Source organism: Microcebus murinus, chromosome 14 (assembly GCF_040939455.1).
Source record: "Microcebus murinus isolate Inina chromosome 14, M.murinus_Inina_mat1.0, whole genome shotgun sequence".
NCBI lineage: Eukaryota > Metazoa > Chordata > Mammalia > Primates > Cheirogaleidae > Microcebus > Microcebus murinus.
Genome location: NC_134117.1, coordinates 82432810 through 82503584, shown reverse-complemented (window position 1 = coordinate 82503584; position 70775 = coordinate 82432810).

Below are 70775 nucleotides of genomic sequence, written 5' to 3'. Positions count from 1 at the left end.
GACGGGCAGGCAGGGCGCAGTGCGGATCTGGCTGTGTCCACTCACCCACGGGAGACGGGCAGGCAGGGCGCAGTGCGGATCTGGCGGTGTCCACTCACCCACGAAGGACGGTCAGGCAGGGCGCAGTGCGGATCTGGCTGTGTCCACTCACCAATGGGAGACGGGCAGGTAGGGCGCAGTGCGGATCTGGCGGTGTCCACTCACCCACGTGAGATGGGCAGTCAAGCCGCAGTGCGGATCTGGCTGTGTCCACTCACCCTCGGGAGACGGTCAGGAAGGGCGCAGTGCGGATCTGGCTGTGTCCACTCGTCAACGGGAGACGGGCAGGCAGCGCGCAGTGCGGATCTGGCTGTGTACACTCGCACACGGGAGACGAGTAGGCAGCGCGCAGTGCGGATCTGGCTGTGTCCACTCGCCCACGGGAGACGGGCAGGCAGGGCGCAGTGCGGATCTGGCTGTGTCCACTCACCCACGGGAGACGGGCAGGCAGGATGCAGTGCGGATCTGGCTGTGTCCACTCACCCACGGGAGAGGGTCAGGCAGGGCGCAGTGCGGATCTGGCTGTGTCCACTCACCCACGGGAGAGGGTCAGGCAGGGCGCAGTGCGGATCTGGCTGTGTCCACTCACCCACGGCAGACGGGCAGGCAGGGCGCAGTGCGGATATGGCTGTGTCCATTCGCCCACGAAAGACGGGCAGGCAGCGCGCAGTGCGGATCTGGCTGTTTCCACTCGCCCACGGGAGACAGGCAGGCAGCGCGCAGTGCGGATCTCCTGTGTCCACTCACCCACGGCAGGCGGTCAGGCAGGGCGCAGTGCGGATCTGGCTGTGTCCACTCACTGACGGGAGACGGGCAGGCAAGGTGCAGTGCGGATCTGGCTGTGTCCACTCACCCACGGGAGACGGGCAGGCAGGGCGCAGTGCGGATCTGGCTGTGTCCACTCACCCACGGGAGATGGTCAGGCAGGGCGCAGTGCGGATCTGGCTGTGTCCACTCACCAACGGCAGACGGGCAGGCAGGGCGCAGTGTGGATCTAGCTGTGTCCACACACCCACGGCAGACGGTCAGGCAGGGCGCAGTTCGGATCTGGCTGTGTCCACTCACCCACGGCAGAATGGCAGGCAGGGCGCAGTGCGGATCTGGCTGTGTCCACTCGCCCCCGGAAGACGGGCAGGCAGGGCGCAGTGCGGATCTGGCTGTGTCCACTCACCCATGGCAGGCGGTAAGGCAGGGCGCAGTGTGGATCTGGCTGTGTCCACTCACCCACGGCAGACGGTCAGGCAGGGTGCAGTGCGGATCAGGCTGTGTCCACTCACCCACTGCAGAAGGGCAGGCAGGGCGCAGTGCGGATCTGGCTGTGTCCACTCGCCCACGGGAGACGGGCAGGCAGGGCGCAGTGCGGATCTGGCTGTGTCCACTCACCCACGGCAGGCGGTCAGGCAGGGCGCAAAGCGGATCTGGCTGTGTCCACTCGCCCACGGCAGACGGGCAGGCAGGGCGCAGTGCCGATCTGGATGTGTCCACTCACCCACGGCAGGCGGTCAGGCAGGGCGCAGTGCGGATCTGGCTGTGTCCACTCACCCACGGCAGACGGTCAGGCAGGGCGCAGTGCGGATCTGGCTGTGTCCACTCGCCCACGGCAGACGGACAGGCAGGGCGCAGTGCGGATCTGGCTGTGTCCACTCGCCCACTGGAAACGGGCAGGCAGGGCGCAGTGCGGATCTGGCTGTGTCCACTCGCCCACGGGAGACGGGCAGGCAGGGCGCAGTGCGGATCTGGCTGTGTCCACTCACCCACGGCAGACGGTCAGGCAGGGCGCAGTGCGGATCTGGCTGTGTCCACTCGCCCCCGGAAGACGGGCAGGCAGGGCGCAGTGCGGATCTGGCTGTGTCCACTCACCCACGGCAGGCGGTCAAGCAGGGCGCAGTGCGGATCTGGCTGTGTCCACTCACCCACGGCAGACGGTCAGGCAGGGCGCAGTGCGGATCTGGCTGTGTCCACTCACCCACGGGAGACGGGCAGGCAGGGCGCAGTGCGGATCTGGCTGTGTCCACTCACCCACGGCAGACGGTCAGGCAGTGCGCAGTGCGGATCTGGCTGTGTCCACTCACTGACGGGAGACGGGCAGGCAGGGCGCAGTGCGGATCTGGCTGTGTTCACTCACCCACAGCAGAAGGGCAGGCAGGGCGCAGTGCGGATCTGGCTGTGTCCACTCGCCCACGGGAGACGGGCAGGCAGGGCGCAGTGCGGATCTGGCTGTGTCCACTCGCCCACGGCAGACGGGCAGGCAGGGCGCAGTGCGGATCTGGCTGTGTCCACTCACCTACGGTAGACGGTCAGGCAGGGCGCAGTGCGGATCTGGCTGTGTCCGCTCGCCTACGGCAGACGGGCAGGCAGGGCGCAGTGTGGATCTTGCTGTGTCCACTCACCCACGGCAGACGGTCAGGCAGGGCGTAATGCGGATATGGCTGTGTCCACTCGCCCACGAAAGACGGGCAGGCAGCGCGCAGTGCGGATCTGGCAGTTTCCACTCGCCCACGGGAGACGGGCAGGCAGCGCGCAGTGCGGATCTGGCTGTGTCCACTCACCCACGGGAGACGGGCAGGCAGGGCGCAGTGCGGATCTGGCTGTGTCCACTCACCGACGGGAGACGGGCAGGCAAGGTGCAGTGCGGATCTGGCTGTGTCCACTCACCCACGGGAGACGGGCAGGCAGGGCGCAGTGCGGATCTGGCTGTGTCCACTCACCCACGGGAGACGGTCAGGCAGGGCGCAGTGCGGATCTGGCTGTGTCCACTCACCCACGGCAGACGGGCAGGCAGGGCGCAGTGTGGATCTGGCTGTGTCCACACACCCCGGCAGACGGTCAGGCAGGGCGCAGTGCCGATCTGGCTGTGTCCACTCACACACGGCAGAAGGGCAGGCAGGGCGCAGTGCGGATCTGGCTGTGTCCACTCGCCCCCGGAAGACGGACAGGCAGGGCGCAGTGCGGATCTGGCTGTGTCCACTCACCCACGGCAGGCGGTCAGGCAGGGCGCAGTGCGGATCTGACTGTGTCCTCTCACCCACGGCAGACGGTCAGGCAGGGCGCAGTGCGGATCTGGCTGTGTCCACTCACCCACGGGAGACGGGCAGACAGGGCGCAGTGCGGATCTGGCTGTGTCCACTCACCCATGGGAGACGGTCAGGCAGGGCGCAGTGCGGATCTGGCTGTGTCCACTCACCCACGGCAGAAGGGCAGGCAGGGCGCAGTGCGGATCTGGCTGTGTCCACTCGCCCCCGGAAGACGGGCAGGCAGGGCGCAGTGTGGATCTGGCTGTGTCCACTCACACATGGCAGGCGGTAAGGCAGGGCGCAGTGCGGATCTGGCTGTGTCCACTCACCCACGGCAGACGGTCAGGTAGGGCGCAGTGCGGATCTGGCTGTGTCCACTCACCCACGGCAGAAGGGCAGGCAGGGCGCAGTGCGGATCTGGCTGTGTCCACTCGCCCACGGGAGACGGGCAGGCAGGGCGCAGTGCGGATCTGGCTGTGTCCACTCACCCACGGCAGGCGGTCAGGCAGGGCGCAAAGCGGATCTGGCTGTGTCCACTCGCCCACGGCAGACGGGCAGGCAGGGCGCAGTGCGGATCCGGATGTGTCCACTCACCCACGGCAGGCGGTCAGGCAGGGCGCAGTGCGGATCTGGCTGTGTCCACTCACCCACGGCAGACGGTCAGGCAGGGCGCAGTGCGGATCTGGCTGTGTCCACTCGCCCACGGCAGACGGACAGGCAGGGCGCAGTGCGGATCTGGCTGTGTCCACTCGCCCACTGGAAACGGGCAGGCAGGGCGCAGTGCGGATCTGGCTGTGTCCACTCGCCCACGGGAGACGGGCAGGCAGGGCGCAGTGCGGATCTGGCTGTGTCCACTCACCCACGGCAGACGGTCAGGCAGGGCGCAGTGCGGATCTGGCTGTGTCCACTCACCCACGGCAGAAGGGCAGGCAGGGCGCAGTGCGGATCTGGCTGTGTCCACTCACTGACGGGAGACGGGCAGGCAGGGCGCAGTGCGGATCTGGCTGTGTTCACTCACCCACGGCAGAAGGGCAGGCAGGGCGCAGTGCGGATCTGGCTGTGTCCACTCGCCCACGGGAGTCGGGCAGGCAGGGCGCAGTGCAGATCTGGCTGTGTCCACTCACCCACGGCAGGCGGTCAGGCAGGGCGCTGTGCAGATCTGGCTGTGTCCACTCACCCACGGCAGAAGGGCAGGCAGGGCGCAGTGCGGATCTGGCTGTGTCCACTCACTGACGGGAGACGGGCAGGCAGGGCGCAGTGCGGATCGGGCTGTGTGCACTCGCCCACGGCAGACGGGCAGGCAGGGCACAGTGCGGATCTGGCTGTGTCTACTCACCGACGGCAGACGGTCAGGCAGGGCGCAGTGCGGATCTGGCTGTGTCCACTCACCCACGGCAGAAGGGCAGGCAGGGCGCAGTGCGGATCTGGCTGTGTCCACTTGCCCCCGGGAGACGGGCAGGCAGGGCGCAGTGCGGATCTGGCTGTGTCCACTCACCCACGGCAGGCGGTCAGGCAGGGCGCAGTGCGGATCTGGCTGTATCCACTCACCCACAGCAGACGGTCAGGCAGGGCGCAGTGCGGATTTGGCTGTGTCCACTCGCCCACGGCAGACGGGCAGGCAGGGCGCAGTGCGGATATGGCTGTGTCCACTCACTGACGGGAGACGGGCAGGCAGGGCGCAGTGCGGATCTGGCTGTGTCCACTCACCCACGGGAGACGGGCAGGCAGGGCGCAGTGCGGATCTGGTGGTGTCCACTCATCCACGAAGGACGGTCAGGCAGGGCGCAGTGCGGATCTGGCTGTGTCCACTCACCCACGGGAGACGGGCAGGCAGGGCGCAGTGCGAATCTGGCGGTGTCCACTCACCCACGGCAGACGGTCAGGCAGGGCGCAGTGTGGATCTGGCTGTGTCCACTCACCGACGGCAGACGGTCAGGCACGGCGCAGTGCGGATCTGGCTGTGTCCACTCACCGACGGCAGACGGTCAGGCACGGCGCAGTGCGGATCTGGCTGTGTCCACTCGCCCACGGCACAGGGGCAGGCAGGGTGCAGTGTGGATCTGGCTGTGTCCACTCACCCACGGCAGACGGTCAGGGAGGGCGCAGTGCGCATCTGGCTGTGTCCACTCACCCACGGCAGACGGTCAGGCAGGGCGCAGTGCGGATCGGGCTGTGTCCACTCACCTACGGCAGACGGGCAGGCAGGGCGCAGTGTGGATCTGGATGTGTCCACTCACACACGGCAGACGGTCAGGCAGGGCGCAGTGCGGATCTGGCTGTGTCCACTCACCTACGGCAGAAGGGCAGGCAAGGCGCAGTGTGGATCTGGCTGTGTCCCCTCGCCCACGGGAGACGGGCAGGCAGGGCGCAGTGCGGATCTGGCTGTGTCCACTCACCCACGGCAGACGGGCAGGCAGGGCGCAGTGTGGATCTGGCTGTGTCCACTCACCCACGGCAGACGGTCAGGCAGAGCGCAGTGCAGATCTGGCTGTGTCCACTCACCAACGGCAGGCGGTCAGGCGGAGCGCAGTGCGGATCTGGCTGTGTCAACTCACTGACGGGAGACGGGCAGGCAGGGCGCAGTGCGGATCTGGCTGTGTCCACTCACCCACGGGAGACGGGCAGGCAGGGCGCAGTGCGGATCTGGCGGTGTCCACTCACCCACGAAGGACGGTCAGGCAGGGCGCAGTGCGGATCTGGCTGTGTCCACTCACCAATGGGAGACGGGCAGGTAGGGCGCAGTGCGGATCTGGCGGTGTCCACTCACCCACGTGAGATGGGCAGTCAAGCCGCAGTGCGGATCTGGCTGTGTCCACTCACCCACGGGAGATGGTCAGGCAGGGCGCAGTGCGGATCTGGCTGTGTCCACTCACCAACGGCAGACGGGCAGGCAGGGCGCAGTGTGGATCTAGCTGTGTCCACACACCCACGGCAGACGGTCAGGCAGGGCGCAGTTCGGATCTGGCTGTGTCCACTCACCCACGGCAAAATGGCAGGCAGGGCGCAGTGCGGATCTGGCTGTGTCCACTCGCCCCCGGAAGACGGGCAGGCAGGGCGCAGTGCGGATCTGGCTGTGTCCACTCACCCATGGCAGGCGGTAAGGCAGGGCGCAGTGCGGATCTGGCTGTGTCCACTCACCCACGGCAGACGGTCAGGCAGGGTGCAGTGCGGATCTGGCTGTGTCCACTCACCCACTGCAGAAGGGCAGGCAGGGCGCAGTGCGGATCTGGCTGTGTCCACTCGCCCACGGGAGACGGGCAGGCAGGGCGCAGTGCGGATCTGGCTGTGTCCACTCACCCACGGCAGGCGGTCAGGCAGGGCGCAAAGCGGATCTGGCTGTGTCCACTCGCCCACGGCAGACGGGCAGGCAGGGCGCAGTGCCGATCTGGATGTGTCCACTCACAAACGGCAGGCGGTCAGGCAGGGCGCAGTGCGGATCTGGCTGTGTCCACTCACCCACGGCAGACGGTCAGGCAGGGCGCAGTGCGGATCTGGCTGTGTCCACTCGCCCACGGCAGACGGACAGGCAGGGCGCAGTGCGGATCTGGCTGTGTCCACTCGCCCACTGAAAACGGGCAGGCAGGGCGCAGTGCGGATCTGGCTGTGTCCACTCGCCCACGGGAGACGGGCAGGCAGGGCGCAGTGCGGATCTGGCTGTGTCCACTCACCCACGGCAGACGGTCAGGCAGGGCGCAGTGCGGATCTGGCTGTGTCCACTCGCCCCCGGAAGACGGGCAGGCAGGGCGCAGTGCGGATCTGGCTGTGTCCACTCACCCACGGCAGGCGGTCAGGCAGGGCGCAGTGCGGATCTGGCTGTGTCCACTCACCCACGGCAGACGGGCAGGCAGGGCGCAGTGCGGATCTGGCTGTGTCCACTCACCCACGGGAGACGGGCAGGCAGGGCGCAGTGCGGATCTGGCTGTGTCCACTCACCCACGGCAGACGGTCAGGCAGTGCGCAGTGCGGATCTGGCTGTGTCCACTCACTGACGGGAGACGGGCAGGCAGGGAGCAGTGCGGATCTGGCTGTGTTCACTCACCCACAGCAGAAGGGCAGGCAGGGCGCAGTGCGGATCTGGCTGTGTCCACTCGCCCACGGGAGACGGGCAGGCAGGGCGCAGTGCGGATCTGGCTGTGTCCACTCGCCCACGGCAGACGGGCAGGCAGGGCGCAGTGCGGATCTGGCTGTGTCCACTCACCTACGGTAGACGGTCAGGCAGGGCGCAGTGCGGATCTGGCTGTGTCGCTCGCCCACGGCAGACGGGCAGGCAGGGCGCAGTGTGGATCTTGCTGTGTCCACTCACCCACGGCAGACGGTCAGGCAGGGCGTAATGCGGATATGGCTGTGTCCACTCGCCCACGAAAGACGGGCAGGCAGCGCGCAGTGCGGATCTGGCAGTTTCCACTCGCCCACGGGAGACGGGCAGGCAGCGCGCAGTGCGGATCTGGCTGTGTCCACTCACTCACGGGAGACGGGCAGGCAGGGCGCAGTGCGGATCTGGCTGTGTCCACTCACCGACGGGAGACGGGCAGGCAAGGTGCAGTGCGGATCTGGCTGTGTCCACTCACCCACGGGAGACGGGCAGGCAGGGCGCAGTGCGGATCTGGCTGTGTCCACTCACCCACGGGAGACGGTCAGGCAGGGCGCAGTGCGGATCTGGCTGTGTCCACTCACCCACAGCAGACGGTCAGGCAGGGCGCAGTGCGGATCTGGCTGTGTCCACTCGCCCACGGCAGACGGGCAGGCAGGGCGCAGTGCGGATCTGGCTGTGTCCAATCACCTACGGTAGACGGTCAGGCAGGGCGCAGTGCGGATCTGGCTGTGTCCGCTCGCCCACGGCATACGGGCAGGCAGGGCGCAGTGTGGATCTGGCTGTGTCCGCTCACCCACGGCAGACGGTCAGGCAGGGCGCAGTGCGGATCTGGCTGTGTCCACTCGCCCACGGCAGACGGGCAAGCAGGGCGCAGTGCGGATCTGGCTGTGTTCACTCACCCACAGCAGAAGGGCAGGCAGGGCGCAGTGCGGATCTGGCTGTGTCCACTCGCCCACGGGAGACGGGCAGGCAGGGCGCAGTGCGGATCTGGCTGTGTCCACTCGCCCACGGCAGACGGGCAGGCAGGGCGCAGTGCGGATCTGGCTGTGTCCACTCACCTACGGTAGACGGTCAGGCAGGGCGCAGTGCGGATCTGGCTGTGTCCGCTCGCCCACGGCAGACGGGCAGGCAGGGCGCAGTGCGGATCTGGCTGTGTCCACTCACCCACGGCAGACGGTCAGGCAGGGCGTAGTGCGGATATGGCTGTGTCCACTCGCCCACGAAAGACGGGCAGGCAGCGCGCAGTGCGGATCTGGCAGTTTCCACTCGCCCACGGGAGACGGGCAGGCAGCGCGCAGTGCGGATCTGGCTGTGTCCACTCACCCACGGGAGACGGGCAGGCAGGGCGCAGTGCGGATCTGGCTGTGTCCACTCACCGACGGCAGACGGGCAGGCAAGATGCAGTGCGGATCTGGCTGTGTCCACTCACCCACGGGAGACGGGCAGGCAGGGCGCAGTGCGGATCTGGCTGTGTCCACTCACCCACGGGAGACGGTCAGGCAGGGCGCAGTGCGGATCTGGCTGTGTCCACTCACCCACGGCAGACGGGCAGGCAGGGCGCAGTGTGGATCTGGCTGTGTCCACACACCCACGGCAGACGGTCAGGCAGGGCGCAGTGCGGATCTGGCTGTGTCCACTCACACACGGCAGAAGGGCAGGCAGGGAGCAGTGCGGATCTGGCTGTGTCCACTCGCCCCCGGAACACGGACAGGCAGGCCGCAGTGCGGATCTGGCTGTGTCCACTCACCCACGGCAGGCGGTCAGGCAGGGCGCAGTGCGGATCTGGCTGTGTCCTCTCACCCACGGCAGACGGTCAGGCAGGGCGCAGTGCGGATCTGGCTGTGTCCACTCACCCACGGGAGACGGGCAGGCAGGGCGCAGTGCGGATCTGGCTGTGTCCACTCACCCATGGGAGACGGTCAGGCAGGGCGCAGTGCGGATCTGGCTGTGTCCACTCACCCACGGCAGACGGGCAGGCAGGGCGCAGTGTGGATCTGGCTGTGTCCACACACACACGGCAGACGGTCAGGCAGGGCACATTGCGGATCTGGCAGTGTCCACTCACCCACGGCAGAAGGGCAGGCAGGGCGCAGTGCGGATCTGGCTGTGTCCACTCACTGACGGGAGACGGGCAGGCAGGGCGCAGTGCGGATCTGGCTGTGTTCACTAACCCACGGCAGAAGGGCAGGCAGGGCGCAGTGCGGATCTGGCTGTGTCCACTCGCCCACGGGAGACGGGCAGGCAGGGCGCAGTGCGGATCTGGCTGTGTCCACTCACCCACGGCAGGCGGTCAGGCAGGGCGCAGTGCAGATCTGGCTGTGTCCACTCACCCACGGCAGACGGTCAGGCAGGGCGCAGTGCGGATCTGGCTGGTTCCACTCGCCCACAGCATAGAGGCAGGCAGGGCGCGGTGTGGATCTGGCTGTGTCCACTCACCCACAGCAGACGGTCAGGCAGGGCGCAGTGCGGATCTGGCTGTGTCCACTCGCCCACGGCAGACGGGCAGGCAGGGCGCAGTGCGGATCTGGCTGTGTCCACTCACCTACGGTAGACGGTCAGGGAGGGCGCAGTGCGGATCTGGCTGTGTCCGCTCGCCCTCGGCAGACGGGCAGGCAGGGCGCAGTGTGGATCTGGCTGTGTCCACTCACCCACGGCAGACGGTCAGGCAGGGCGTAGTGCGGATATGGCTGTGTCCACTCGCCCACGACAGACGGGCAGGCAGCGCGCAGTGCGGATCTGGCTGTGTCCACTCGCCCACGGGAGACGGGCAGGCAGCGCGCAGTGCGGATCTGGCTGTGTCCACTCACCCACGGGAGATGGGCAGGCAGGGTGCAGTGCGGATCTGGCTGTGTCCACTCACCCACGGGAGACAGGCAGGCAGGGCGCAGTGCGGATCTGGCTGTGTCCACTCACCCACGGGAGAGGGTCAGGCAGGGCGCAGTGCGGATCTGGCTGTGTCCACTCACCCACGGCAGACGGGCAGGCAGGGCGCAGTGCGGATATGGCTGTGTCCACTCGCCCACGAAAGACGGGCAGGCAGCGCGCAGTGCGGATCTGGCAGTTTCCACTCGCCCACGGGAGACGGGCAGGCAGCGCGCAGTGCGGATCTGGCTGTGTCCACTCACCCACGGCAGAAGGGCAGGCAGGGCGCAGTGCGGATCTGGCTGTGTCCACTCACCCACGGCAGACGGACAGGCAGGGCGCAGTGAGGATCTGGCTGTGTCCACTCACCCACGGCAGACGGTCAGGCAGGGTGCAGTGCGGATCTGGCTGTGTCCACTCACCCATGGGAGACGGGCAGGCAGGGCGCAGTGCGGATCTGGCTGTGTCCACTCGCCCACGGCAGACGGGCGGGCAGGGCTAAGTGCGGATCTGGCTGTGTCCACTCACTGACGGGAGACGGGCAGGCAGGGCGCAGTGCGGATCTGGCTGTGTCCACTCACCCACGGGAGACGGGCAGGCAGGGCGCAGTGCGGATCTGGCGGTGTCCACTCACCCACGAAGGACGGTCAGGCAGGGTGCAGTGCGGATCTGGTTGTGTCCACTCTCCCACGGGAGTCGGGCAGGTAGGGCGCAGTGCGGATCTGGCTGAGTCCACTGCCCCCGTGAGACGGGCAGGCAAGGCGCAGTGCGGATCTGGCTGTGTCCACTCACCCACGGGAGACGGTCAGGCAGGGCGCAGTCCGGATCTGGCTGTGTCCACTCACCCACGGCAGACGGGCAGGCAGGGCGCAGTGTGGATCTAGATGTGTCCACTCACCCACGGCAGACGGGCAGGTAGGGCGCAGTGCAGATCTGGCTGTGTCCACTCACCCACGACAGGCGGTGAGGCAGGGCGCAGTGCGGATCTCGCTGTGTCCACTCACCCACGGCAGATGGTCAGGCAGTGCGCAGTGCGGATCTGGCTGTGTCCGCTCGCCCACGGCAGACGGGCAGGCAGGGTGCAGTGTGGATCTGGCTGTGTCCACTCACCCACGGCAGGCGGTCAGGCAGGGCGCAGTGCGGATCTGGCTGTGTCCACTCACCCACGGCAGAAGGGCAGGCAGGGCGGAGTGCGGATCTGGCTGTGTCCACTCGCCCACGGGAGACCGGTAGGCAGGGCGCAGTGCGGATCTGGCTGTGTCCACTCACCCACGGGAAACGGGCAGGCAGGGCGCAGTGCGGATCTGGCTGTGTCCACTCACACACGGTAGAGTGTCAGGCAGGGCGCAGTGCAGATCTGGCTGTGTCCACTCACCCACGGCAGACGGGCAGGCAGGGCGCAGTGTGGATCTGGCTGTGTCCACTCACCCACGGCAGACGGGCAGGCAGGGCGCAGTGCGGATATGGCGGTGTCCACTCGCCCACGACAGACAAGCAGGCAGCGCGCAGTGCGGATCTGGCTGTTTCCACTCGCCCACGGGAGACGGGCAGGCAGCGCGCAGTGCGGATCTGGCTGTGTCCACTCGCCCACGGCAGACGGGCAGGCAGGGCGCAGTGCGGATCTTGCTGTATCCACTCACCCACGGCAGGCTGTCAGGCAGGGCGCAATGCGGATCTGGCTGTGTCCACTCACCCACGGCAGACGGTCAGGAAGGGCGCAGTGCGGATCTGGCGGTGTCCACTCACCCACGAAGGACGGTCAGGCAGGGTGCAGTGCGGATCTGGCTGTGTCCACTCACCCACGGGAGACGGGAAGGTAGGGCACAGTGGGGATATGGCTGTGTCCACTCACCCACGTGAGACGGGCAGGCAAGGTGCAGTGCGGATCTGGCTGTGTCCACTCACCCACGGGAGAGGGTCAGGCAGGACGCAGTGCGGATCTGGCTGTGTCCACTCACCCACGGCAGACGGGCAGGCAGGGCGCAGTGTGGATCTGGCTGTGTCCACTCACCCACGGCAGGCGGTAAGGCAGGGCGCAGTGCGGATCTGGCTGTGTCCACTCACCCACGGCAGACGGTCAGGCAGGGCGCAGTGCGGATCTGGTTGTGTCCACTTGCCCACGGCAGACGGGCAGGCAGGGCGCAGTGTGGATCTGGCTGTGTCCACTCACCCACGGCAGACGGTCAGGCAGAGCGCAGTGCGGATCTGGCTGTGTCCACTCACCCACGGCAGGCGGTCAGGCAGGGCGCAGTGTGGATCTGGCTGTGTACACTCACCCACGGCAGACGGTCAGGCAGTGCGCAGTGCGGATCTGGCTGTGTCCACTCGCCCATGACAGACGGGCAGGCAGGGCGCAGTGCGGATCTGGCTGTGTCCACTCGCCCACGGGAGACGGGCAGGCAGCGCGCAGTGCGGATCTGGCTGTGTCCACTCACCCACGGGAGACGGGCAGGCAGGGCGCAGTGCGGATCTGGCTGTGTCCACTCACTGACGGGAGACGGGCAGGCAGGGCGCAGTGCGGATCTGGCTGTGTCCACTCACCCACGGGAGACGGGCAGGCAGGGCGCAGTGCGGATCTGTTGGTGTCCACTAACCCACGAAGGACGGTCAGGCAGGGTGCAGTGCGGATCTGGCTGTGTCCACTCACCCACGGGAGACGGGCAGGTAGGGCGCAGTGCGGATCTGGCTGTGTCCACTCACCCACGTGAGACGGGCAGGCAATGCGCAGTGCGGATCTGGCTGTGTCCACTCACCCACGGGAGACGGTGAGGCAGGGCGCAGTGCGGATCTGGCTGTGTCCACTCACCCACGGCAGACGGGCAGGCAGGGCGCAGTGTGGATCTGGCTGTGTCCACTCACCCAAGGAGACGGGCAGGCAAGGCGCAGTGCGGATCTGGCTGTGTCCACTCACCAACAACAGGCGGTCAGGCAGGGCGCAGTGCGGATCTGGCTGTGTCCACTCACCCACGGCAGATGGTCAGGCAGTGCGGATCTGGCTGTGTCCGCTCGCCCACGGCAGACGGGCAGGCAGGGCGCAGTGTGGATCTGGCAGTGTCCACTCACCCACGGCAGACGGTCAGGCAGGGCGTAGTGCGGATATGGCTGTGTCCACTCGCCCACGACAGACGGGCATGCAGCGCGCAGTGCGGATCTGGCTGTGTCCACTCGCCGACGGGAGACGGGTAGGCAGCGCGCAGTGCGGATCTGGCTGTGTCCACTCGCCGACGGGAGACGGGCAGGCAGGGCGCAGTGCGGATCTGGCTGTGTCCACTCACCCACGGGAGAAGGTCAGGCAGGGCGCAGTGAGGATCTGGCTGTTTCCACTCACCCACGGCAGACGGGCAGGAAGGGCTCAGTGTGGATCTGGCTGTGTCCACTCACCCACGGCAGACGGGCAGGCAGGGCGCAGTGCGGATCTGGCTGTGTCCACTCACCCACGGCAGACGGACAGGCAGGGCGCAGTGAGGATCTGGCTGTGTCCACTCACCCACGGCAGACGGTCAGGCAGGGCGCAGTGCGGATCTGGCTGTGTCCACTCACCCATGGGAGACGGGCAGGCAGGGCGCAGTGCGGATCTGGCTGTGTCCACTCGCCCACGGCAGACGGGCGGGCAGGGCTAAGTGCGGATCTGGCTGTGTCCACTCACTGACGGGAGACGGGCACGCAGGGCGCAGTGTGGATCTGGCTGTGTCCACTCACCCACGGGAGACGGGCAGGCAGGGCGCAGTGCGGTTCTGGCGGTGTCCACTCACCCACGAAGGACGGTCAGGCAGGGTGCAGTGCGGATCTGGTTGTGTCCACTCTCCCACGGGAGTCGGGCAGGTAGGGCGCAATGCGGATCTGGCTGAGTCCACTGCCCCCGTGAGACGGGCAGGCAAGGCGCAGTGCGGATCTGACTGTGTCCACTCACCCACGGGAGACGGTCAGGCAGGGCGCAGTCCGGATCTGGCTGTGTCCACTCACCCACGGCAGACGGGCAGGCAGGGCGCAGTGTGGATCTAGTTGTGTCCACTCACCCACGGCAGACGGGCAGGTAGGGCGCAGTGCAGATCTGGCTGTGTCCACTCACCCACGACAGGCGGTCAGGCAGGGCGCAGTGCGGATCTCGCTGTGTCCACTCACCCACGGCAGATGGTCAGGCAGTGCGCAGTGCAGATCTGGCTGTGTCCGCTCGCCCACGGCAGACGGGCAGGCAGGGCGCAGTGTGGATCTGGCTGTGTCCACTCACCCACGGCAGGCGGTCAGGCAGGGCGCAGTGCGGATCTGGCTGTGTCCACTCACCCACGGCAGAAGGGCAGGCAGGGCGGAGTGCGGATCTGGCTGTGTCCACTCGCCCACGGGAGACCGGCAGGCAGGGCGCAGTGCGGATCTGGCTGTGTCCACTCACCCACGGGAAACGGGCAGGCAGGGCGCAGTGCGGATCTGGCTGTGTCCACTCACACACGGTAGAGTGTCAGGCAGGGCGCAGTGCAGATCTGGCTGAGTCCACTCACCAACGGCAGACGGGCAGGCAGGGCGCAGTGTGGATCTGGCTGTGTCCACTCACCCACGGCAGACGGGCAGGCAGGGCGCAGTGCGGATATGGCTGTGTCCACTCGCCCACGACAGACAAGCAGGCAGCGCGCAGTGCGGATCTGGCTGTTTCCACTCGCCCACGGGAGACGGGCAGGCAGCGCGCAGTGCGGATCTGGCTGTGTCCACTCACCCACGGGAGACGGGCAGGCAGGGCGCAGTGCGGATCTGGCTGTGTCCACTCGCCCACGGCAGACGGGCAGGCAGGGCGCAGTGCGGATCTGGCTGTGTCCACTCGCCCACGGCAGACGGTCAGGCAGGGCGCAGTGCGGATCTGGCTGTGTCCACTCGCCCACGGGAGACGGGCAGGCAGGGTGCAGTGCGGATCTGGCTGTGTCCACTCACCCACGGCAGGCGGTCAGGCAGGGCGCAGTGCGGATGTGGCTGTGTCCACTCACCCACGGGTGACGGGCAGGCAGGGCGCAGTGCGGATCTGGCTGTGTCCACTCACCCACGGCAGGCGGTCAGGCAGGGCGCAGTGCGGATCTGGCTGTGTACACTCACCCACGGCAGACGGTCAGGCAGGGCGCAGTGCAGATCTGGCTGTGTCCACTCGCCCACGGCAGACGGTCAGGCAGGGCACAGTGCGGATCTGGCTGTGTCCACTCGCCCACTGGAGACGGGCAGGCAGGGCGCAGTGCGGATCTGGCTGTGTCCACTCACTGACGGGAGACGGGCAGGCAGGGCGCAGTGCGGATGTGGCTGTGTCCACTCATTCACGGGAGACGGGCAGGCAGGGCGCAGTGCGGATCTGGCGGTGTCCACTCACCCACGAAGGACGGTCAGGCAGGGTGCAGTGCGGATCTGGCTGTGTCCACTCACCCACGAGAGACGGGCAGGTAGGGCGCAGTGCGGATCTGGCTGTGTCCACTCACCCACGGGAGACGGTCAGGCAAGGCGCAGTGCGGATCTGGCTGAGTCCACTCACCCACGACAGGCGGTCAGGCAGGGCGCAGTGCGGATCTGGCTGTGTCCACTCACCCACGACAGGCGGTCAGGCAGGGCGCAGTGCGGATCTGGCTGTGTCCACTCACCCACGGCAGATGGTCAGGCAGTGCGCAGTGCGGATCTGGCTGTGTCCGCTCGCCCACGGGAGACGGGCAGGCAGGGCGCAGTGTGGATCTGGCTGTGTCCACTCACCCACGGCAGACGGTCAGGCAGGGCGTAGTGCGGATATGGCTGTGTCCACTCGCCCACGACAGACGGGCAGCCAGCGCGCAGTGCGGATCTGGCTGTGTCCACTCGCCCACGGGAGACGGGTAGGCAGCGCGCAGTGCGGATCTGGCTGTGTCCACTCGCCCACGGGAGACGGGCAGGCAGGGCGCAGTGCGGATCTGGCTGTGTCCACTCACCCACGGGAGACGGGCAGGCAGGGCGCAGTGCGGATCTGGCTGTATCCACTCACCCACGGGAGAGGGTCAGGCAGGGCGCAGTGCGGATCTGGCTGTGTCCACTCACCCACGGCAGACGGGCAGGCAGGGCGCAGTGCGGATATGGCTGTGTCCACTCGCCCACGACAGACAAGCAGGCAGCGCGCAGTGCGGATCTGGCTGTTTACACTCGCCCACGGGAGACGGGCAGGCAGCGCGCAGTGCGGATCTGGCTGTGTCCACTCACTGACGAGAGACGGGCAGGCAAGGTGCAGTGCGGATCTGGCTGTGTCCACTCACCCACGGGAGACGGTCAGGCAGGGCGCAGTGCGGATCTGGCTGTGTCCACTCACCCACGGCAGACGGACAGGCAGGGCGCAGTGAGGATCTGGCTGTGTCCACTCACCCACGGCAGACGGTCAGGCAGGGCGCAGTGCGGATCTGGCTGTGTCCACTCACCCATGGGAGACGGGCAGGCAGGGCGCAGTGCGGATCTGGCTGTTTCCACTCGCCCACGGCAGACGGGCGGGCAGGGCTAAGTGCGGATCTGGCTGTGTCCACTCACTGACGGGAGACGGGCAGGCAGGGCGCAGTGCGGATCTGGCTGTGTCAACTCACCCACGGGAGACGGGCAGGCAGGGCGCAGTGCGGATCTGGCGGTGTCCACTCACCCACGAAGGACGGTCAGGCATGGTGCAGTGTGGATCTGGTTGTGTCCACTCTCCCACGGGAGTCGGGCAGGTAGGGCGCAGTGCGGATCTGGCTGAGTCCACTGCCCCCGTGAGACGGGCAGGCAAGGCGCAGTGCGGATCTGGCTGTGTCCACTCACCCACGGGAGACGGTCAGGCAGGGCGCAGTCCGGATCTGGCTGTGTCCACTCACCCACGGCAGACGGGCAGGCAGGGCGCAGTGTGGATCTAGTTGTGTCCACTCACCCACGGCAGACGGGCAGGTAGGGCGCAGTGCAGATCTGGCTGTGTCCACTCACCCACGACAGGCGGTCAGGCAGGGCGCAGTGCGGATCTCGCTGTGTCCACTCACCCACGGCAGATGGTCAGGCAGTGCGCAGTGCGGATCTGGCTGTGTCCGCTCGCCCACGGCAGACGGGCAGGCAGGGCGCAGTGTGGATCTGGCTGTGTCCACTCACCAACGGCAGGCGGTCAGGCAGGGAGCAGTGCGGATCTGGCTGTGTCCACTCACCCACGGCAGAAGGGCAGGCAGGGCGGAGTGCGGATCTGGCTGTGTCCACTCGCCCACGGGAGACCGGCAGGCAGGGCGCAGTGCGGATCTGGCTGTGTCCACTCACCCACGGGAAACAGGCAGGCAGGGCGCAGTGCGGATCTGGCTGTGTCCACTCACACACGGCAGACGGGCAGGCAGGGCGCAGTGCGGATATGGCTGTGTCCACTCGCCCAGGACAGACAAGCAGGCAGCGCGCAGTGCGGATCTGGCTGTTTCCACTCGCCCACGGGAGACGGGCAGGCAGCGCGCAGTGCGGATCTGGCTGTGTCCACTCACCCACGGGAGACGGGCAGGCAGGGCGCAGTGCGGATCTGGCTGTGTCCACTCACCCACGAAGGACGGTCAGGCAGGGTGCAGTGCGGATCTGGCTGTGTCCACTCACCCACGAGAGACGGGCAGGTAGGGCGCAGTGCGGATCTGGCTGTGTCCACTCACCCACGTGAGACGGTCAGGCAAGGCGCAGTGCGGATCTGGCTGTGTCCACTCACCCACGACAGGCGGTCAGGCAGGGCGCAGTGCGGATCTGGCTGTGTCCACTCACCCACGGCAGATGGTCAGGCAGTGCGCAGTGCGGATCTGGCTGTGTCCGCTCGCCCACGGGAGACGGGCAGGCAGGGCGCAGTGTGGATCTGGCTGTGTCCACTCACCCACGGCAGACGGTCAGGCAGGGCGTAGTGCGGATATGGCTGTGTCCACTCGCCCACGACAGACGGGCAGCCAGCGCGCAGTGCGGATCTGGCTGTGTCCACTCGCCCATGACAGACGGGCAGGCAGGGCGCAGTGCGGATCTGGCTGTGTCCACTCGCCCACGGGAGACGGGCAGGCAGCGCGCAGTGCGGATCTGGCTGTGTCCACTCGCCCACGGGAGACGGGCAGGCAGGGCGCAGTGCGGATCTGGCTGTGTCCACTCACTGACGGGAGACGGGCAGGCAGGGCGCAGTGCGGATCTGTTGGTGTCCACTAACCCACGAAGGACGGTCAGGCAGGGGGCAGTGCGGATCTGGCTGTGTCCACTCACCCACGGGAGACGGGCAGGTAGGGCGCAGTGCGGATCTGGCTGTGTCCACTCACCCACGTGAGACGGGCAGGCAATGCGCAGTGCGGATCTGGCTGTGTCCACTCACCCACGGGAGACGGTGAGGCAGGGCGCAGTGCGGATCTGGCTGTGTCCACTCACCCACGGCAGACGGGCAGGCAGGGCGCAGTGTGGATCTGGCTGTGTCCACTCACCCAAGGAGACGGGCAGGCAAGGCGCAGTGCGGATCTGGCTGTGTCCACTCACCCACGACAGGCGGTCAGGCAGGGCGCAGTGCGGATCTGGCTGTGTCCACTCACCCACGGCAGATGGTCAGGCAGTGCGCAGTGCGGATCTGGCGGTGTCCGCTCGCCCACGGCAGACGGGCAGGCAGGGCGCAGTGTGGATATGGCAGTGTCCACTCACCCACGGCAGACGGTCAGGCAGGGCGTAGTGCGGATATGGCTGTGTCCACTCGCCCACGACAGACGGGCAGTCAGCGCGCAGTGCGGATCTGGCTGTGTCCACTCGCCCACGGGAGATGGGTAGGCAGCGCGCAGTGCGGATCTGGCTGTGTCCACTCGCCGACGGGAGACGGGCAGGCAGGGCGCAGTGCGGATCTGGCTGTGTCCACTCACCCACGGGAGAAGGGCAGGCAGGGCGCAGTGCGGATCTGGCTGTGTCCACTCACCCACGGGAGAGTGTCAGGCAGGGCGCAGTGCGGATCTGGCTGTTTCCACTCACCCACGGCAGACGGGCAGGAAGGGCTCAGTGTGGATCTGGCTGTGTCCACTCACCCACGGCAGACGGGCAGGCAGGGCGCAGTGGGGATATGGCTGTGTCCACTCACTGACGGGAGACGGGCAGGCAAGGTGCAGTGCGGATCTGGCTGTGTCCACTCACCCACGGGAGACGGTCAGGCAGGGCGCAGTGCGGATCTGGCTGTGTCCACTCACCCACGGCAGACGGACAGGCAGGGCGCAGTGAGGATCTGGCTGTGTCCACTCACCCACGGCAGACGGTCAGGCAGGGCGCAGTGCGGATCTGGCTGTGTCCACTCACAAATGGGAGACGGGCAGGCAGGGCGCAGTGCGGATCTGGCTGTGTCCACTCGCCCACGGCAGACGGGCGGGCAGGGCTAAGTGCGGATCTGGCTGTGTCCACTCACTGACGGGAGACGGGCAGGCAGGGCGCAGTGCGGATCTGGCTGTGTCCACTCACCCACGGGAGACGGGCAGGCAGGGCGCAGTGCGGATCTGGCGGTGTCCACTCACCCACGAAGGACGGTCAGGCAGGGTGCAGTGCGGATCTGGTTGTGTCCACTCTCCCACGGGAGTCGGGCAGGTAGGGCGCAGTGCGGATCTGGCTGAGTCCACTGCCCCCGTGAGACGGGCAGGCAAGGCGCAGTGCGGATCTGGCTGTGTCCACTCACCCACGGGAGACGGTCAGGCAGGGCACAGTCCGGATCTGGCTGTGTCCACTCACCCACGGCAGACGGGCAGGCAGGGCGCAGTGTGGATCTAGTTGTGTCCACTCACCCACGGCAGACGGGCAGGTAGGGCGCAGTGCGGATCTGGCTGTGTCCACTCACCCACGGCAGAAGGGCAGGCAGGGCGGAGTGCGGATCTGGCTGTGTCCACTCGCACACGGGAGACCGGCAGGCAGGGCGCAGTGCGGATCTGGCTGTGTCCACTCACCCACGGGAAACGGGCAGGCAGGGCGCAGTGCGGATCTGGCTGTGTCCACTCACACACGGTAGAGTGTCAGGCAGGGCGCAGTGCAGATCTGGCTGTGTCCACTCACCCACGGCAGACGGGCAGGCAGGGCGCAGTGTGGATCTGGCTGTGTCCACTCACCCACGGCAGACGGGCAGGCAGGCCGCAGTGCGGATATGGCTGTGTCCACTCGCCCACGACAGACAAGCAGGCAGCGCGCAGTGCGGATCTGGCTGTTTCCACTCGCCCACGGGAGACGGGCAGGCAGCGCGCAGTGCGGATCTGGCTGTGTCCACTCGCCCACGGCAGACGGGCAGGCAGGGCGCAGTGCGGATCTTGCTGTATCCACTCACCCACGGCAGGCGGTCAGGCAGGGCGCAGTGCGGATCTGGCTGTGTCCACTCACACACGGCAGACGGTCAGGAAGGGCGCAGTGCGGATCTGGCGGTGTCCACTCACCCACGAAGGACGGTCAGGCAGGGTGCAGTGCGGATGTGGCTGTGTCCACTCTCCCACGGGAGACGGGCAGGTAGGGCACAGTGGGGATATGGCTGTGTCCACTCACCCACGTGAGACGGGCAGGCAAGGCGCAGTGCGGATCTGGCTGTGTCCACTCACCCACGGGAGACGGTCAGGCAGGACGCAGTGCGGATCTGGCTGTGTCCACTCACCCACGGCAGACGGGCAGGCAGGGCGCAGTGTGGATCTGGCTGTGTCCACTCACCCACGGCAGGCGGTAAGGCAGGGCGCAGTGCGGATCTGGCTGTGTCCACTCACCCACGGCAGACGGTCAGGCAGGGCGCAGTGCGGATCTGGTTGTGTCCACTCGCCCACGGCAGACGGGCAGGCAGGGCGCAGTGTGGATCTGGCTGTGTCCACTCACCCACGGCAGACGGTCAGGCAGAGCGCAGTGCGGATCTGGCTGTGTCCACTCACCCACGGCAGGCGGTCAGGCAGGGCGCAGTGTGGATCTGGCTGTGTCCACTCACCCACGGCAGACGGTCAGGCAGTGCGCAGTGCGGATCTCGCTGTGTCCACTCGCCCATGACAGACGGGCAGGCAGGGCGCAGTGCGGATCTGGCTGTGTCCACTCGCCCACGGGAGACGGGCAGGCAGCGCGCAGTGCAGATCTGGCTGTGTCCACTCACCCACGGGAGACGGGCAGGCAGGGCGCAGTGCGGATCTGGCTGTGTCCACTCACTGACGGGAGACGGGCAAGCAGGGCGCAGTGCGGATCTGGCTGTGTCCACTCACCCACGGGAGACGGGCAGGCAGGGCGCAGTGCGGATCTGTTGGTGTCCACTAACCCACGAAGGACGGTCAGGCAGGGTGCAGTGCGGATCTGGCTGTGTCCACTCACCCACGGGAGACGGGCAGGTAGGGCGCAGTGCGGATCTGGCTGTGTCCACTCACCCACGTGAGACGGGCAGGCAATGCGCAGTGCGGATCTGGCTGTGTCCACTCACCCACGGGAGACGGTGAGGCAGGGCGCAGTGCGGATCTGGCTGTGTCCACTCACCCACGGCAGACGGGCAGGCAGGGCGCAGTGTGGATCTGGCTGTGTCCACTCACCCAAGGAGACGGGCAGGCAAGGCGCAGTGCGGATCTGGCTGTGTCCACTCACCCACGACAGGCGGTCAGGCAGGGCGCAGTGCGGATCTGGCTGTGTCCACTCACCCACGGCAGATGGTCAGGCAGTGCGCAGTGCGGATCTGGCTGTGTCCGCTCGCCCACGGCAGACGGGCAGGCAGGGCGCAGTGTGGATCTGGCAGTGTCCACTCACCCACGGCAGACGGTCAGGCAGGGCGTAGTGCGGATATGGCTGTGTCCACTCGCCCACGACAGACGGGCATGTAGCGCGCAGTGCGGATCTGGCTGTGTCCACTCGCCCACGGGAGACGGGTAGGCAGCGCGCAGTGCGGATCTGGCTGTGTCCACTCGCCGACGGGAGACGGGCAGGCAGGGCGCAGTGCGGATCTGGCTGTGTCCACTCACACACGGTAGAGTGTCAGGCAGGGCGCAGTGCAGATCTGGCTGAGTCCACTCACCCACGGCAGACGGGCAGGCAGGGCGCAGTGTGGATCTGGCTGTGTCCACTCACCCACGGCAGACGGGCAGGCAGGGCGCAGTGCGGATATGGCTGTGTCCACTCGCCCACGACAGACAAGCAGGCAGCGCGCAGTGCGGATCTGGCTGTTTCCACTCGCCCACGGGAGACGGGCAGGAGGCGCGCAGTGCGGATCTGGCTGTGTCCACTCGCCCACGGGAGACGGGCAGGCAGGGCGCAGTGCGGATCTGGCTGTGTCCACTCACCCACGGCAGACGGGCAGGCAGGGCGCAGTGCGGATCTGGCTGTGTCCACTCGCCCAAGGGAGACGGGCAGGCAGGGCGCAGTGCGGATCTGGCTGTGTCCACTCGCCCACGGCAGACGGGCAGGCAGGGCGCATTGCGGATCTGGCTGTGTCCACTCGCCCACGGCAGACGGTCAGGCAGGGCGCAGTGCGGATCTGGCTGTGTCCACTCGCCCACGGGAGACGGGCAGGCAGGGTGCAGTGCGGATCTGGCTGTGTCCACTCACCCACGGCAGGCGGTCAGGCAGGGCGCAGTGCGGATGTGGCTGTGTCCACTCACCCACGGGTGACGGGCAGGCAGGGCGCAGTGCGGATCTGGCTGTGTCCACTCACCCACGGCAGGCGGTCAGGCAGGGCGCAGTGCAGATCTGGCTGTGTACACTCACCCACGGCAGACCGTCAGGCAGGGCGCAGTGCGGATATGTCTGTGTCCACTCGCCCACTGGAGACGGGCAGGCAGGGCGCAGTGCGGATCTGGCTGTGTCCACTCACTGACGGGAGACGGGCAGGCAGGGCGCAGTGCGGATGTGGCTGTGTCCACTCACCCACGGGAGACGGGCAGGCAGGGCGCAGTGCGGATCTGGCGGTGTCCACTCACCCACGAAGGACGGTCAGGCAGGGTGCAGTGCGGATCTGGCTGTGTCCACTCACCCACGAGAGACGGGCAGGTAGGGCGCAGTGCGGATCTGGCTGTGTCCACTCACCCACGGGAGACGGTCAGGCAAGGCGCAGTGCGGATCTGGCTGAGTCCACTCACCCACGACAGGCGGTCAGGCAGGGCGCAGTGCGGATCTGGCTGTGTCCACTCACCCACGACAGGCGGTCAGGCAGGGCGCAGTGCGGATCTGGCTGTGTCCACTCACCCACGGCAGATGGTCAAGCAGTGCGCAGTGCGGATCTGGCTGTGTCCGCTCGCCCACGGGAGACGGGCAGGCAGGGCGCAGTGTGGATCTGGCTGTGTCCACTCACCCACGGCAGACGGTCAGGCAGGGCGTAGTGCGGATATGGCTGTGTCCACTCGCCCACGACAGACGGGCAGCCAGCGCGCAGTGCGGATCTGGCTGTGTCCACTCGCCCACGGGAGACGGGTAGGCAGCGCGCAGTGCGGATCTGGCTGTGTCCACTCGCCCACGGGAGACGGGCAGGCAGGGCGCAGTGCGGATCTGGCTGTGTCCACTCACCCACGGGAGACGGGCAGGCAGGGCGCAGTGCGGATCTGGCTGTATCCACTCACCCACGGGAGAGGGTCAGGCAGGGCGCAGTGCGGATCTGGCTGTGTCCACTCACCCACGGCAGACGGGCAGGCAGGGCGCAGTGCGGATATGGCTGTGTCCACTCGCCCACGACAGACAAGCAGGCAGCGCGCAGTGCGGATCTGGCTGTTTACACTCGCCCACGGGAGACGGGCAGGCAGCGCGCAGTGCGGATCTGGCTGTGTCCACTCACCCACGGGAGACGGGCAGGCAGGGCGCAGTGCGGATCTGGCTGTGTCCACTCGCCCACGACAGACGGGCAGGCAGGGCGCAGTGCGGATCTGGCTCTGTCCACTCGCCCACGGGGGACGGGCAGGCAGCGCGCAGTGCGGATCTGGCTGTGTCCACTCACCCACGGGAGACGGTCAGGCAGAGCGCAGTGCGGATCTGGCTGTGTCCACTCACCCACGGCAGGCGGTCAGGCAGGGCGCAGTGCGGATCTGGCTGTGTCCATTCACCCACGGCAGACGGTCAGGCAGTGCGCAGTGCGGATTTGGCTGTGTCCACTCGCCCACGACAGACGGGCAGGCAGGGCGCAGTGCGGATCTGGCTGTGTCCTCTCACTGACGGGAGACGGGCAGGCAAGGTGCAGTGCGGATCTGGCTGTGTCCACTCACCCACGGGAGACGGGCAAGCAGGGCGCAGTGCGGATCTGGCTGTGTCCACTCACCCACGGGAGACGGTCAGGCAGGGCGCAGTGTTGATCTGGCTGTGTCCAATCACCCACGGCAGACGGACAGGCAGGGCGCAGTGTGGATCTGGCTGTGTCCACTCACCCACGGCAGACGGGCAGGCAGGGCGCAGTGCGGATCTGGCTGTGTCCACTCGCCCACGGGAGATGGGTAGGCAGCGCGCAGTGCGGATCTGGCTGTGTCCACTCGCCGACGGGAGACGGGCAGTCAGCGCGCAGTGCGGATCTGGCTGTGTCCACTCGCCCACGGGAGATGGGTAGGCAGCGCGCAGTGCGGATCTGGCTGTGTCCACTCGCCGACGGGAGACGGGCAGGCAGGGCGCAGTGCGGATCTGGCTGTGTCCACTCACCCACGGGAGAAGGGCAGGCAGGGCGCAGTGCGGATCTGGCTGTGTCCACTCACCCACGGGAGAGTGTCAGGCAGGGCGCAGTGCGGATCTGGCTGTTTCCACTCACCCACGGCAGACGGGTAGGAAGGGCTCAGTGTGGATCTGGCTGTGTCCACTCACCCACGGCAGACGGGCAGGCAGGGCGCAGTGGGGATATGGCTGTGTCCACTCACTGACGGGAGACGGGCAGGCAAGGTGCAGTGCGGATCTGGCTGTGTCCACTCACCCACGGGAGACGGTCAGGCAGGGCGCAGTGCGGATCTGGCTGTGTCCACTCACCCACGGCAGACGGACAGGCAGGGCGCAGTGAGGATCTGGCTGTGTCCACTCACCCACGGCAGACGGTCAGGCAGGGCGCAGTGCGGATCTGGCTGTGTCCACTCACAAATGGGAGACGGGCAAGCAGGGCGCAGTGCGGATCTGGCTGTGTCCACTCGCCCACGGCAGACGGGCGGGCAGGGCTAAGTGCGGATCTGGCTGTGTCCACTCACTGACGGGAGACGGGCAGGCAGGGCGCAGTGCGGATCTGGCTGTGTCCACTCACCCACGGGAGACGGGCAGGCAGGGCGCAGTGCGGATCTGGCGGTGTCCACTCACCCACGAAGGACGGTCAGGCAGGGTGCAGTGCGGATCTGGTTGTGTCCACTCTCCCACGGGAGTCGGGCAGGTAGGGCGCAGTGCGGATCTGGCTGAGTCCACTGCCCCCGTGAGACGGGCAGGCAAGGCGCAGTGCGGATCTGGCTGTGTCCACTCACCCACGGGAGACGGTCAGGCAGGGCACAGTCCGGATCTGGCTGTGTCCACTCACCCACGGCAGACGGGCAGGCAGGGCGCAGTGTGGATCTAGTTGTGTCCACTCACCCACGGCAGACGGGCAGGTAGGGCGCAGTGCGGATCTGGCTGTGTCCACTCACCCACGGCAGAAGGGCAGGCAGGGCGGAGTGCGGATCTGGCTGTGTCCACTCGCCCACGGGAGACCGGCAGGCAGGGCGCAGTGCGGATCTGGCTGTGTCCACTCACCCACGGGAAACGGGCAGGCAGGGCGCAGTGCGGATCTGGCTGTGTCCACTCACACACGGTAGAGTGTCAGGCAGGGCGCAGTGCAGATCTGGCTGTGTCCACTCACCCACGGCAGACGGGCAGGCAGGGCGCAGTGTGGATCTGGCTGTGTCCACTCACCCACGGCAGACGGGCAGGCAGGCCGCAGTGCGGATATGGCTGTGTCCACTCGCCCACGACAGACAAGCAGGCAGCGCGCAGTGCGGATCTGGCTGTTTCCACTCGCCCACGGGAGACGGGCAGGCAGCGCGCAGTGCGGATCTGGCTGTGTCCACTCGCCCACGGCAGACGGGCAGGCAGGGCGCAGTGCGGATCTTGCTGTATCCACTCACCCACGGCAGGCGGTCAGGCAGGGCGCAGTGCGGATCTGGCTGTGTCCACTCACCCACGGCAGACGGTCAGGAAGGGCGCAGTGCGGATCTGGCGGTGTCCACTCACCCACGAAGGACGGTCAGGCAGGGTGCAGTGCGGATGTGGCTGTGTCCACTCTCCCACGGGAGACGGGCAGGTAGGGCACAGTGGGGATATGGCTGTGTCCACTCACCCACGTGAGACGGGCAGGCAAGGCGCAGTGCGGATCTGGCTGTGTCCACTCACCCACGGGAGACGGTCAGGCAGGACGCAGTGCGGATCTGGCTGTGTCCACTCACCCACGGCAGACGGGCAGGCAGGGCGCAGTGTGGATCTGGCTGTGTCCACTCACCCACGGCAGGCGGTAAGGCAGGGCGCAGTGCGGATCTGGCTGTGTCCACTCACCCACGGCAGACGGTCAGGCAGGGCGCAGTGCGGATCTGGTTGTGTCCACTCGCCCACGGCAGACGGGCAGGCAGGGCGCAGTGTGGATCTGGCTGTGTCCACTCACCCACGGCAGACGGTCAGGCAGAGCGCAGTGCGGATCTGGCTGTGTCCACTCACCCACGGCAGGCGGTCAGGCAGGGCGCAGTGTGGATCTGGCTGTGTCCACTCACCCACGGCAGACGGTCAGGCAGTGCGCAGTGCGGATCTCGCTGTGTCCACTCGCCCATGACAGACGGGCAGGCAGGGCGCAGTGCGGATCTGGCTGTGTCCACTCGCCCACGGGAGACGGGCAGGCAGCGCGCAGTGCAGATCTGGCTGTGTCCACTCACCCACGGGAGACGGGCAGGCAGGGCGCAGTGCGGATCTGGCTGTGTCCACTCACTGACGGGAGACGGGCAAGCAGGGCGCAGTGCGGATCTGGCTGTGTCCACTCACCCACGGGAGACGGGCAGGCAGGGCGCAGTGCGGATCTGTTGGTGTCCACTAACCCACGAAGGACGGTCAGGCAGGGTGCAGTGCGGATCTGGCTGTGTCCACTCACCCACGGGAGACGGGCAGGTAGGGCGCAGTGCGGATCTGGCTGTGTCCACTCACCCACGTGAGACGGGCAGGCAATGCGCAGTGCGGATCTGGCTGTGTCCACTCACCCACGGGAGACGGTGAGGCAGTGCGCAGTGCGGATCTGGCTGTGTCCACTCACCCACGGCAGACGGGCAGGCAGGGCGCAGTGTGGATCTGGCTGTGTCCACTCACCCAAGGAGACGGGCAGGCAAGGCGCAGTGCGGATCTGGCTGTGTCCACTCACCCACGACAGGCGGTCAGGCAGGGCGCAGTGCGGATCTGGCTGTGTCCACTCACCCACGGCAGATGGTCAGGCAGTGCGCAGTGCGGATCTGGCTGTGTCCGCTCGCCCACGGCAGACGGGCAGGCAGGGCGCAGTGTGGATCTGGCAGTGTCCACTCACCCACGGCAGACGGTCAGGCAGGGCGTAGTGCGGATATGGCTGTGTCCACTCGCCCACGACAGACGGGCATGTAGCGCGCAGTGCGGATCTGGCTGTGTCCACTCGCCCACGGGAGACGGGTAGGCAGCGCGCAGTGCGGATCTGGCTGTGTCCACTCGCCGACGGGAGACGGGCAGGCAGGGCGCAGTGCGGATCTGGCTGTGTCCACTCACACACGGTAGAGTGTCAGGCAGGGCGCAGTGCAGATCTGGCTGTGTCCACTCACCCACGGCAGACGGGCAGGCAGGGCGCAGTGTGGATCTGGCTGTGTCCACTCACCCACGGCAGACGGGCAGGCAGGGCGCAGTGCGGATATGGCTGTGTCCACTCGCCCACGACAGACAAGCAGGCAGCGCGCAGTGCGGATCTGGCTGTTTCCACTCGCCCACGGGAGACGGGCAGGAGGCGCGCAGTGCGGATCTGGCTGTGTCCACTCACCCACGGGAGACGGGCAGGCAGGGCGCAGTGCGGATCTGGCTGTGTCCACTCACCCACGGCAGACGGGCAGGCAGGGCGCAGTGCGGATCTGGCTGTGTCCACTCGCCCAAGGGAGACGGGCAGGCAGGGCGCAGTGCGGATCTGGCTGTGTCCACTCGCCCACGGCAGACGGGCAGGCAGGGCGCATTGCGGATCTGGCTGTGTCCACTCGCCCACGGCAGACGGTCAGGCAGGGCGCAGTGCGGATCTGGCTGTGTCCACTCGCCCACGGGAGACGGGCAGGCAGGGTGCAGTGCGGATCTGGCTGTGTCCACTCACCCATGGCAGGCGGTCAGGCAGGGCGCAGTGCGGATGTGGCTGTGTCCACTCACCCACGGGTGACGGGCAGGCAGGGCGCAGTGCGGATCTGGCTGTGTCCACTCACCCACGGCAGGCGGTCAGGCAGGGCGCAGTGCAGATCTGGCTGTGTACACTCACCCACGGCAGACGGTCAGGCAGGGCGCAGTGCGGATCTGTCTGTGTCCACTCGCCCACTGGAGACGGGCAGGCAGGGCGCAGTGCGGATCTGGCTGTGTCCACTCACTGACGGGAGACGGGCAGGCAGGGCGCAGTGCGGATGTGGCTGTGTCCACTCACCCACGGGAGACGGGCAGGCAGGGCGCAGTGCGGATCTGGCGGTGTCCACTCACCCACGAAGGACGGTCAGGCAGGGTGCAGTGCGGATCTGGCTGTGTCCACTCACCCACGAGAGACGGGCAGGTAGGGCGCAGTGCGGATCTGGCTGTGTCCACTCACCCACGGGAGACGGTCAGGCAAGGCGCAGTGCGGATCTGGCTGAGTCCACTCACCCACGACAGGCGGTCAGGCAGGGCGCAGTGCGGATCTGGCTGTGTCCACTCACCCACGACAGGCGGTCAGGCAGCGCGCAGTGCGGATCTGGCTGTGTCCACTCACCCACGGCAGATGGTCAAGCAGTGCGCAGTGCGGATCTGGCTGTGTCCGCTCGCCCACGGGAGACGGGCAGGCAGGGCGCAGTGTGGATCTGGCTGTGTCCACTCACCCACGGCAGACGGTCAGGCAGGGCGTAGTGCGGATATGGCTGTGTCCACTCGCCCACGACAGACGGGCAGCCAGCGCGCAGTGCGGATCTGGCTGTGTCCACTCGCCCACGGGAGACGGGTAGGCAGCGCGCAGTGCGGATCTGGCTGTGTCCACTCGCCCACGGGAGACGGGCAGGCAGGGCGCAGTGCGGATCTGGCTGTGTCCACTCACCCACGGGAGACGGGCAGGCAGGGCGCAGTGCGGATCTGGCTGTATCCACTCACCCACGGGAGAGGGTCAGGCAGGGCGCAGTGCGGATCTGGCTGTGTCCACTCACCCACGGCAGACGGGCAGGCAGGGCGCAGTGCGGATATGGCTGTGTCCACTCGCCCACGACAGACAAGCAGGCAGCGCGCAGTGCGGATCTGGCTGTTTACACTCGCCCACGGGAGACGGGCAGGCAGCGCGCAGTGCGGATCTGGCTGTGTCCACTCACCCACGGGAGACGGGCAGGCAGGGCGCAGTGCGGATCTGGCTGTGTCCACTCGCCCACGACAGACGGGCAGGCAGGGCGCAGTGCGGATCTGGCTCTGTCCACTCGCCCACGGGGGACGGGCAGGCAGCGCGCAGTGCGGATCTGGCTGTGTCCACTCACCCACGGGAGACGGTCAGGCAGAGCGCAGTGCGGATCTGGCTGTGTCCACTCACCCACGGCAGGCGGTCAGGCAGGGCGCAGTGCGGATCTGGCTGTGTCCATTCACCCACGGCAGACGGTCAGGCAGTGCGCAGTGCGGATTTGGCTGTGTCCACTCGCCCACGACAGACGGGCAGGCAGGGCGCAGTGCGGATCTGGCTGTGTCCTCTCACTGACGGGAGACGGGCAGGCAAGGTGCAGTGCGGATCTGGCTGTGTCCACTCACCCACGGGAGACGGGCAAGCAGGGCGCAGTGCGGATCTGGCTGTGTCCACTCACCCACGGGAGACGGTCAGGCAGGGCGCAGTGTTGATCTGGCTGTGTCCAATCACCCACGGCAGACGGACAGGCAGGGCGCAGTGTGGATCTGGCTGTGTCCACTCACCCACGGCAGACGGGCAGGCAGGGCGCAGTGCGGATCTGGCTGTGTCCACTCGCCCACGGCAGACGGGCAGGCAGGGCGCAGTGCGGATCTGGCTGTGTCCACTCGCCCACGGCAGACGGGCAGGCAGGGCGCAGTGTGGATCTGGCTGTGTCCACTCACCCACGGCAGACGGGCAAGCAGGGCGCAGTGCGGATCTGGCTGTGTCCACTCACCCACGTGAGACGGGCAGGCAATGCGCAGTGCGGATCTGGCTGTTTCCACTCACCCACGGGAGACGGTGAGGCAGGGCGCAGTGCGGATCTGGCTGTGTCCACTCACCCACGGCGGACGGGCAGGCAGGGCGCAGTGTGGATCTGGCTGTGTCCACTCACCCAAGGAGACGGGCAGGCAAGGCGCAGTGCGGATCTGGCTGTGTCCACTCACCCACGACAGGCGGTCAGGCAGGGCGCAGTGCGGATCTGGCTGTGTCCACTCACCCACGGCAGATGGTCAGGCAGTGCGCAGTGCGGATCTGGCTGTGTCCGCTCGCCCACGGCAGACGGGCAGGCAGGGCGCAGTGTGGATCTGGCAGTGTCCACTCACCCACGGCAGACGGTCAGGCAGGGCGTAGTGCGGATATGGCTGTGTCCACTCGCCCACGACAGACGGGCATGCAGCGCGCAGTGCGGATCTGGCTGTGTCCACTCGCTCACGGGAGACGGGTAGGCAGCGCGCAGTGCGGATCTGGCTGTGTCCACTCGCCGACGGGAGACGGGCAGGCAGGGCGCAGTGCGGATCTGGCTGTGTCCACTCACCCACGGGAGAAGGTCAGGCAGGGCGCAGTGCGGATCTGGCTGTTTCCACTCACCCACGGCAGACGGGCAGGATGGGCTCAGTGTGGATCTGGCTGTGTCCACTCACCCACGGCAGACGGGCAGGCAGGGCGCAGTGGGGATATGGCTGTGTCCACTCACTGACGGGAGACGGGCAGGCAAGGTGCAGTGCGGATCTGGCTGTGTCCACTCACCCACGGGAGACGGTCAGGCAGGGCGCAGTGCGGATCTGGCTGTGTCCACTCACCCACGGCAGACGGACAGGCAGGGCGCAGTGAGGATCTGGCTGTGTCCACTCACCCACGGCAGACGGTCAGGCAGGGCGCAGTGCGGATCTGGCTGTGTATACTCACCCATGGGAGACGGGCAGGCAGGGCGCAGTGCGGATCTGGCTGTTTCCACTCGCCCACGGCAGACGGGCGGGCAGGGCTAAGTGCGGATCTGGCTGTGTCCACTCACTGACGGGAGACGGGCAGGCAGGGCGCAGTGCGGATCTGGCTGTGTCCACTCACCCACGGGAGACGGGCAGGCAGGGCGCAGTGCGGATCTGGCGGTGTCCACTCACCCACGAAGGACGGTCAGGCAGGGTGCAGTGTGGATCTGGTTGTGTCCACTCTCCCACGGGAGTCGGGCAGGTAGGGCGCAGTGCGGATCTGGCTGAGTCCACTGCCCCCGTGAGACGGGCAGGCAAGGCGCAGTGCGGATCTGGCTGTGTCCACTCACCCACGGGAGACGGTCAGGCAGGGCGCAGTCCGGATCTGGCTGTGTCCACTCACCCACGGCAGACGGGCAGGCAGGGCGCAGTGTGGATCTAGTTGTGTCCACTCACCCACGGCAGACGGGCAGGTAGGGCGCAGTGCAGATCTGGCTGTGTCCACTCACCCACGACAGGCGGTCAGGCAGGGCGCAGTGCGGATCTCGCTGTGTCCACTCACCCACGGCAGATGGTCAGGCAGTGCGCAGTGCGGATCTGGCTGTGTCCGCTCGCCCACGGCAGACGGGCAGGCAGGGCGCAGTGTGGATCTGGCTGTGTCCACTCACCCACGGCAGGCGGTCAGGCAGGGCGCAGTGCCGATCTGGCTGTGTCCACTCACCCACGGCAGAAGGGCAGGCAGGGCGGAGTGCGGATCTGGAGGTGTCCACTCGCCCACGGGAGACCGGCAGGCAGGGCGCAGTGCGGATCTGGCTGTGTCCACTCACCCACGGGAAACGGGCAGGCAGGGCGCAGTGCGGATCTGGCTGTGTCCACTCACACACGGCAGACGGGCAGCCAGGGCGCAGTGCGGATATGGCTGTGTCCACTCGCCCACGACAGACAAGCAGGCAGCGCGCAGTGCGGATCTGGCTGTTTCCACTCGCCCACGGGAGACGGGCAGGCAGCGCGCAGTGCGGATCTGGCTGTGTCCACTCACCCACGGGAGACGGGCAGGCAGGGCGCAGTGCGGATCTGGCGGTGTCCACTCACCCACGAAGGACGGTCAGGCAGGGTGCAGTGCGGATCTGGCTGTGTCCACTCACCCACGAGAGACGGGCAGGTAGGGCGCAGTGCGGATCTGGCTGTGTCCACTCACCCACGTGAGACGGTCAGGCAAGGCGCAGTGCGGATCTGGCTGTGTCCACTCACCCACGACAGGCGGTCAGGCAGGGCGCAGTGCGGATCTGGCTGTGTCCACTCACCCACGACAGGCGGTCAGGCAGGGCGCAGTGCGGATCTGGCTGTGTCCACTCACCCACGGCAGATGGTCAGGCAGTGCGCAGTGCGGATCTGGCTGTGTCCGCTCGCCCACGGGAAACGGGCAGGCAGGGCGCAGTGTGGATCTGGCTGTGTCCACTCACCCACGGCAGACGGTCAGGCAGGGCGTAGTGCGGATATGGCTGTGTCCACTCGCCCACGACAGACGGGCAGCCAGCGCGCAGTGCGGATCTGGCTGTGTCCACTCGCCCATGACAGACGGGCAGGCAGGGCGCAGTGCGGATCTGGCTGTGTCCACTCGCCCACGGGAGACGGGCAGGCAGCGCGCAGTGCGGATCTGGCTGTGTCCACTCGCCCATGGGAGACGGGCAGGCAGGGCGCAGTGCGGATCTGGCTGTGTCCACTCACTGACGGGAGACGGGCAGGCAGGGCGCAGTGCGGATCTGTTGGTGTCCACTAACCCACGAAGGACGGTCAGGCAGGGGGCAGTGCGGATCTGGCTGTGTCCACTCACCCACGGGAGACGGGCAGGTAGGGCGCAGTGCGGATCTGGCTGTGTCCACTCACCCACGTGAGACGGGCAGGCAATGCGCAGTGCGGATCTGGCTGTGTCCACTCACCCACGGGAGACGGTGAGGCAGGGCGCAGTGCGGATCTGGCTGTGTCCACTCACCCACGGCAGACGGGCAGGCAGGGCGCAGTGTGGATCTGGCTGTGTCCACTCACCCAAGGAGACGGGCAGGCAAGGCGCAGTGCGGATCTGGCTGTGTCCACTCACCCACGACAGGCGGTCACGCAGGGCGCAGTGCGGATCTGGCTGTGTCCACTCACCCACGGCAGATGGTCAGGCAGTGCGCAGTGCGGATCTGGCGGTGTCCGCTCGCCCACGGCAGACGGGCAGGCAGGGCGCAGTGTGGATATGGCAGTGTCCACTCACCCACGGCAGACGGTCAGGCAGGGCGTAGTGCGGATATGGCTGTGTCCACTCGCCCACGACAGACGGGCAGTCAGCGCGCAGTGCGGATCTGGCTGTGTCCACTCGCCCACGGGAGACGGGTAGGCAGCGCGCAGTGCGGATCTGGCTGTGTCCACTCGCCGACGGGAGACGGGCAGGCAGGGCGCAGTGCGGATCTGGCTGTGTCCACTCACCCACGGGAGAAGGGCAGGCAGGGCGCAGTGCGGATCTGGCTGTGTCCACTCACCCACGGGAGAGTGTCAGGCAGGGCGCAGTGCAGATCTGGCTGTTTCCACTCACCCACGGCAGACGGGCAGGAAGGGCTCAGTGTGGATCTGGCTGTGTCCACTCACCCACGGCAGACGGGCAGGCAGGGCGCAGTGGGGATATGGCTGTGTCCACTCACTGACGGGAGACGGGCAGGCAAGGTGCAGTGCGGATCTGGCTGTGTCCACTCACCCACGGGAGACGGTCAGGCAGGGCGCAGTGCGGATCTGGCTGTGTCCACTCACCCACGGCAGACGGACAGGCAGGGCGCAGTGAGGATCTGGCTGTGTCCACTCACCCACGGCAGACGGTCAGGCAGGGCGCAGTGCGGATCTGGCTGTGTCCACTCACCCATGGGAGACGGGCAGGCAGGGTGCAGTGCGGATCTGGCTGTGTCCACTCGCCCACGGCAGACGGGCGGGCAGGGCTAAGTGCGGATCTGGCTGTGTCCACTCACTGACGGGAGACGGGCAGGCAGGGCGCAGTGCGGATCTGGCTGTGTCCACTCACCCACGGGAGACGGGCAGGCAGGGCGCAGTGCGGATCTGGCGGTGTCCACTCACCCACGAAGGACGGTCAGGCAGGGTGCAGTGCGGATCTGGTTGTGTCCACTCTCCCACGGGAGTCGGGCAGGTAGGGCGCAGTGCGGATCTGGCTGAGTCCACTGCCCCCGTGAGACGGGCAGGCAAGGCGCAGTGCGGATCTGGCTGTGTCCACTCACCCACGGGAGACGGTCAGGCAGGGCACAGTCCGGATCTGGCTGTGTCCACTCACCCACGGCAGACGGGCAGGCAGGGCGCAGTGTGGATCTAGTTGTGTCCACTCACCCATGGCAGACGGGCAGGTAGGGCGCAGTGCGGATCTGGCTGTGTCCACTCACCCACGGCAGAAGGGCAGGCAGGGCGGAGTGCGGATCTGGCTGTGTCCACTCACCCACGGGAAACGGGCAGGCAGGGCGCAGTGCGGATCTGGCTGTGTCCACTCACACACGGTAGAGTGTCAGGCAGGGCGCAGTGCAGATCTGGCTGTGTCCACTCACCCACGGCAGACGGGCAGGCAGGGCGCAGTGTGGATCTGGCTGTGTCCACTCACCCACGGCAGACGGGCAGGCAGGCCGCAGTGCGGATATGGCTGTGTCCACTCGCCCACGACAGACAAGCAGGCAGCGCGCAGTGCGGATCTGGCTGTTTCCACTCGCCCACGGGAGAGGGCAGGCAGCGCGCAGTGCGGATCTGGCTGTGTCCACTCGCCCACGGCAGACGGGCAGGCAGGGCGCAGTGCGGATCTTGCTGTATCCACTCACCCACGGCAGGCGGTCAGGCAGGGCGCAGTGCGGATCTGGCTGTGTCCACTCACCCACGGCAGACGGTCAGGAAGGGCGCAGTGCGGATCTGGCGGTGTCCACTCACCCACGAAGGACGGTCAGGCAGGGTGCAGTGCGGATGTGGCTGTGTCCACTCTCCCACGGGAGACGGGCAGGTAGGGCACAGTGGGGATATGGCTGTGTCCACTCACCCACGTGAGACGGGCAGGCAAGGCGCAGTGCGGATCTGGCTGTGTCCACTCACCCACGGGAGACAGTCAGGCAGGACGCAGTGCGGATCTGGCTGTGTCCACTCACCCACGGCAGACGGGCAGGCAGGGCGCAGTGTGGATCTGGCTGTGTCCACTCACCCACGGCAGGCGGTAAGGCAGGGCGCAGTGCGGATCTGGCTGTGTCCACTCACCCACGGCAGACGGTCAGGCAGGGCGCAGTGCGGATCTGGTTGTGTCCACTCGCCCACGGCAGACGGGCAGGCAGGGCGCAGTGTGGATCTGGCTGTGTCCACTCACCCACGGCAGACGGTCAGGCAGAGCGCAGTGCGGATATGGCTGTGTCCACTCACCCACGGCAGGCGGTCAGGCAGGGCGCAGTGTGGATCTGGCTGTGTCCACTCACCCACGGCAGACGGTCAGGCAGTGCGCAGTGCGGATCTCGCTGTGTCCACTCGCCCATGACAGACGGGCAGGCAGGGCGCAGTGCGGATCTGGCTGTGTCCACTCGCCCACGGGAGACGGGCAGGCAGCGCGCAGTGCGGATCTGGCTGTGTCCACTCACCCACGGGAGACGGGCAGGCAGGGCGCAGTGCGGATCTGGCTGTGTCCACTCACTGACGGGAGACGGGCAAGCAGGGCGCAGTGCGGATCTGGCTGTGTCCACTCACCCACGGGAGACGGGCAGGCAGGGCGCAGTGCGGATCTGTTGGTGTCCACTAACCCACGAAGGACGGTCAGGCAGGGTGCAGTGCGGATCTGGCTGTGTCCACTCACCCACGGGAGACGGGCAGGTAGGGCGCAGTGCGGATCTGGCTGTGTCCACTCACCCACGTGAGACGGGCAGGCAATGCGCAGTGCGGATCTGGCTGTGTCCACTCACCCACGGGAGACGGTGAGGCAGGGCGCAGTGCGGATCTGGCTGTGTCCACTCACCCACGGCAGACGGGCAGGCAGGGTGCAGTGTGGATCTGGCTGTGTCCACTCACCCAAGGAGACGGGCAGGCAAGGCGCAGTGCGGATCTGGCTGTGTCCACTCACCCACGGCAGACGGACAGGCAGGGCGCAGTGCGGATCTGGCTGTGTCCACTCACCCACGGCAGATGGTCAGGCAGTGCGCAGTGCGGATCTGGCTGTGTCCGCTCGCCCACGGCAGACGGGCAGGCAGGGCGCAGTGTGGATCTGGCAGTGTCCACTCACCCACGGCAGACGGTCAGGCAGGGCGTAGTGCGGATATGGCTGTGTCCACTCGCCCACGACAGACGGGCATGTAGCGCGCAGTGCGGATCTGGCTGTGTCCCCTCGCCCACGGGAGACGGGTAGGCAGCGCGCAGTGCGGATCTGGCTGTGTCCACTCGCCGACGGGAGACAGGCAGGCAGGGCGCAGTGCGGATCTGGCTGTGTCCACTCACCCACGGGAGAAGGTCAGGCAGGGCGCAGTGCGGATCTGGCTGTTTCCACTCACCCACGGCAGACGGGCAGGAAGGGCTCAGTGTGGATCTGGCTGTGTCCACTCACCCACGGCAGACGGGCAGGCAGGGCGCAGTGGGGATATGGCTGTGTACACTCACTGACGGGAGACGGGCAGGCAAGGTGCAGTGCGGATCTGGCTGTGTCCACTCACCCACGGGAGACGGTCAGGCAGGGCGCAGTGCGGATCTGGCTGTGTCCACTCACCCACGGCAGACGGACAGGCAGGGCGCAGTGAGGATCTGGCTGTGTCCACTCACCCACGGCAGACGGTCAGGCAGGGCGCAGTGCGGATCTGGCTGTGTCCACTCACCCATGGGAGACGGGCAGGCAGGGCGCAGTGCGGATCTGGCGGTTTCCACTCGCCCACGGCAGACGGGCGGGCAGGGCTAAGTGCGGATCTGGCTGTGTCCACTCACTGACGGGAGACGGGCAGGCAGGGCGCAGTGCGGATCTGGCTGTGTCCACTCACCCACGGGAGACGGGCAGGCAGGGCGCAGTGCGGATCTGGCGGTGTCCACTCACCCACGAAGGACGGTCAGGCAGGGTGCAGTGCGGATCTGGTTGTGTCCACTCTCCCACGGGAGTCGGGCAGGTAGGGCGCAGTGCGGATCTGGCTGAGTCCACTGCCCCCGTGAGACGGGCAGGCAAGGCGCAGTGCGGATCTGGCTGTGTCCACTCACCCACGGGAGACGGTCAGGCTGGGCGCAGTCCGGATCTGGCTGTGTCCACTAACCCACGGCAGACGGGCAGGCAGGGCGCAGTGTGGATCTAGTTGTGTCCACTCACCCACGGCAGACGGGCAGGTAGGGCGCAGTGCAGATTTGGCTGTGTCCACTCACCCACGACAGGCGGTCAGGCAGGGCGCAGTGCGGATCTCGCTGTGTCCACTCACCCACGGCAGATGGTCAGGCAGTGCGCAGTGCGGATCTGGCTGTGTCCGCTCGCCCACGGCAGACGGGCAGGCAGGGCGCAGTGTGGATCTGGCTGTGTCCACTCACCCACGGCAGGCGGTCAGGCAGGGCGCAGTGCGGATCTGGCTGTGTCCACTCACCCACGGCAGAAGGGCAGGCAGGGCGGAGTGCGGATCTGGCTGTGTCCACTCGCCCACGGGAGACCGGCAGGCAGGGGGCAGTGCGGATCTGGCTGTGTCCACTCACCCACGGGAAACGGGCAGGCAGGGCGCAGTGCGGATCTGGCTGTGTCCACTCACACACGGTAGAGTGTCAGGCAAGGCGCAGTGCAGATCTGGCTGTGTCCACTCACCCACGGCAGACGGGCAGGCAGGGCGCAGTGTGGATCTGGCTGTGTCCACTCACCCACGGCAGACGGGCAGGCAGGGCGCAGTGCGGATATGGCTGTGTCCACTCGCCCTCGACAGACAAGCAGGCAGCGCGCAGTGCGGATCTGGCTGTTTCCACTCGCCCACGGGAGACGGGCAGGCAGCGCGCAGTGCGGATCTGGCTGTGTCCACTCACCCACGGGAGACGGGCAGGCAGGGCGCAGTGCGGATCTGGCTGTGTCCACTCACCCACGGCAGACGGGCAGGCAGGGCGCAGTGCGGATCTGGCTGTGTCCACTCGCCCAAGGGAGACGGGCAGGCAGGGCGCAGTGCGGATCTGGCTGTGTCCACTCGCCCACGGCAGACGGGCAGGCAGGGCGCAGTGCGGATCTGGCTGTGTCCACTCGCCCACGGCAGACAGTCAGGCAGGGCGCAGTGCGGATCTGGCTGTGTCCACTCGCCCACGGGAGACGGGCAGGCAGGGTGCAGTGCGGATCTGGCTGTGTCCACTCACCCACGGCAGGCGGTCAGGCAGGGCGCAGTGCGGATGTGGCTGTGTCCACTCACCCACGGGTGACGGGCAGGCAGGGCGCAGTGTGGATCTGGCTGTGGCCACTCACCCACGGCAGGCGGTCAGGCAGGGCGCAGTGCGGATCTGGCTGTGTACACTCACCCACGGCAGACGGTCAGGCAGGGCGCAGTGCGGATCTGGCTGTGTCCACTCGCCCACGGCAGACGGTCAGGCAGGGCGCAGTGCGGATCTGGCTGTGTCCACTCGCCCACTGGAGACGGGCAGGCAGGGCGCAGTGCGGATCTGGCTGTGTCCACTCACTGACGGGAGACGGGCAGGCAGGGCGCAGTGCGGATGTGGCTGTGTCCACTCACCCACGGGAGACGGGCAGGCAGGGCGCAGTGCGGATCTGGCGGTGTCCACTCACCCACGAAGGACGGTCAGGCAGGGTGCAGTGCGGATCTGGCTGTGTCCACTCACCCACGAGAGACGGGCAGGTAGGGCGCAGTGCGGATCTGGCTGTGTCCACTCACCCACGGGAGACGGTCAGGCAAGGCGCAGTGCGGATCTGGCTGTGTCCACTCACCCACGACAGGCGGTCAGGCAGGGCGCAGTGCGGATCTGGCTGTGTCCACTCACCCACGACAGGCGGTCAGGCAGGGCGCAGTGCGGATCTGGCTGTGTCCACTCGCCCACGGGAGACGGGCAGGCAGCGCGCAGTGCGGATCTGGCTGTGTCCACTCGCCCAAGGGAGACGGGCAGGCAGGGCGCAGTGCGGATCTGGCTGTGTCCACTCACTGACGGGAGACGGGCAGGCAGGGCGCAGTGCGGATCTGTTGGTGTCCACTAACCCACGAAGGACGGTCAGGCAGGGGGCAGTGCGGATCTGGCTGTGTCCACTCACCCACGGGAGACGGGCAGGTAGGGCGCAGTGCGGATCTGGCTGTGTCCACTCACCCACGTGAGACGGGCAGGCAATGCGCAGTGCGGATCTGGCTGTGTCCACTCACCCACGGGAGACGGTGAGGCAGGGCGCAGTGCGGATCTGGCTGTGTCCACTCACCCACGGCAGACGGGCAGGCAGGGCGCAGTGCGGATCTGGCTGTGTCCACTCACCCAAGGAGACGGGCAGGCAAGGCGCAGTGCGGATCTGGCTGTGTCCACTCACCCACGACAGGCGGTCAGGCAGGGCGCAGTGCGGATCTGGCTGTGTCCACTCACCCACGGCAGATGGTCAGGCAGTGCGCAGTGCGGATCTGGCTGTGTCCGCTCGCCCATGGCAGACGGGCAGGCAGGGCGCAGTGTGGATCTGGCAGTGTCCACTCACCCACGGCAGACGGTCAGGCAGGGCGTAGTGCGGATATGGCTGTGTCCACTCGCCCACGACAGACGGGCAGGCAGCGCGCAGTGCGGATCTGGCTGTGTCCACTCGCCCACGGGAGATGGGTAGGCAGCGCGCAGTGCGGATCTGGCTGTGTCCACTTGCCGACGGGAGACGGGCAGGCAGGGCGCAGTGCGGATCTGGCTGTGTCCACTCACCCACGGGAGAAGGGCAGGCAGGGCGCAGTGCGGATCTGGCTGTGTCCACTCACCCACGGGAGAGTGTCAGGCAGGGCGCAGTGCGGATCTGGCTGTTTCCACTCACCCACGGCAGACGGGCAGGAAGGGCTCAGTGTGGATCTGGCTGTGTCCACTCACCCACGGCAGACGGGCAGGCAGGGCGCAGTGGGGATATGGCTGTGTCCACTCACTGACGGGAGACGGGCAGGCAAGGTGCAGTGCGGATCTGGCTGTGTCCACTCACCCACGGGAGACGGTCAGGCAGGGCGCAGTGCGGATCTTGCTGTGTCCACTCACCCACGGCAGACGGACAGGCAGGGCGCAGTGAGGATCTGGCTGTGTCCACTCACCCACGGCAGACGGTCAGGCAGGGCGCAGTGCGGATCTGGCTGTGTCCACTCACCCATGGGAGACGGGCAGGCAGGGCGCAGTGCGGATCTGGCTGTGTCCACTCGCCCACGGCAGACGGGCGGGCAGGGCTAAGTGCGGATCTGGCTGTGTCCACTCACTGACGGGAGACGGGCAGGCAGGGCGCAGTGCGGATCTGGCTGTGTCCACTCACCCACGGGAGACGGGCAGGCAGGGCGCAGTGCGGATCTGGCGGTGTCCACTCACCCACGAAGGACGGTCAGGCAGGGTGCAGTGCGGATCTGGTTGTGTCCACTCTCCCACGGGAGTCGGGCAGGTAGGGCGCAGTGCGGATCTGGCTGAGTCCACTGCCCCCGTGAGACGGGCAGGCAAGGCGCAGTGCGGATCTGGCTGTGTCCACTCACCCACGGGAGACGGTCAGGCAGGGCACAGTCCGGATCTGGCTGTGTCCACTCACCCACGGCAGACGGGCAGGCAGGGCGCAGTGTGGATCTAGTTGTGTCCACTCACCCACGGCAGACGGGCAGGTAGGGCGCAGTGCAGATCTGGCTGTGTCCACTCACCCACGACAGGCGGTCAGGCAGGGCGCAGTGCGGATCTCGCTGTGTCCACTCACCCACGGCAGATGGTCAGGCAGTGCGCAGTGCGGATCTGGCTGTGTCCGCTCGCCCACAGCAGACGGGCAGGCAGGGCGCAGTGTGGATCTGGCTGTGTCCACTCACCCACGGCAGGCGGTCAGGCAGGGCGCAGTGCGGATCTGGCTGTGTCCACTCACCCACGGCAGAAGGGCAGGCAGGGCGGAGTGCGGATCTGGCTGTGTCCACTCGCCCACGGGAGACCGGCAGGCAGGGCGCAGTGCGGATCTGGCTGTGTCCACTCACCCACGGGAAACGGGCAGGCAGGGCGCAGTGCGGATCTGGCTGTGTCCACTCACACACGGGAGAGTGTCAGGCAGGGCGCAGTGCAGATCTGGCTGTGTCCACTCACCCACGGCAGACGGGCAGGCAGGGCGCAGTGTGGATCTGGCTGTGTCCACTCACCCACGGCAGACGGGCAGGCAGGGCGCAGTGCGGATATGGCTGTGTCCACTCGCCCTCGACAGACAAGCAGGCAGCGCGCAGTGCGGATCTGGCTGTGTCTACTCGCCCACGGGAGACGGGCAGGCAGCGCGCAGGGCGGATCTGGCTGTGTCCACTCACCCACGGGAGACGGGCAGGCAGGGCGCAGTGCGGATCTGGCTGTGTCCACTCACACACGGCAGACGGGCAGGCAGGGCGCAGTGCGGATCTGGTTGTATCCACTCGCCCAAGGGAGACGGGCAGGCAGGGCGCAATGCGGATCTGGCTGTGTCCACTCGCCCACGGCAGACGGGCAGGCAGGGCGCAGTGCGGATCTGGATGTGTCCACTCGCCCACGGCAGACGGTCAGGCAGGGCGCAGTGCGGATCTGGCTGTGTCCACTCGCCCACGGGAGACGGGCAGGCAGTGTGCAGTGCGGATGTGGCTGTGTCCACTCACCCACGGCAGGCGGTCAGGCAGGGCGCAGTGCGGATGTGGCTGTGTCCACTCACCCACGGGTGACGGGCAGGCAGGGCGCAGTGCGGATCTGGCTGTGTCCACTCACCCACGGCAGGCGGTCAGGCAGGGCGCAGTGCGGATCTGGCTGTGTACACTCACCCATGGCAGACGGTCAGGCAGGGCGCAGTGCGGATCTGGCTGTGTCCACTCGCCCACGGCAGACGGGCAGGCAGGGCGCAGTGCGGTTCTGGCTGTGTCCACTCGCCCACTGGAGATGGGCAGGCAGGGCGCAGTGCGGATCTGGTTGTGTCCACTCACTGACGGGAGACGGGCAGGCAGGGCGCAGTGCGGATGTGGCTGTGTCCACTCACCCACGGGAGACGGGCAGGCAGGGCGCGGTGCGGATCTGGCGGTGTCCACTCACCCACGAAGGACGGTCAGGCAGGGTGCAGTGCGGATCTGGCTGTGTCCACTCACCCACGAGAGACGGGCAGGTAGGGCGCAGTGCGGATCTGGCTGTGTCCACTCACCCACGGGAGACGGTCAGGCAAGGCGCAGTGCGGATCTGGCTGTGTCCACTCACCCACGACAGGCGGTCAGGCAGGGCGCAGTGCGGATCTGGCTGTGTCCACTCACCCACGACAGGCGGTCAGGCAGGGCGCAGTGCGGATCTGGCTGTGTCCACTCACCCACGGCAGATGGTCAGGCAGTGCGCAGTGCGGATCTGGCTGTGTCCTCTCGCCCACGGGAGACGGGCAGGCAGGGCGCAGTGTGGATCTGGCTGTGTCCACTCACCCACGGCAGACGGTCAGGCAGGGCGTAGTGCGGATATGGCTGTGTCCACTCGCCCACGACAGACGGGCAGCCAGCGCGCAGTGCGGATCTGGCTGTGTCCACTCGCCCACGGGAGACGGGTAGGCAGCGCGCAGTGCGGATCTGGCTGTGTCCACTCGCCCACGGGAGACGGGCAGGCAGGACGCAGTGCGGATCTGGCTGTGTCCACTCACCCACGGTAGACGGGCAGGCAGGGCGCAGTGCGGATCTGGCTGTATCCACTCACCCACAGGAGAGGGTCAGGCAGGGCGCAGTGCGGATCTGGCTGTGTCCACTCACCCACGACAGACGGGCAGGCAGGGCGCAATGCGGATATGGCTGTGTCCACTCGCCCACGACAGACAAGCAGGCAGCGCGCAGTGCGGATCTGGCTGTTTACACTCGCCCACGGGAGACGGGCAGGCAGCGCGCAGTGCGGATCTGGCTGTGTCCACTCACCGACGGGAGACGGGCAGGCAGGGCGCAGTGCGGATCTGGCTGTGTCCACTCGCCCACGGGAGACGGGCAGGCAGCGCGCAGTGCGGATCTGGCTGTGTCCACTCACCCACGGGAGACGGTCAGGCAGAGCGCAGTGCGGATCTGGCTGTGTCCACTCACCCACGGCAGGCGGTCAGGCAGGGCGCAGTGCTGATCTGGCTGTGTCCATTCACCCACGGCAGACGGTCAGGCAGTGCGCAGTGCGGATTTGGCTGTGTCCACTCGCCCACGACAGACGGGCAGGCAGGGCGCAGTGCGGATCTGGCGGTGTCCTCTCACTGACGGGAGACGGGCAGGCAAGGTGCAGTGCGGATCTGGCTGTGTCCACTCACGCACGGGAGACGGGCAAGCAGGGCGCAGTGCGGATCTGGCTGTGTCCACTCACCCACGGGAGACGGTCAGGCAGGGCGCAGTGCGGATCTGGCTGTGTCCAATCACCCACGGCAGACGGACAGGCAGGGCGCAGTGTGGATCTGGCTGTGTCCACTCACCCACGGCAGACGGGCAGGCAGGGCGCAGTGCGGATCTGGCTGTGTCCACTCGCCCACGGCAGACGGGCAGGCAGGGCGCAGTGCGGATCGGGCTGTCTCCACTCACCCACGGCAGACGGTCAGGCAGGGCGTAGTGCGGATATGGCTTGTCCACTCGCCCACGACAGACGGGCAGCCAGCGCGCAGTGCGGATCTGGCTGTGTCCACTCGCCCACGGGAGACGGGTAGGCAGCGCGCAGTGCGGATCTGGCTGTGTCCACTCGCCCACGGGAGACGGGTAGGCAGCGCGCAGTGCGGATCTGGCTGTGTCCACTCGCCCACGGGAGACGGGCAGGCAGGGCGCAGTGCGGATCTGGCTGTGTCCACTCGCCCACGGCAGACGGGCAGGCAGGGCGCAGTGCGGATCGGGCTGTCTCCACTCACCCACGGCAGACGGTCAGGCAGGGCACAGTGCGGATCTGGCTGTGTCCACTCACCCACGGCAGAAGGGCAGGCAGGGCGCATTGCGGATCTGGCTGTGTCCACTCGCCCACGGGAGACGGTCAGGCAGGGTGCAGTGCGGATCTGGCTGTGTCCACTCGCCCACGGGAGACGGGCAGGCAGGGCGCAGTTCGGATCTGGCTGTGTCCACTCACTGACGGGAGACGGGCAGGCAAGGCGCAGTGCGGATCTGGCTGTGTCCACTCACCCACGGGAGACGGTCAGGCAGGGCGCAGTGCGGATCTGGCTGTGTCCACTCACCCACGGCAGACGGTCAGGCAGGGCGCAGTGCCGATCTGGCTGTGTCCACTCACCCACTGGAGACGGGCAGGCAGTGCGCAGTGCGGATCTGGCTGTGTCCACTCACCCACGGGAGAAGGGCAGGCAGGGCGCAGTGCGGATCTGGCTGTGTCCACTCACCCACGGCAGACGGGTAGGCAGGGCGCAGTGCGGATTTGGCTGTGTCCACTCGCCCACGGGAGACGGGCAGGCAGGGCCGGGTGCAGATCTGGCTGTGTGCACTCACTGACGGGAGACGGGCAGGCAGGGCGCAGTGCGGATCTGACTGTGTCCACTCACCCACGGCAGAAGGGCAGGCAGGGTGCAGTTCGGATCTGGCTGTGTCCACTCGCCCACGGGAGACGGGCAGGCAGGGCGCAGTGCGGATCTGGCTGTGTCCACTCGCCCACGGGAGACGGGCAGGCAGGGCGCAGTGCGTATCTGGCTGTGTCCACTCACCCACGGCAGGCGGTCAGGCAGGGCGCAGTGCGGATCTGACTGTGTCCACTCGCCCACGGGAGACGGGCAGGCAGGGCGCAGTGCGTATCTGGCTGTGTCCACTCACCCACGGCAGGCGGTCAGGCAGGGCGCAGTGCGGATCTGGCTGTGTCCACTCGCCCACGGGAGACGGGCAGGCAGGGCGCAGTGCGTATCTGGCTGTGTCCACTCACCCACGGCAGGCGGTCAGGCAGGGCGCAGTGCGGATCTGACTGTGTCCACTCACCCACGGCAGACGGTCAGGCAGGGCGCAGTGTGGATCTGGCTGTGTCCACTTGCCCACGGCAGACGGACAGGCAGGGCACAGTGTGGATCTGGCTGTGTCCACTCGCCCACGGCAGACGGTCAGGCAGGGCGCAGTGCGGATCTGGCTGTGTCCACTCGCCCACGGCAGACGGGCAGGCAGGGCGCAGTTCGGATCTGGCTGTGTCCACTCGCCCACGGGAGACGGGCAGGCAGGGCGTAGTGCGGATCTGGCTGTGTCCACTCACCCACGACAGGCGGTCAGGCAGGGCGCAGTGCGGATCTAGCTGTGTCCACTCGCCCACGTGAGACGGGCAGGCAGGGCGCAGTGCGGATCTGGCTGTGTCCACACACCCACGGGAGACGGGCAGGCAGGGCGCAGTGCGGATCTGGCTGTGTCCACACACCCACGGGAGACGGGCAGGCAGGGCGCAGTGCGGATCTGGCTGTGTCCACTCACCCACAGGAGACAGGCAGGCAGGGCGCAGTGCGGATCCGGCTGTGTCCACTCACCCACGGGAGATGGGCAGAGACGGTGCTGTGTGGATCTGGCTATGTCCACTCACCCACGGGAGACGGGCAGGCAGGGCGCAGTACGGATCTGGCTGTGTCCACTCACCCACGGCAGACGGTCAGGCAGGGCGCAGTGCCGATCTGGCTGTGTACACTCACCCACGGGAGACAGGCAGGCAGGGCGCAGTGCAGATCCGGCTGTGTCCACTCACCCACGGGAGATGGGCTGAGACGGTGCTGTGTGGATCTGGCTATGTCCACTGACCCACAGCAGACGGGCAGGCAGGGCGCAGTACGGATCTGGCTGTGACCACTCACCCACGACAGGAGGTAAGGCAGGGCGCAGTGCGGATCTGGCTGTGTCCACTCACCCACGGCAGACGGTCAGGCAGGGCGCAGTGCGGATCTGGCTGTGTCCACTCACCCACGGCAGACGGGCAGGCAGGGCGCAGTGTGGATCTGGCTGTGTCCACTCACCCAAGGCAGACGGTCAGGCAGGGCGCAGTGCGGATCTGGTTGTGTCCACTGGCCCACGGCAGAAGGGCAGGCAGGGCGCAGTGCGGATCTGGCTGTGTCCACTCGCCCACGGGAGACGGGCAGGCAGGGCGCAGTGCGGATATGGCTGTGTCCACTCACCCACGGCAGACGGTCAGGCAGTGCGCAGTGCGGATCTGGCTGTGTCCGCTCGCCCACGGCAGACGGGCAGGCAGGGCGCAGTTTGGATCTGGCTGTGTCCACTCACCCACGGCAGACGGTCAGGCAGGGCGCAGTGCGGATCTGGCTGTGTCCACTCGCCCACGGGAGACGGGCAGGCAGGGCGCAGTGCGGATCTGGCTGTGTCCACTCACCCACGGCAGGCGGTCAGCAAGGGCGCAGTGCGGATCCGGCTGTATCCACTCACCCACGGCAGACGGTCAGGCAGCGTGCAGTGCGGATCTGGCTGTGTCCACTGGCCCACGGCAGAAGGGCAGGCAGGGCGCAGTGCGGATCTGGCTGTGTCCACTCGCCCACGGGAGACGGGCAGGCAGGGCGCAGTGCGGATATGGCTGTGTCCACTCACCCACGGCAGGCGGTCAGGCAGGGCGCACTGCGGATCTTGCTGTGTCCACTCACCCACGGCAGACGGTCAGGCAGTGCGCAGTGCGGATCTGGCTGTTTCCACTCGCCCATGGCAGACGGGCAGGCAGGGCGCAGTGTGGATCTGGCTGTGTCCACTCACCGACGGCAGACGGTCAGGCAGTGCGCAGTGCGGATCTAGCTGTGTCCACTCGCCCACGACAGACGGGCAGGCAGGGCGCAGTGCGGATCTGGCTGTGTCCACTCGCCCACGGGAGACGGGCAGGCAGCGCGCAGTGCGGATCTGGCTGTGTCCACTCACCCACGGGAGACGGGCAGGCAGGGCGCAGTGCGGATCTGCCTGTGTCCACTCACAGACGGGAGACGGGCAGGCAGGGCGCAGTGCGGATCTGGCTGTGTCCACTCACCCACGGGAGACGGGAAGGCAGGGCGCAGTGCGGATCTGGCGGTGTCCACTCACCCACGAAGGACGGTCAGGCAGGGCGCAGTGCGGATCTGGCTGTGTCCACTCACCCACGGCAGGCAGTTAGGCAGGGCGCAGTGCGGATATGGCTGTGTCCACTCACCCACGGGAGAGTTCAGGCAGGGCGCAGTGCGGATCTGGCTGTGTCCACTCACCCACGACAGACGGGCAGGCAGGGCGCATTGCGAATCTGGCTGTGTCCACTCGCCCACGAGAGACGGGCAGGCAGCGCGCAGTGCGGATCTGGCTGTGTCCATTCACCCACGGCAGACAGGCAGGCAGGGCGCAGTGCAGATCTGGCTGTGTCCACTCACCCACGACAGACGGTCAGGCAGGGCGCAGTGCGGATCTGGGTGTGTCCACTCACAGACGGCAGATGGTCAGGCAGTGCGCAGTGCGGATCTCACTGTGTCCGCTCGCCCACGGCAGACGGGCAGGCCGGGCGCAGTGTGGATCTGGCTGTGTCCAATCACCCACGGCAGGCGGACAGGCAGGGCGCAGTGCGGATCTGGCTGTGTCCACTCACCCACGGCAGAAGGGCAGGCAGGGCGGAGTGCGGATCTGGCTGTGTCCACTCGCCCACGGGAGAGGGGCAGGCAGCGCGCAGTGCGGATCTGGCTGTGTCCACTCGCCCACGACAGGTGGTCAGGCAGGGCGCAGTGCGGATCTGGCTGTGTCCACTCACCCACGGCAGACGGTCAGGCAGGGCGCAGTGCGGATCTGGCTGTGTCCACTCGCCCACGGTAGACGGGCAGGCAGGGCGCAGTGTGGATCTGGCTGTGTCCACTCACCCACGGCAGGCGGTCAGGCAGGGCGCAGTGCGGATCTGGCTGTGTCCATTCACCCACGGCAGACGGTCAGGCAGGGCGCAGTGCGGATCTGGCTGTGTCCACTCGCCCACGACAGACGGGCAGGCAGGGCGCAGTGCGGATCTGGCTGTGTCCACTCGCCCACGGGAGACGGGCAGGCAGCGCGCAGTGCGGATCTGGCTGTGTCCACTCACCCACGGGAGACGGGCAGGCAGGGCGCAGTGCGGATCTGGCTGTGTCCACTCACTGACGGGAGACGGGCAGGCAGGGCCCAGTGCGGATCTGGCTGTGCCCACTCACTCACGGTAGACGGGCAGGCAGGGCGCAGGGCGGATCTGGCGGTGTCCACTCACCCACGAAGGACGGTCAGGCAGGGCGCAGTGCGGATCTGGCTGTGTCCACTCACCCACGGGAGACGGGCAGGCAGGGCGCAGTGCGGATCTGGCTGTGTCCACTCACCCACGGGAGAGTGTCAGGCAGGGCGCAGTGCGGATCTGGCTGTGTCCACTCACCCACGGCAGACGGGCAGGCAGGGCGCAGTTTGGATCTGGCTGTGTCCACTCACCCACGGCAGACGGGCAGGCAGGGCGCAGTGCGGATATGGCTGTGTCCACTCGCCCACGGCAGACGGTCAGGCAGGGCCCAGTGCGGATCTGGCTGTGTCCACTCACCCACGGCAGACGGTCAGGCAGGGCGCAGTGCGGATCTAGCTGTGTCCACTCACCCACGGGAGACGGGCAGGCAGGGCGCAGTGCGGATCTGGCTGTGTCCACTCACCCACGGCAGGCGGTCAGGTAGGGCGCAGTGCGGATCTGGCTGTGTCCACTCGCCCACGGGTGACGGGCAGGCAGGGCGCAGTGCGGATCTGGCTGTGTCCACTCACCCACGGCAGGCGGTCCGGCAGGGCGCAGTGCGGATCTGGCTGTGTCCACTCACCCACGGCAGACGGTCAGGCAGGGAGCAGTGCGGATCTGGCTGTGTCCACTCGCCCACGGCAGACGGGCAGGCAGGGAGCAGTGCGGATCTGGCTGTGTCCACTCGCCCACTGGAGACGGGCAGGCAGGGCGCAGTGCGGATCTGGCTGTGTCCACTCACTGACGGGAGACGGGCAGGCAGGGCGCAGTGCGGATCTGGCTGTGTCCACTCACCCACGGGAGACGGGCAGGCAGGGCGCAGTGCGGATCTGGCGGTGTCCACTCACCCACGAAGGACGGTCAGGCAGGGTGCAGTGCGGATCTGGCTGTGTCCACTCACCCACGGGAGACGGGCATGTAGGGCGCAGTGCGGATCTGGCTGTGTCCACTCACCCACGGCAGGCGGTCAGGCAGCGCGCAGTGCGGATCTGGCTGTGTCCACTCACCCACGGAAGACGGTCAGGCAGCGCGCAGTGCGGATCTGGCGGTGTCCACTCGCCCACGGCAGACGGGCAGGCAGGGCGCAGTGCGGATCTGGCTGTGTCCACTCGCCCACGGGAGACGGGCAGGCAGGGCGCAGTGCGGATCTGGCTGTGTCCACTCACCCACGTGAGACGGGCAGGCAGGGCGCAGTGCGGATCTGGCTGTGTCCACTCACCCACGGGAGACGGTCAGGCAGGGCGCAGTGCGGATCTGGCTGTGTCCACTCACCCACGGCAGACGGGCAGGCAGGGCGCAGTGTGGATCTGGCTGTGTCCACTCACCCACGGCAGACAGGCATGCAGGGCGCAGTGCAGATCTGGCTGTGTCCACTCACCCACGACAGGCGGTCAGGCAGGGCACAGTGCGGATCTGGCTGTGTCCACTCACCCACGGCAGATGGTCAGGCAGTGCGCAGTGCGGATCTGGCTGTGTCCGCTCGCCCACGGCAGACGGGCAGGCAGGGCGCAGTGTGGATCTGGCTGTGTCCACTCACCCACGGCAGGCGGTCAGGCAGGGCGCAGTGCGGATCTGGCTGTGTCCACTCACCCACGGCAGAAGGGCAGGCAGGGCGGAGTGCGGATCTGGCTGTGTCCACTCGCCCACGGGAGACGGGCAGGCAGGGCGCAGTGCGAATCTGGCTGTGTCCACTCGCCCACGACAGGCGGTCAGGCAGGGCGCAGTGCGGATCTGGCTGTGTCCACTCACCCACGGCAGACGGTCAGGCAGGGCGCAGTGCGGATCTGGCTGTGTCCACTCACCCACGGGAGACGGGCAGGCAGGGCGCAGTGCGGATCTGGCTGTGTCCACTCACCCACGGGAGAGTGTCAGGCAGGGCGCAGTGCGGATCTGGCTGTGTCCACTCACCCACGGCAGACGGGCAGGCAGGGCGCAGTTTGGATCTGGCTGTGTCCACTCACCCACGGCAGACGGGCAGGCAGGGCGCAGTGCGGATATGGCTGTGTCCACTCGCCCACGGCAGACGGTCAGGCAGGGCCCAGTGCGGATCTGGCTGTGTCCACTCACCCACGGCAGACGGTCAGGCAGGGCGCAGTGCGGATCTAGCTGTGTCCACTCACCCACGGGAGACGGGCAGGCAGGGCGCAGTGCGGATCTGGCTGTGTCCACTCACCCACGGCAGGCGGTCAGGTAGGGCGCAGTGCGGATCTGGCTGTGTCCACTCGCCCACGGGTGACGGGCAGGCAGGGCGCAGTGCGGATCTGGCTGTGTCCACTCACCCACGGCAGGCGGTCCGGCAGGGCGCAGTGCGGATCTGGCTGTGTCCACTCACCCACGGCAGACGGTCAGGCAGGGAGCAGTGCGGATCTGGCTGTGTCCACTCGCCCACGGCAGACGGGCAGGCAGGGAGCAGTGCGGATCTGGCTGTGTCCACTCGCCCACTGGAGACGGGCAGGCAGGGCGCAGTGCGGATCTGGCTGTGTCCACTCACTGACGGGAGACGGGCAGGCAGGGCGCAGTGCGGATCTGGCTGTGTCCACTCACCCACGGGAGACGGGCAGGCAGGGCGCAGTGCGGATCTGGCGGTGTCCACTCACCCACGAAGGACGGTCAGGCAGGGTGCAGTGCGGATCTGGCTGTGTCCACTCACCCACGGGAGACGGGCATGTAGGGCGCAGTGCGGATCTGGCTGTGTCCACTCACCCACGGCAGGCGGTCAGGCAGCGCGCAGTGCGGATCTGGCTGTGTCCACTCACCCACGGAAGACGGTCAGGCAGCGCGCAGTGCGGATCTGGCGGTGTCCACTCGCCCACGGCAGACGGGCAGGCAGGGCGCAGTGCGGATCTGGCTGTGTCCACTCGCCCACGGGAGACGGGCAGGCAGGGCGCAGTGCGGATCTGGCTGTGTCCACTCACCCACGTGAGACGGGCAGGCAGGGCGCAGTGCGGATCTGGCTGTGTCCACTCACCCACGGGAGACGGTCAGGCAGGGCGCAGTGCGGATCTGGCTGTGTCCACTCACCCACGGCAGACGGGCAGGCAGGGCGCAGTGTGGATCTGGCTGTGTCCACTCACCCACGGCAGACAGGCATGCAGGGCGCAGTGCAGATCTGGCTGTGTCCACTCACCCACGACAGGCGGTCAGGCAGGGCACAGTGCGGATCTGGCTGTGTCCACTCACCCACGGCAGATGGTCAGGCAGTGCGCAGTGCGGATCTGGCTGTGTCCGCTCGCCCACGGCAGACGGGCAGGCAGGGCGCAGTGTGGATCTGGCTGTGTCCACTCACCCACGGCAGGCGGTCAGGCAGGGCGCAGTGCGGATCTGGCTGTGTCCACTCACCCACGGCAGAAGGGCAGGCAGGGCGGAGTGCGGATCTGGCTGTGTCCACTCGCCCACGGGAGACGGGCAGGCAGGGCGCAGTGCGAATCTGGCTGTGTCCACTCGCCCACGACAGGCGGTCAGGCAGGGCGCAGTGCGGATCTGGCTGTGTCCACTCACCCACGGCAGACGGTCAGGCAGGGCGCAGTGCGGATCTGGCTGTGTCCACTCGCCCACGGCAGACGGGCAGGCTGGGCGCAGTGTGGATCTGGCTGTGTCCACTCACCCACGGCAGACGGTCAGGCAGGGCGCAGTGCGGATCTGGCTGTGTCCACTCACCCACGGCAGGCGGTCAGGCAGGGCGCAGTGCGGATCTGGCTGTGTCCACTCACCCACGGCAGACGGTCAGGCAGTGCGCAGTGCGGATCTGGCTGTGTCCACTCGCCCACGACAGACGGGCAGGCAGGGCGCATTGCGGATCTGGCTGTGTCCACTCGCCCACGGGAGACGGGCAGGCAGCAGCAGTGCGGATCTGGCTGTGTGCACTCACCCACGGGAGACGGGCAGGCGGGGCGCAGTCCCGATCTGGCTGTGTCCACTCACTGACGGGAGACGGGCAGGCAGGGCGCAGTGCGGATATGGCTGTCTCCACTCGCCCACGACAGACAAGCAGGCAGCGCGCAGTGCGGATCTGGCTGTGTCCACTCACCCATGGGAGACGGGCAGGCAGGGCGCAGTGCGGATCTGGCTGTGTCCACTCACAGACGGAGACGGGCAGGCAAGGTGCAGTGCGGATCTGGCTGTGTCCACTCACCCACTGGAGACGGGCAGGCAAGGTGCAGTGCGGATCTGGCTGTGTCCACTCACCCACGGCAGACGGTCAGGCAGGGCGCAGTGCGGATCTGGCTGTGTCCACTCACCCACGGCAGACGGGCAGGCAGGGCGCAGTGTGGATCTGGCTGTGTCCACTCACCCAAGGCAGACGGTCAGGCAGGGCGCAGTGCGGATCTGGCTGTGTCCACTGGCCCACGGCAGAAGGGCAGGCAGGGCGCAGTGCGGATCTGGCTGTGTCCACTCGCACACGGGAGACGGGCAGGCAGGGCACAGTGCGGATATGGCTGTGTCCACTCACCCACGGCAGGCAGTCATGCAGGGCGCAGTGTGGATCTGGCTGTGTCCACTCACCCACGGCAGACGGTCAGGCAGTGCGCAGTGCGGATCTGGCTGTGTCCGCTCGCCCACGGCAGACGGGCAGGCAGGGCGCAGTTTGGATCTGGCTGTGTCCACTCACCCACGGCAGGCGGTCAGGCAGGGCGCAGTGCGGATCTGGCTGTGTCCACTCACCCACGGCAGAAGGGCAGGCAGGGCGCAGTGCGGATCTGGCTGTGTCCACTCGCCCCCGGGAGACGGGCAGGCAGGGCGCAGTGCGGATCTGGCTGTGTCCACTTGCCCACGACAGACAGGCAGGCAGCGCGCAGTGCGGATCTGGCTGTGTCCACTCGCCCACGACAGACAGGCAGGCAGCGCGCAGTGCGGATCTGGCTGTGTCCACTCGCCCACGGGAGACGGGCAGGCAGCGCAGTGCGGATCTGGCTGTGTCCACTCACCGACGGGAGACGGGCAGGCAGGGCGCAGTGCGGATCTGGCTGTGTCCACTCACCCACGGGAGACGGTCCGGCAGGGCGCAGGGCGGATCTGGCTGTGTCCACTCACCCACGGGAGACGGGCAGGCAGGGCGCAGTGTGAATCTAGCTGTGTCCACACAACCACGGCAGATGGTCCGGCAGGGCGCAGTGCGGATCTGGCTGTGTCCACTCACCCACGGCAGAAGGGCAGGCAGGGCGCAGTGCGGATCTGGCTGTGTCCACTCGCCCCCGGGAGACGGGCAGGCAGGGCGCAGTGCGGATCTGGCTGTGTCCACTCACCCACGGCAGACGGTCAGGCAGGGCGCAGTGTGGATCTGGCTGTGTCCACTCGCCCACTGGAGACGGGCAGGCAGGGCGCTGTGCGGATCTGGCTGTGTCCACTCGCCCACTGGAGACGGGCAGGCAGGGCGCAGTGCGGATCTGGCTGTGTCCACTCGCCTACGGGAGACGGGCAGGCAGGGCGCAGTGCGGATCTGGCTGTGTCCACTCACTGACGGGAGACTGGCAGGCAAGGCGCAGTGCGGATCTGGCTGTGTCCACTCACACACGGCAGACGGGCAGGCAGGGCGCAGTGCGGATCTGGCTGTGTCCACTCACTGACGGGAGACGGGCAGGCAAGGCGCAGTGCGGATCTGGCTGTGTCCACTCACCCACGGAGGACGGGCAGGCAGGGCGCAGTGCGGATCGGGCTGTGTCCACTCGCCACGGAAGACGGGCAGGTAGGGCGCAGTGCGGATCTGGCTGTGTCCACTCACCCACGGCAGACGGTCAGGCAGGGCGTAGTGCGGATATGGCTGTGTCCACTCGTTCACGACAGACTGGCAGGCAGCGCGCAGTGCGGATCTGGCTGTGTCCACTCGCCCACGGGAGACGGGCAGGCAGCGCGCAGTGCGGATCTGGCTGTGTCCACTCACCCACGGGAGACGGGCAGGCAGGGCGCAGTGCGGATCTGGCTGTGTCCACTCACCCACGGGAGACGGGCAGGCAGGGCGCAGTGTGGATCTGGCTGTGTCCACTCACCCACGGCAGACGTGCAGGCAGGGCGCAGTGCGGATATGGCTGTGTCCACTCGCCCACGAAAGACGGGCAAGCAGCGCGCAGTGCGGATCTGGCTGTGTCCACTCACCCACGGGAGACGGGCAGGCAGGGAGCAGTGCGGATCTGGCTGTGTCCACTCACCCACGGGAGACGGGCAGGCAGTGCGCAGTGCGGATCTGGCTGTGTCCACTCACCCACGGGAGAGGGTCAGGCAGGGCGCAGTGCGGATCTGGCTGTGTCCACTCACCCACGGCAGACGGGCAGGCAGGGCGCAGTGCGGATATGGCTGTGTCCACTCGCCCACGAAAGACGGGCAGGCAGCGCGCAGTGCGGATCTGGCAGTTTCCACTCGCCCACGGCAGACGGGCAGGCAGCGCGCAGTGCGGATCTGGCTGTGTCCACTCACCCACGGGAGACGGTCAGGCAGGGCGCAGTGCGGATCTGGATGTGTCCACTCACCGACGGGAGACGGGCAGGCGAGGCGCAGTGCGGATCTGGCTGTGTCCACTCACCCACGGGAGACGGGCAGGCAGGGAGCAGTGTGGATCTGGCTGTGTCCACACACCCACGGCAGACGGTCAGGCAGGGCGCAGTGCGGATCTGGCTGTGTCCACTCACCCACGGCAGAAGGGCAGGCAGGGCGCAGTGCGGATCTGGCTGTGTCCACTCGCCCCCGGAAGACGGGCAGGCAGGGCGCAGTGCGGATCTGGCTGTGTCCACTCACCCACGGCAGGCGGTCAGGCAGGGCGCAGTGCGGATCTGGCTGTGTCCACTCACCCACGGGAGATGGGCAGGCAGGGCGCAGTGCGGATCTGGCTGTGTCCACTCGCCCACGGGAGACGGGCAGGCAGGGCGCAGTGCGGATCTGGCTGTGTCCACTCACCCACTGCAGGCGGTCAGGCAGGGCGCAGTGCAGATCTGGCTGTGTCCACTCACCGACGGCAGACGGTCAGGCAGGGCGCAGTGCGGATCTGGCTGTGTCCACTCGCCCACAGCATAGGGACAGGCAGGGCGCAGTGTGGATCTGGCTGTGTCCACTCACCCACAGCAGACGGTCAGGCAGGGCGCAGTGCGGATCTGGCTGTGTCCACTCGCCCACGGCAGACGGGCAGGCAGGGCGCAGTGCGGATCTGGCTGTGTCCACTCACCTACGGCAGACGGTCAGGCAGGGCGCAGTGCGGATCTGGCTGTGTCCGCTTGCCCACGGCAGACGGGCAGGCTGGGCGCAGTGTGGATCTGGCTGTGTCCACTCACCCACGGCAGACGGTCAGGCAGGGCGTAGTGCGGATATGGCTGTGTCCACTCGCCCACGACAGACGAGCAGGCAGCGCGCAGTGCGGATCTGGCTGTGTCCACTCACCCACGGCAGAATGTCAGGCAGGGCGCAGTGTGGATCTGGCTGTGTCCACTCGCCCACTGGAGACGGGCAGGCAGTGCGCTGTGCGGATCTGGCTGTGTCCACTCGCCCACTGGAGACGGGCAGGCAGGGCGCAGTGCGGATCTGGCTGTGTCCACTCGCCCACGGGAGACGGGCAGGCAGGGCGCAGTGCGGATCTGGCTGTGTCCACTCACTGACGGGAGACGGGCAGGCAAGGCGCAGTGCGGATCTGGCTGTGTCCACTCACACACGGCAGACGGGCAGGCAGGGCGCAGTGCGGATCTGGCTGTGTCCACTCACTGACAAGAGACGGGCAGGCAAGGCGCAGTGCGGATCTGGCTGTGTCCACTCACCCACGGCAGACGGGCAGGCAGGGCGCCGTGCGGATCAGGCTGTGTCCACTCGACCACGGGAGAAGGGCAGGTAGGGCGCAGTGCGGATCTGGCTGTGTCCACTCACCCACGGCAGACGGTCACGCAGGGCGTAGTGCGGATATGGCTGTGTCCACTCGCCCACGACAGACGTGCAGGCAGCGCGCAGTGCGGATCTGGCTGTGTCCACTCGCCCACGGGAGACGGGCAGGCAGCGCGCAGTGCGGATCTGGCTGTGTCCACTCACCCACGGGAGACGGGCAGGCAGGGCGCAGTGCGGATCTGGCTGTGTCCACTCACACACGGCAGACGTGCAGGCAGGGCGCAGTGCGGATCGGGCTGTGTCCACTCGCCCACGGGAGACGGGCAGGTAGGGCGCAGTGCGGATCTGGCTGTGTCCACTCACCCACGGCAGACGGTCAGGCAGGGCGTAGTGCGGATATGGCTGTGTCCACTCGCCCACGACAGACTGGCAGGCAGCGCGCAGTGCGGATCTGGCTGTGTCCACTCGCCCACGGGAGACGGGCAGGCAGCGCGCAGTGCGGATCTGGCTGTGTCCACTCACCCACGGGAGACGGGCAGGCAGGGCGCAGTGCGGATCTGGCTGTGTCCACTCACCCACGGGAGACGGGGAGGCAGGCGGCAGTGCGGATCTGGCTGTGTCCACTCACCCACGGGAGAGGGTCAGGCAGGGCGCAGTGCGGATCTGGCTGTGTCCACTCACCCACGGCAGACGGGCAGGCAGGGCGCAGTGTGGATCTGGCTGTGTCCACTCACCCACGGCAGACGCGCAGGCAGGGCGCAGTGCGGATATGGCTGTGTCCACTCGCCCACGAAAGACGGGCAGGCAGCGCGCAGTGCGGATCTGGCTGTTTCCACTCGCCCACGGGAGACGGGCAGGCAGCGCGCAGTGCGGATCTGGCTGTGTACACTCACCCACGGGAGACGGGCAGGCAGGGCGCAGTGCGGATCTGGCTGTGTCCACTCACTGACGGGAGACGGGCAGGCAAGGTGCAGTGCGGATCTGGCTGTGTCCACTCACCCACGGGAGACGGGCAGGCAGGGCGCAGTGCGGATCTGGCTGTGTCCTCTCACCCACGGGAGACGGTCAGGCAGGGCGCAGTGCGGATCTGGCTGTGTCCACTCACCCACGGCAGACGGTCAGGCAGGGCACAGTGCGGATCTGGCTGTGTCCACTCGCCCACAGCATAGGGGCAGGCAGGGCGCAGTGTGGATCTGGCTGTGTCCACTCACCCACAGCAGACGGTCAGGCAAGGCGCAGTGCGGATCTGGCTGTGTCCACTCACCCACGGGAGACGGGAAGGCAGGGCGCAGTGCGGATCTGGCTGTGTCCACTCACCCACGGGAGACGGGCAGGCAGGCGGCAGTGCGGATCTGGCTGTGTCCACTCACCCACGGGAGAGGGTCAGGCAGGGCGCAGTGCGGATCTGGCTGTGTCCACTCACCCACGGCAGACGGTCAGGCAGGGCGCAGTGCGGATCTGGCTGTGTCCACTCACCCACGGCAGACGGTCAGGCAGGGCACAGTGCGGATATGGCTGTGTCCACTCGCCCACAGCATAGGGGCAGGCAGGGCGTAGTGTGGATCTGGCTGTGTCCACTCACCCACAGCAGACGGTCAGGCAGGGCGCAGTGCAGATCTGGCTGTGTCCACTCACCCACGGCAGACGGTCAGGCAGGGCGCAGTGCGGATCTGGCTGTGTCCGCTCGCCCACGGCAGACGGGCAGGCAGGGCGCAGTGTGGATCTGGCTGTGTCCACTCACCCACGGCAGACGGTCAGGCAGGGCGTAGTGCGGATATGGCTGTGTCCACTCGCCCACGACAGACGGGCACACAGCGCGCAGTGCGGATCTGGCTGTGTCCACTCACCCACGGCAGAAGGGCAGGCAGGGCGCAGTGCGGATCTGGCTGTGTCCACTCACTGACGGGAGACGGGCAGGCAGGGCGCAGTGCGGATCTGGCTGTGTTCACTCACACACGGCAGAAGGGCAGGAAGGGCGCAGTGCGGATCTGGCTGTGTACACTCGCCCACGGGAGACGGGCAGGCAGGGCGCAGTGCGGATCCGGCTGTGTCCACTCACCCACGGCAGGCGGTCAGGCAGGGCGCAGTGCAGATCTGGCTGTGTCCACTCACCGACGGCAGACGGTCAGGCAGGGCGCAGTGCGGATCTGGCTGTGTCCACGCGCCCACAGCATAGGGGCAGGCAGGGCGCAGTGTGGATCTGGCTGTGTCCACTCACCCACAGCAGACGGTCAGGCAGGGCGCAGTGCGGATCTGGCTGTGTCCACTCGCCCACGGCAGACGGGCAGGCAGGGCGCAGTGCGGATCTGGCTGTGTCCACTCACCTACGGTAGACGGTCAGGCAGGGCGCAGTGCGGATCTGGCTGTGTCCGCTCGCCCACGGCAGACGGGCAGGCAGGGCGCAGTGTGGATCTGGCTGTGTCCAATCACCCACGGCAGACGGTCAGGCAGGGCGTAGAGCGGATATGACTGTGTCCACTCGCCCACGACAGACGGGCAGGCAGCGTGCAGTGCGGATATGGCTGTGTCCACTCGCCCACGGGAGACGGGCAGGCAGCGCAGTGCGGATCTGGCTGTGTCCACTCACCCACGGGAGACGGGCAGGCAGGGCGCAGTGTGGATCTGGCAGTGTCCACTCACCCACGGGAGACAGGCAGGCAGGGTGCAGTGCGGATCTGGCTGTGTCCACTCACCCACGGGAGAGGGTCAGGCAGGGCGCAGTGCGGATCTGGCTGTGTCCACTCACCTACGGCAGACGGGCAGGCAGGGCGCAGTGCGGATATGGCTGTGTCCACTCACCCACGGCAGGGGGTCAGGCAGGGCGCAGTGCGGATCTGGCTGTGTCCACTCACCCACGGCAGACGGTCAGGCAGGGCGCAGTGCGGATCTGGCTGTGTCCACTCACCAACGGGAGACGGGCAGGCAGGGCGCAGTGCGGATCTGGCTGTGTCCACTCACCCACGGCAGATGGTCAGGCAGGGCGCAGTGCGGATCTGGCTGTGTCCACTCACCCACGGCAGAAGGGCAGGCAGGGCGCAGTGCGGATCTGGCTGTGTCCACTCACTGACGGGAGACGGGCAGGCAGGGCGCAGTGCGGATCTGGCTGTGTTCACTCACCCACGGCAGAAGGGCAGGCAGGGCGCAGTGCGGATCTGGCTGTGTCCACTCGCCCACGGGAGACGGGCAGGCAGGGCGCAGTGCGGATCTGGCTGTGTCCACTCACCCACGGCAGGCGGTCAGGCAGGGCGCAGTGCAGATCTGGCTGTGTCCACTCACCCACGGCAGACGGTCAGACAGGGCGCAGTGCGGATTTGGCAGTGTCCACTCGCCAATAGCATAGGGGCAGGCAGGGCGCGGTGTGGATCTGGCTGTGTCCACTCACCCACAGCAGACGGTCAGGCAGGGCGCAGTGCGGATCTGGCTGTGTCCACTCGCCCACGGCAGACGGGCAGGCAGGGCGCAGTGCGGATCTGGCTGTGTCCACTCACCTACGGTAGACGGTCAGGCAGGGCGCAGTGCGGATCTGGCTGTGTCCGCTCGCCCACGGCAGACGGGCAGGCAGGGCGCAGTGTGGATCTGGCTGTGTCCACTCACCCACGGCAGACGGTCAGGCAGGGCGTAGTGCGGATATGGCTGTGTCCACTCGCCAACGACAGACGGGCAGGCAGCGCGCAGTGCGGATCTGGCTGTGTCCACTCACCCACGGGAGACGGGCAGGCAAGGTGCAGTGCGGATCTGGCTGTGTCCACTCACCCACGGCAGACGGTCAGGCAGGGCGCAGTGCGGATCTGGCTGTGTCCACTCACCCACGGCAGACGGTCAGGCAGGGCACAGTGCGGATATGGCTGTGTCCACTCGCCCACAGCATAGGGGCAGGCAGGGCGTAGTGTGGATCTGGCTGTGTCCACTCACCCACAGCAGACGGTCAGGCAGGGCGCAGTGCAGATCTGGCTGTGTCCACTCACCCACGGCAGACGGTCAGGCAGGGCGCAGTGCGGATCTGGCTGTGTCCGCTCGCCCACGGCAGACGGGCAGGCAGGGCGCAGTGTGGATCTGGCTGTGTCCACTCACCCACGGCAGACGGTCAGGCAGGGCGTAGTGCGGATATGGCTGTGTCCACTCGCCCACGACAGACGGGCACACAGCGCGCAGTGCGGATCTGGCTGTGTCCACTCACCCACGGCAGAAGGGCAGGCAGGGCGCAGTGCGGATCTGGCTGTGTCCACTCACTGACGGGAGACGGGCAGGCAGGGCGCAGTGCGGATCTGGCTGTGTTCACTCACACACGGCAGAAGGGCAGGAAGGGCGCAGTGCGGATCTGGCTGTGTACACTCGCCCACGGGAGACGGGCAGGCAGGGCGCAGTGCGGATCCGGCTGTGTCCACTCACCCACGGCAGGCGGTCAGGCAGGGCGCAGTGCAGATCTGGCTGTGTCCACTCACCGACGGCAGACGGTCAGGCAGGGCGCAGTGCGGATCTGGCTGTGTCCACGCGCCCACAGCATAGGGGCAGGCAGGGCGCAGTGTGGATCTGGCTGTGTCCACTCACCCACAGCAGACGGTCAGGCAGGGCGCAGTGCGGATCTGGCTGTGTCCACTCGCCCACGGCAGACGGGCAGGCAGGGCGCAGTGCGGATCTGGCTGTGTCCACTCACCTACGGTAGACGGTCAGGCAGGGCGCAGTGCGGATCTGGCTGTGTCCGCTCGCCCACGGCAGACGGGCAGGCAGGGCGCAGTGTGGATCTGGCTGTGTCCAATCACCCACGGCAGACGGTCAGGCAGGGCGTAGAGCGGATATGACTGTGTCCACTCGCCCACGACAGACGGGCAGGCAGCGTGCAGTGCGGATATGGCTGTGTCCACTCGCCCACGGGAGACGGGCAGGCAGCGCAGTGCGGATCTGGCTGTGTCCACTCACCCACGGGAGACGGGCAGGCAGGGCGCAGTGTGGATCTGGCAGTGTCCACTCACCCACGGGAGACAGGCAGGCAGGGTGCAGTGCGGATCTGGCTGTGTCCACTCACCCACGGGAGAGGGTCAGGCAGGGCGCAGTGCGGATCTGGCTGTGTCCACTCACCTACGGCAGACGGGCAGGCAGGGCGCAGTGCGGATATGGCTGTGTCCACTCACCCACGGCAGGGGGTCAGGCAGGGCGCAGTGCGGATCTGGCTGTGTCCACTCACCCACGGCAGACGGTCAGGCAGGGCGCAGTGCGGATCTGGCTGTGTCCACTCACCAACGGGAGACGGGCAGGCAGGGCGCAGTGCGGATCTGGCTGTGTCCACTCACCCACGGCAGATGGTCAGGCAGGGCGCAGTGCGGATCTGGCTGTGTCCACTCACCCACGGCAGAAGGGCAGGCAGGGCGCAGTGCGGATCTGGCTGTGTCCACTCACTGACGGGAGACGGGCAGGCAGGGCGCAGTGCGGATCTGGCTGTGTTCACTCACCCACGGCAGAAGGGCAGGCAGGGCGCAGTGCGGATCTGGCTGTGTCCACTCGCCCACGGGAGACGGGCAGGCAGGGCGCAGTGCGGATCTGGCTGTGTCCACTCACCCACGGCAGGCGGTCAGGCAGGGCGCAGTGCAGATCTGGCTGTGTCCACTCACCCACGGCAGACGGTCAGACAGGGCGCAGTGCGGATTTGGCAGTGTCCACTCGCCAATAGCATAGGGGCAGGCAGGGCGCGGTGTGGATCTGGCTGTGTCCACTCACCCACAGCAGACGGTCAGGCAGGGCGCAGTGCGGATCTGGCTGTGTCCACTCGCCCACGGCAGACGGGCAGGCAGGGCGCAGTGCGGATCTGGCTGTGTCCACTCACCTACGGTAGACGGTCAGGCAGGGCGCAGTGCGGATCTGGCTGTGTCCGCTCGCCCACGGCAGACGGGCAGGCAGGGCGCAGTGTGGATCTGGCTGTGTCCACTCACCCACGGCAGACGGTCAGGCAGGGCGTAGTGCGGATATGGCTGTGTCCACTCGCCAACGACAGACGGGCAGGCAGCGCGCAGTGCGGATCTGGCTGTGTCCACTCACCCACGGGAGACGGGCAGGCAAGGTGCAGTGCGGATCTGGCTGTGTCCACTCACCCACGGGAGACGGGCAGGCAGGGAGCAGTGCGGATCTGGCTGTGTCCACACACCCACGGCAGACGGTCAGGCAGGGCGCAGTGCGGATCTGGCTGTGTCCACTCAACCACGGCAGAAGGGCAGGCAGGGCGCAGTGCGGATCTGGCTGTGTCCACTCGCCCCCGGAAGATGGGCAGGCAGGGCGCAGTGCGGATCTGGCTGTGTCCACTCACCCACGGCAGGCGGTCAGGCAGGGCGCAGTGCGGATCTGGCTGTGTCCACTCACCCACGGCAGACGGTCAGGCAGGGCGCAGTGCGGATCTGGCTGTGTCCACTCACCCATGGGAGACGGGCAGGCAGGGCGCACTGCGGATCTGGCTATGTCCACTCACCCACGGCAGACGGTCAGGCAGGGCGCAGTGCGGATCTGGCTGTGTCCACTCACCCACGGCAGAAGGGCAGGCAGGGCGCAGTGCGGATCTGGCTGTGTCCACTCACTGACGGGAGACGGGCAGGCAGGGCGCAGTGCGGATCTGGCTGTGTTCACTCACCCACGGCAGAAGGGCAGGCAGGACGCAGTGCGGATCTGGCTGTGTCCACTCGCCCACGGGAGACGGGCAGGCAGGGCGCAGTGCGGATCTGGCTGTGTCCACTCACCCACGGCAGGCGGTCAGGCAGGGCGCAGTGCAGATCTGGCTGTGTCCACTCACCGACGGCAGACGGTCAGGCAGGGCGCAGTGCGGATCTGGCTGTGTCCACTCGCCCACAGCATAGGGACAGGCAGGGCGCAGTGTGGATCTGGCTGTGTCCACTCACCCACAGCAGACGGTCAGGCAGGGCGCAGTGCGGATCTGGCTGTGTCCACTCGCCCACGGCAGACGGGCAGGCAGGGCGCAGTGCGGATCTGGCTGTGTCCACTCACCTACGGCAGACGGTCAGGCAGGGCGCAGTGCGGATCTGGCTGTGTCCGCTTGCCCACGGCAGACGGGCAGGCTGGGCGCAGTGTGGATCTGGCTGTGTCCACTCACCCACGGCACACGGTCAGGCAGGGCGTAGTGCTGATATGGCTGTGTCCACTCGCCCACGACAGACGGGCAGGCAGCGCGCAGTGCGGATCTGGCTGTGTCCACTCGCCCACGGCAGACGGGCAGGCAGCGCGCAGTGCGGATCTGGCTGTGTCCACTCACCCACGGCAGACGGTCAGGCAGGGCGCAGTGTGGATCTCGCTGTGTCCACTCGCCCACTGGAGACGGGCAGGCAGTGCGCTGTGCGGATCTGGCTGTGTCCACTCGCCCACTGGAGACGGGCAGGCAGGGCTCAGTGCGGATCTGGCTGTGTCCACTCACCCACGGGAGACGGGCAGGCAGGGCGCAGTGCGGATCTGGCTGTGTCCACTCACTGACGGGAGACGGGCAGGCAAGGCGCAGTGCGGATCTGGCTGTGTCCACTCACCCACGGGAGACGGGCAGGCAGGGCGCAGTGCGGATCGGGCTGTGTCCACTCGCCCACGGGAGAAGGGCAGGTAGGGCGCAGTGCGGATCTGGCTGTGTCCACTCACCCACGGCAGACGGTCAGGCAGGGCGTAGTGCGGATATGGCTGTGTCCACTCGCCCACGACAGACGGGCAGGCAGCGCGCAGTGCGGATCTGGCTGTGTCCACTCGCCCACGGGAGACGGGCAGGCAGCGCGCAGTGCGGATCTGGCTGTGTCCACTCACCCACGGGAGACGGGCAGGCAGGGCGCAGTGCGGATCTGGCTGTGTCCACTCACCCACGGGAGACGGGCAGGCAGGGCGCAGTGCGGATCTGGCTGTGTCCACTCACCCACGGGAGAGGGTCAGGAAGGGCGTAGTGCGGATCTGGCTGTGTCCACTCACCCACGGCAGACGGGCAGGCAGGGCGCAGTGTAGATCTGGCTGTGTCCACTCACCCACGGCAGATGGGCAGGCAGGGCGCAGTGCGGATATGGCTGTGTCCACTCGCCCACGAAAGACGGGCAGGCAGCGCGCAGTGCGGTTCTGGCTGTTTCCACTCGCCCACGGGAGACGGGCAGGCAGCGCGCAGTGCGGATCTGGCTGTGTCCACTCACCCACGGGAGACGGGCAGGCAGGGCGCAGTGCGGATCTGGCTGTGTCCACTCACTGACGGGAGACGGGCAGGCAAGGTGCAGTGCGGATCTGGCTGTGTCCACTCACCCACGGGAGACGGTCAGGCAGGGCGCAGTGCGGATCTGGCTGTGTCCACTCACCCACGGCAGACGGGCAGGCAGGGCGCAGTGTGGATCTGGCTGTGTCCACACACCCACGGCAGATGGTCAGGCAGGGCGCAGTGCGGATCTGGCTGTGTCCACTCACCCACGGCAGAAGGGCAGGCTGGGCGCAGTGCGGACCAGGCTGTGTCCACTCGTCCCCGGGAGACGGGCAGGCAGGGCGCAGTGCGGATCTGGCTGTGTCCACTCACGCACGGCAGGCGGTTAGGCAGGGCGCAGTGCGGATCTGGCTGTGTCCACTCTCCCACGGCAGACGGTCAGGCAGGGTGCAGTGCGGATCTGGCTGTGTCCACTCGCCCACGGCAGACGGGCAGGCAGGGCGCAGTGTGGATCTGGCTGTGTCCACTCACCCACGGCAGACGGTCAGGCAGGGCGCAGTGCGGATCTGGCTGTGTCCACTCGCCCACGGGAGACGGGCAGGCAGGGCGCAGTGTGGATCTGGCTGTGTCCACTCGCCCACGGGAGACGGGCAGGCAGGGCGCAGTGCGGTTCTGGCTATGTCCACTCACTGACGGGAGACGGGCAGGCAACGTGCAGTGCGGATCTGGCTGTGTCCACTCACCCACGGGAGACGGGCAGGCAGAGCGCAGTGCGGATCTGGCAGTGTCCACTCACCCACGGCAGGCGGTCAGGCAGGGCGCAGTGCGGATCTGGCTGTGTCCACTCGCCCACGGGAGACGGGAAGGCCGGGCGCGGTGCGGATCTGGCTGTGTCCACTCAGCCACGAAGGACGGTCAGGCAGGGCGCAGTGCGGATCTGGCTATGTCCACTCACCAATGGGAGACGGGCAGGTAGGGCGCAGTGCGGATCTGGCGGTGTCCACTCACCCACGTGAGACGGGCAGTCAAGCCGCAGAGCGGATCTGGCTGTGTCCACTCACCCACGGGAGACGGTCAGGAAGGGCGCAGTGCGGATCTGGCTGTGTCCACTCACCCACGGCAGACGGGCAGGCAGGGCGCAGTGTGGATCTGGCTGTGTCCACTCACCCACGGCAGACGGGCAGGCAGGGCGCAGTGCGGATCTGGCTGTGTCCACTCACCCACGAAAGGCGGTAAGGCAGGGCGCAGTGCGGATCTGGCTGTGTCCACTCACCTACGGTAGACGGTCAGGCAGGGCGCAGTGCGGATCTGGCTGTGTCCGCTCGCCCAGGGCACACGGGGAGGCAGGGCGCAGTGTGGATCTGGCTGTGTCCACTCACCCACGGCAGACGGTCAGGCACGGCGTAGTGTGGATATGGCTGTGTCCACTCGCCCACGACAGACCGGCAGGCAGCGCGCAGTGCGGATGTGGCTGTGTCCACTCGCCCACGGGAGACGGGCAGGCAGGGCGCAGTGCGGATCTGGCTGTGTCCACTCACCCACGGGAGACGGGCAGGCAGGGCGCAGTGCGGATCTGGCTGTGTCCACTCACCCACGGGAGAGGGTCAGGCAGGGCGCAGTGCGGATCTGGCTGTGTCCACTCACCCCCGGGAGAGGGTCAGGCAGGGCGCAGTGAGGATCTGGCTGTGTCCGCTCACCCATGGCAGACGGGCAGGCAGGGCACAGTGCGGATATGGCTGTGTCCATTCGCCCACGAAAGACGGGCAGCCAGCGCGCAGTGCGGATCTGGCTGTTTCCACTCGCCCACGGGAGACGGGCAGGCAGGGCGCAGTGCGGATCTGGCTGTGTCCACTCACCCACGGGAGACGGGCAGGCAAGGTGCAGTGCGGATCTGGCTGTGTCCACTCACCCACGGGAGACGGGCAGGCAGGGCGCAGTGCGGATCTGGCTGTGTCCACTCACCCACGGCAGACGGGCCGGCAGGGCGCAGTGTGGATCTGGCTGTGTCCACACACCCACGGCAGACGGTCAGGCAGGGCGCAGTGCGGATCTGGCTGTGTCCACTCACCCACGGCAGAAGGGCAGGCAGGGCGCAGTGCGGATCTGGCTGTGTCCACTCGCCCCCGGAAGACGGGCAGGCAGGGCGCAGTGCGGATCTGGCTGTGTCCACTCACCCACGGCAGGCGGTAAGGCAGGGCGCAGTGCGGATCTGGCTGTGTCCACTCACCCACGGCAGACGGTCAGGCAGGGCGCAGTGCGGATCTGGCTGTGTCCACTCACCCACGGCCGACGGGCAGGCAGGGCGCAGTGCGGATCTGGATGTGTCCACTCACCCACGGCAGGCGGGAGGGCAGGGCGCAGTGCGGATCTGGCTGTGTCCACTCACCCACGGCAGACGGTCAGGCAGGGCACAGTGCGGATCTGGCTGTGTCCACTCACTTACGGGAGACGGGCAGGCAGGGGGCAGTGCGGATCTGGCTGTGTCCACTCACTGACGGGAGACGGGCAGGCAGGGCGCAGTGCGGATCTGGCTGTGTCCACTCACTGACGGAAGACGGGCAGGCAGGGCGCAGTGCGGATCTGGCTGTGTCCACTCACTCACGGCAGGCGGTCAGGCAGGGCGCAGTGCGGATCTGGCTGTGTCCACTCACCAACGGGAGACGGGCAGGCAGCGCGCAGTGCGGATCTGGCTGTGTCCACTCACCCACGGGAGACGGGCAGGCAGGGTGCAGTGCGGATCTGGCTGTGTCCACTCACTTACGGTAGACGGTCAGGCAGGGCGCAGTGCGGATCTGGCTGTGTCCGCTCGCCCACGGCAGACGGGCAGACAGGGCGCAGTGTGGATCTGGCTATGTCCACTCACCCACGGCAGACGGTCAGGCAGGGCATAGTGCGGATATGGCTGTGTCCACTCGCCCACGGGAGACCGGCAGGCAGCGCGCAGTGCGGATCTGGCTGTGTCCACTCACCCACGGGAGACGGGCAGGCAGTGCGCAGTGCGGATCTGGCTGTGTCCACTCACCCACGGGAGACGGGCAGGCAGGGCGCAGTGCGGATCTGGCTGTGTCCACTCACCCACGGGAGAGGGTCAGGCAGGGCGCAGTGCGGATCTGGCTGTGTCCACTCACCCACGGCAGACGGGCAGGCAGGGCGCAGTGCGGATATGGCTGTGTCCACTCGCCCACGAAAGACGGGCAGGCAGCGCGCAGTGCGGATCTGGCAGTTTCCACTCGCCCACAGGAGACGGGCAGGCAGCGCGCAGTGCGGATCTGGCTGTGTCCACTCACCCACGGGAGACGGGCAGGCAGGGCGCAGTGCGGATCTGGTTGTGTCCACTCACCCACGGGAGACGGGCAGGCAGGGCGCAGTGCGGATCTGGCTGTGTCCACTCACCCACGGGAGACGGGCAGGCAGGGCGCAGTGCGGATCTGGCTGTGTCCACTCACTGACGGGAGACGGGAAGGCAAGGTGCAGTGCGGATCTGGCTGTGTCCACTCACCCACGGGAAACGGGCAGGCAGGGCGCAGTGCGGATCTGGCTGTGTCCACTCACCCAAGGGAGACGGTCAGGCAGGGCGCAGTGAGGATCTGGCTGTGTCCACTCACCCACGGCAGACGGGCAGGCAGGGCGCCGTGTGGATCTGGCTGTGTCCACACACCCACGGCAGACGGTCAGGCAGTGCACAGTGCGGATCTGGCTGTGTCCACTCACCCACGGCAGACGGTCAGGCAGGGCGCAGTGCGGATCTGGCTGTGTCCACTCGCCCCCGGAAGACGGGCAGGCAGGGCGCAGTGCGGATCTGGCTGTGTCCACTCACCCACAGCAGGCGGTCAGGCAGGGCGCAGTGCGGATCTGGCTGTGTCCACTCACCCACGGCAGACGGTCAGGCAGGGCGCAGTGCGGATCTGGCTGTGTCCACTCACCCACGGGAGATGGGCAGGCAGGGCGCAGTGCGGATCTGGCTGTGTCCAGTCACCCACGGCAGACGGTCAGGCAGGGCCCAGTGCGGATCTGGCTGTGTCCACTCACCCACGGCAGAAGGGCAGGCAGGGCGCAGTGCGGATCTGGCAGTTTCCACTCGCCCACGGGAGACGGGCAGGCAGCGCGCAGTGCGGATCTGGCTGTGTCCACTCACCCACGGGAGACGGGCAGGCAGGGCGTAGTGCGGATCTGGCTGTGTCCACTCACTGACGGGTGACGGGCAGGCAAGGTGCAGTGCGGATCTGGCTGTGTCCACTCACCCACGGGAGACGGGCAGGCAGGGCGCAGTGCGGATCTGGCTGTGTCCACTCACCACCGGGAGACGGTCAGGCAGGGCGCAGTGAGGATCTGGCTGTGTCCACTCACCCACGGCAGACGGGCAGGCAGGGCACAGTGTGGATCTGGCTGTGTCCACACACCCACGGCAGTCGGTCAGGCAGGGCGCAGTGCGGATCTGGCTGTGTCCACTCACACACGGCAGAAGGGCAGGCAGGGCGCAGTGCGGATCTGGCTGTGTCCACTCGCCCCCTAAGACGGACAGGCAGGGCGCAGTGCGGATCTGGCTTTGTCCACTCACCCACGGCAGGCCGTCAGGCAGGGCGCAGTGTGGATCTGGCTGTGTCCACTCACCCACGGCAGACGGGCAGGCAGGGCGCAGTGCGGATCTGGCTGTGTCCACTCACCCACGAAAGGCGGTAAGGCAGGGCGCAGTGCGGATCTGGCTGTGTCCACTCACCTACGGTAGACGGTCAGGCAGGGCGCAGTGCGGATCTGGCTGTGTCCGCTCGCCCAGGGCACACGGGGAGGCAGGGCGCAGTGTGGATCTGGCTGTGTCCACTCACCCACGGCAGACGGTCAGGCACGGCGTAGTGTGGATATGGCTGTGTCCACTCGCCCACGACAGACCGGCAGGCAGCGCGCAGTGCGGATGTGGCTGTGTCCACTCGCCCACGGGAGACGGGCAGGCAGGGCGCAGTGCGGATCTGGCTGTGTCCACTCACCCACGGGAGACGGGCAGGCAGGGCGCAGTGCGGATCTGGCTGTGTCCACTCACCCACGGGAGAGGGTCAGGCAGGGCGCAGTGCGGATCTGGCTGTGTCCACTCACCCCCGGGAGAGGGTCAGGCAGGGCGCAGTGAGGATCTGGCTGTGTCCGCTCACCCATGGCAGACGGGCAGGCAGGGCACAGTGCGGATATGGCTGTGTCCATTCGCCCACGAAAGACGGGCAGCCAGCGCGCAGTGCGGATCTGGCTGTTTCCACTCGCCCACGGGAGACGGGCAGGCAGGGCGCAGTGCGGATCTGGCTGTGTCCACTCACCCACGGGAGACGGGCAGGCAAGGTGCAGTGCGGATCTGGCTGTGTCCACTCACCCACGGGAGACGGGCAGGCAGGGCGCAGTGCGGATCTGGCTGTGTCCACTCACCCACGGCAGACGGGCCGGCAGGGCGCAGTGTGGATCTGGCTGTGTCCACACACCCACGGCAGACGGTCAGGCAGGGCGCAGTGCGGATCTGGCTGTGTCCACTCACCCACGGCAGAAGGGCAGGCAGGGCGCAGTGCGGATCTGGCTGTGTCCACTCGCCCCCGGAAGACGGGCAGGCAGGGCGCAGTGCGGATCTGGCTGTGTCCACTCACCCACGGCAGGCGGTAAGGCAGGGCGCAGTGCGGATCTGGCTGTGTCCACTCACCCACGGCAGACGGTCAGGCAGGGCGCAGTGCGGATCTGGCTGTGTCCACTCACCCACGGCCGACGGGCAGGCAGGGCGCAGTGCGGATCTGGATGTGTCCACTCACCCACGGCAGGCGGGAGGGCAGGGCGCAGTGCGGATCTGGCTGTGTCCACTCACCCACGGCAGACGGTCAGGCAGGGCACAGTGCGGATCTGGCTGTGTCCACTCACTTACGGGAGACGGGCAGGCAGGGGGCAGTGCGGATCTGGCTGTGTCCACTCACTGACGGGAGACGGGCAGGCAGGGCGCAGTGCGGATCTGGCTGTGTCCACTCACTGACGGAAGACGGGCAGGCAGGGCGCAGTGCGGATCTGGCTGTGTCCACTCACTCACGGCAGGCGGTCAGGCAGGGCGCAGTGCGGATCTGGCTGTGTCCACTCACCAACGGGAGACGGGCAGGCAGCGCGCAGTGCGGATCTGGCTGTGTCCACTCACCCACGGGAGACGGGCAGGCAGGGTGCAGTGCGGATCTGGCTGTGTCCACTCACTTACGGTAGACGGTCAGGCAGGGCGCAGTGCGGATCTGGCTGTGTCCGCTCGCCCACGGCAGACGGGCAGACAGGGCGCAGTGTGGATCTGGCTATGTCCACTCACCCACGGCAGACGGTC